This window comes from Onychomys torridus, chromosome 18, assembly GCF_903995425.1.
Source record: "Onychomys torridus chromosome 18, mOncTor1.1, whole genome shotgun sequence".
Classification (NCBI taxonomy): domain Eukaryota; kingdom Metazoa; phylum Chordata; class Mammalia; order Rodentia; family Cricetidae; genus Onychomys; species Onychomys torridus.
The window spans coordinates 5,962,613-6,017,213 of NC_050460.1; the positions used below are offsets into that span (position 1 = coordinate 5,962,613).

At 48.2% G+C, this 54,601-nt stretch overlaps 2 protein-coding genes across 3 annotated transcripts; both read right to left on the reverse strand.

Moving 5' to 3' along the window:
- Positions 1-2,837: 2,837 nt before the first annotated feature.
- Positions 2,838-9,410, reverse strand: Treml2 (triggering receptor expressed on myeloid cells like 2). Of its 2 annotated transcripts, none has more exons than XM_036167196.1 (5): positions 9,347-9,410; positions 7,146-7,466; positions 4,499-4,715; positions 3,217-3,323; positions 2,838-2,935 (listed from the first exon to the last, which is right to left on the reverse strand). In XM_036167196.1, exons 1-5 carry the CDS (start codon positions 9,408-9,410, stop codon positions 2,838-2,840), a joined length of 807 nt encoding a protein of 268 aa, XP_036023089.1. The 2 variants fall into 2 exon arrangements, with proteins under 2 accessions (XP_036023089.1, XP_036023088.1); XM_036167195.1 differs by having other exon boundaries at positions 4,499-4,871.
- Positions 9,411-24,582: 15,172 nt separating this feature from the next.
- On the reverse strand, positions 24,583-32,874 carry Treml4 (triggering receptor expressed on myeloid cells like 4). The gene is made up of 8 exons (XM_036168277.1): positions 32,812-32,874; positions 32,287-32,365; positions 31,726-32,070; positions 30,929-30,979; positions 29,149-29,178; positions 28,853-28,910; positions 26,558-26,681; positions 24,583-25,563 (listed from the first exon to the last, which is right to left on the reverse strand). The coding sequence occupies exons 2-8, from the start codon at positions 32,351-32,353 to the stop codon at positions 25,411-25,413; spliced, it is 828 nt and encodes a 275-aa protein (XP_036024170.1). The 5' UTR covers positions 32,354-32,365; positions 32,812-32,874; the 3' UTR covers positions 24,583-25,410.
- Between the last annotated feature and the right edge of the window lie 21,727 nt (positions 32,875-54,601).

Genomic DNA, 54,601 nt, shown 5'->3' on the forward strand with positions numbered 1-54,601 from the left:
TCATCAGGAAGCTAATCAAGCAGTGCTGCACAAAAGTGACACAGACCTCCAGTGTGTCATAGACAGAGCACATAGCGACCTTAGGACCGAAAACCACAGCCCCTGGGTGGGAAGAGTTGGGTTTGCAGGGTCTGAAATCACAGCTTCCTCAAGGCCCTGGACCCAGGCTATTACTAACTTTATCCAGCATATTCCTGGTATTAGACAAGGAACTATATTGCTTCTCCATACATCAGAGCCCCAGGGAAAGCCTAGGACCAGCCAGTTCCCCACAATAGTGTTTAATCACATCAATTGAGAAGTACTAACACAGCCACCATCATAGGCTGCAACATCCGTGTGTGAGCCTAGACAGGGAGGAGACAAGGGGAGGTCAGAAAAGTTGACAGTTACTGTCAACTTGACACAGTCTAGAGTCTCCTGATAAGGCTGCATCAATTGAGGGGTTACCCTGATCAGATTGGCCTGTGGACATGTCCCTGGGAGATTCTCTTGGTTGTTAGCTGATGTAGGTGGGTGCAGTCCACCATTCCTTTGGCAAGAGGTCCTGCTCTACAAGAAAGCTAAGGAAGTACAGGCCCGTGAGTAGACAAGCCAGCAGACTGTGTTCCTTCATGGCCTCTTCTTCAGGCCCTGCTTGATTTCCTGTCCTGACTTCTTTCAAAGATGGACTGTGACCTGGAAGCTTTGGTCAGAGTGGCTGTTCTTTGTTGTTGTTGTTGTTGTTTTTGTTGTTTAATGAATTTTTTATTTGGGTGTATTTGTGTGTATCTGTAGTAGTTTATAAGCACCATGTGCACAAGGTGCCTGAGGAGGCCAGAAAGGGGCATCACATATCTGGAACTGGAGTTACAGACAGCTATGAGCTACCCAGTGTAGGTGCTGGAAGCTAAACCTGGGTCTTTGCAGGTTCATAAGCATGTTAACCATGGGGCCATCTTTGCAGCCCCTGGTCAGAGCATTTCAGTCACAGCAGCTAGACAAACACTGAAGCACCCCTCAGTTCCTAATGAACAGCAGAACAGGAAGGAATTTCAGGAAAGTAGTCAAGAGACTCTTGCAGGATCGCACAGTGTTTATGTCATTTCATTGCATCCCACAAACACCCTTTAGAGGTAGGAACCATTTTCCCTTTTCACAAGAGAGGGAAAACTGAGGCCCTGATAGGGTTAGTGGTTTGGTCAGGGTCACACGGGGACCACTGGTTCTTATGCCTGACTGTGTCCATCTGATGTCCATGAAATAGAGCTGTCAGGGCCAATGAAAGCACAGGGGACGCTGGAGGTGGTATGACTTTATCCCCCCAGATGCCCACTATGGTGGGGACTCTGCACTGATTTCTTGCTAGCCAGAGATCTGTGTGTATGTGTGGATCTGTCTGTCTGTCCTTCCTTCTCAGACTGAGTGCTCCCTCTGTCAAACTCTACTGGAAGTGCCACCCTTTTGTTCCCAAATCTACACCTTTGGCTCTTCCTCTCTCCTCAAAGCCATCCTGGAGTGTGACCAAGTCCCCAGCTGTGTCACCCTCATGACTGTGATGTTTGCTGTCCCATTAGGGGCCCCTGACTCAGGGCTGAGGGTGCAGATGTTGCATTTGGCTCAGGGACATTTCAAGCTTCTGTGGGCTAGTGTGCATTTCTGCTAGTGAGACAGTTCAGCCCACAGTCCACAGTCCACAGTCCACAGCTCATAACCCACAACCCTCAGCTCTTAGCCCATAGCCCACAGTCCACAGCCCATAGCCCACAACCCTCAGCTCATAGCCCATAGCCCACAGTCCACAGCCTATAGCCCACGGCTCACAGCCCACAGGTATCCCTGCTCTACTCTGGACCAATGATCTAGATAGTAGTGGTCAAGTATGATCTGTGTATAGGAAGGAGACAGAGTCAGTAGGCCATTGGACCCTGGCTCTGTTGTCTCCACCCCTGCCTGGAGAATTGGTCTTGTTGATCAACTAGGAGGGTGGCTCATAGCAGGTTCTTTGCTGGCAAGAGGCAGATTTCTCTCTCTCTTTTCTCTCTGTCTGTCTCTGCCTGTCTGTTTCTCTCTCTCCCTCTGTGTGTGTGTGTTTTGTGAGTGTGTGTATGTGTGTGTATCTCCCCATATCTGCATGTTCATGTGTCTCCCCATCTTTCCACCCTAGAATCTGGTATCGATTCTCCAGACCTAGTCCTCCACCTACTGCTGTTTTCTGCGGGGCAGCTCCATGTGGTCTTTTCTCAGAAGTGGTCTTGAATGCTCCACCGCCAACCTCACTGTCTAGAGGAGGGGCCCTCTCGATGGGGCTACAGACACCTCAAGGCGTAGTCCATGCCCTCAGTCTCCTCCATGAACTAGCTCATCACTATAGCATGGGAGCAGGAACTGGAGTGGAGGAGTCCACATTCAGCCTTTGCAGCCATCTTGGGAAAGGCTGATGCTGTAGCTGAAGGCTCTCACTGGCCTGAGAGGGGCTGGCAGGCAGGAACAAGTGGCATGTGTGATCTGCAGGCTTCCAGAACAGAAGGGCCAGCAGCCTCAGTCAGGGCACATCAGATGACACGTGGCCTTGGTCAGCTCTGAGACCTCCTGCTGCCAATTCCTTCATGTCCCCAGGCCTTAGTCACTGTCCCTTCTCATCAGAACAGGACTCTAGAGATGTTGGCTGCCTCAAGGGCTCATGAGTCCTGGCTCTTGTCTCCAAACATCTAGAGAAGATTGTAGGGAGCAGAGGGAGGCTGAGAACACAGTGGCCGGGGTGGAAGGAATGCAGCTGTGCGTCCTCCTGCCCCAGGGCTTTTGCCTGTCTTCGGTCCTCTTCTGGCCTCTGAACCCACTGGACTCAGCCTCCCAGATCACTCAGTTATCTTAGACCAAGCAGGCTTCCATGGCGTCTCTGGTCCTTCCGGAAGGTGTATCCAGGGCTTAGCCGAGTTGCTGCCCAAATTGTAGCCTACAACAAACAGGGAGAGGTGAAGAAGGGCCATGCCCTGCGCTCAGTGCCCTGATGCCCCTGGGCAATCTTTGACCCCTCCAAGCTCTGTGTTGATCCTTCATCCCCTTAAGGGACATGTGAGGCCACCCATGCCTGGCCACCCTCCTCCTCACTGGATGCCACTGGTCATCTTGACTGGACACGGGCAGAGGGATATTCCCCAGCCAAAGACTCAGTGTCACAGTCCTTAGAGTAGGGTCCAGATCTTGGTCCTGGGAGCCAGGGGTGACTCTACTTACTTCCCATGTGCCTCTTCTTCCAAATCCCATAGCCCATAACCATCACCACAGGCGCAGGAAGCAACGTCAGCATCACCACCACCACAGTGAGGTAAGTCTCCTGGGACCTGAGGAGGCAGGACAGCAGAAGAGTAAGGACCAGCACTCAGCCTCTCAGCACCCCTCTAGGGACCCCTCTTCTGGGGTCCAGGGGTGGGAAGAGAAAGGAGACACCAGAGTTCCAGGAAGTACGTCACCAGGCAGGAGGAGCATCTACACTTGACACCTCTCCTCCAGTATCCTCACATCCTTCATCAGTGAAAACAAGAGCCCTACAGAATGGCCACTGGGGCTGAAGAGATCAAGACTGTTTCCTCCACAGTGACTGAGGACACCTCTTGCCCCCTTTGTCTTCTGTAGCGGGAGCACCCCCTCCATATGACCCCCCTCCATGTGACCCCCCTCCATGTGACCCCATCTATGTGACCCCCTCCATGTGACACCCCTCCATTGACAACCTCCATGTGACCCCATCCATGTGACCCCCATCCATGTCACCCCCTCCACATGACCCCCCTCCATGTGACCCCATCTATGTGACCCCCTCCATGTGATCCCCCCTCCATGTGACACCCCTCCATTGACAACCTCCATGTGACCCCCTCCATGTGACCCCATCCATGTGACCCCCCTCCATGTCACCCCCCCTCCATGTCACCCCCCTCCATGTCACCCCCCTCCATGTCACCCCCCTCCATGTCACCCCCCTCCATGTGACACTAGGGTCTGCATTGTCCTCTGTGCTGGAGTCCTTCATGTTCCCCTACGAATGGAGAGCTGGAGGTGGCATATCCCTGTCCTAGATCCCTTGGCCTTGAGTGGGCATCTGACCCAAGATGCCCAGTGGGAGGACGCTCTTGTCTGCACAGCAGAGGCTGCCTCAGGCACAGTTTGCCAGCTGACTTCCAATCTCTGTCCCACTTCCACCCTCTTCCTAGTGCTCTTTGTAAAATGCTGGTCCTCATCTCAGGGTCTGGGGAAACCCAAAGAGAGCATCCACACTTCCCACTTCCCACCCCCTTGCCCTGGCCCTCCCCCCTTCTCTCCATCCATAGTCTTGACCCTCATCCTCATTGCCTTCTGTTATGACCCTTCCCATTTCCCACAATTCACTGCTGAATAGCAGTAATCCGCACTGAGTTCATGGGGAGCAATAGGGAGTGTTGGATATAAGAGTGAGTGGCCTCTTGAGATCTTTTGGGCTCTGAGAGCTGAGGCCACGCTTGATAAAATATCACATAACCTGTTGGGAGGTAACTGGTGGCACATCCCCGTGGTGGACAAGCCACTGCTCAGGTGTCTGGACACGGTGGAAGTGGTCCCTGGGTCAGCAGAGAAGGACCTCGCATTGCTAGGAGACACAGTCACTGGCTGGGACTTCATGCTCTTCCCGGGCTCTGCGAGGGTACCACTGGTTTCGGTGAAGCTGAAGCTTGTCACAGGGGTCGGTGCGGTGGTCCCTGAGGCCAAGGTGAGGAGTCCAGATGTGAACACAGTCATGTCAGAGGTGAAAGGGCTGTGAGGGCCTGAAATGGGGACCTGGCCCGTTGTGACAAATCCACTCTCGAAGATGTTGGTTAGATGCGTGGGAGGAATGTTTCTCTCAGTTGTGAGGGCTGAGGGACCAGAGAGGAAGAAGAATTAGATTAAGCCTGAGGCTTGAGTGCCAGGGACAGAATTCATAGACCCTCAGCTGTGCGGACACTGGGGAGAACCCGCCTGTAACTTTGGGTTTGGTGTCTGAGTGTCAGGTGTGTGTTCTTTCAGACAGTGACAGCAAGGAGGAAGTAGACATATGAGGAAAGGAGACCCTGGGACAATCGCTTCAGCCTCCCCTACCAGTCCTGCTCACAGAACACAGATCCAACTTCCTTCCTAGCTCCCTAGTCACTTTCCAGGCTCTTCTCAATCAAGAGCATCAAAGAGATTTCCTTTTAAATTTGATTTAGTGTGTAAGTGTGTGTGTGTGTGTGTGTGTGTGTGTGTGTATGTGTGCACAGTACACACGTGGGGGTTCGGGGACAGTTTGCAGGAGTCAGTTCTGACATTTCATCAGAAGGATCCTGGGATTTGAACCCGGGTCATCGGGCTTGATGCCAAGTGCTGTTACCCATTGAGCCATCTCATGCCCCCTTCTGAGTTTAAGAGATATTTATATAATATAATGTAATATATTATAATATAATATAATATTAGTATAATATAATATAGTAATGTAATATAATATAATATAATATGATATGATGCTGTATAAAGGCAGCTGCTTCATAATGTCAGCTGGGGACCAGAATTGGGACAGAGAGGCGCTAGGTTCCCAAATTCAAGAGGAAACTGCAAACGAAGAGTTATGGTCAGAACCCCTCCTTGGGGTTCACTAAGACACACAGAAGCAGACCCTGCCCCTCACACCATCATTCCAAGGTTTTAGCACCAGCAGCAGCATTGTGGGGATGGACAGCATGTGGAAATTGCAATCAAGAGTTCTGAATCTTGTGGGGAGCCACAGGTCTGTCTCCGCAGGAAAGACAGAAAAAGACTTCCAAGCCCTCTTGTAGGCATAGAAAAGACACATTCCTGAGGCCAGTGGTCACTGCGCAGGGAGGCCTGAGCATTGGTCTGATTCATCTCTTTTCATCAAATATTAAATTATCAGCTGGTTGTTGATTCTTTCTGGACCCTGGGAGGTGACTATCAAGGGGCTGGACCCCCATAGTCCTTGTTAAGTGTCCAAATCCCACTTGTCCAAGCCACTGCTCTTTCCAGTCCAGCATCCAGCTTGGTTTCATTGCCTCCCCTCCCACTCTCAGTGATGGCTGCCTTACAGAGAAGGGGCTGAAGACACGGCTCACTTGGTCAAGTGCTTGCCTTGAAAGTGTGAGGACCTGGGCACACTGGTATGTGCTTTTCATCTGGGCATCAGGGAGCTACCATAGCCCTTGACATGCTCCAGGGCGGTGAGAAATCCTGTCTCAAAACCAATATGGACAGCTCCTAAGGAGTGACACCTGAGCTCGACCTCTGGCCTCCACGTGTACACAGTACCCCCTCACATATATCTACACGTACATCCACAAAGTGGGGGAGCAAAGAAAGATACAACACATTTCTCTTCCTGTTACAGTTAGAATTAGACCCAGCTCTGTTTGTATCATGGAATTCAGAACCACATGACTCTCCAAGCTGAAAGCCGAAATGAAGGCATTTCATTTGCCTGGTGTAGTGGTTCACACCTTTAATTCTAGCACTCAGGAGGCAGGGACAGGGGGTCTTCATGAGTTCCAGGCCAGCCAAGGTTGCATAGTGAGGCCCTGCCCCCAAATAAACAAGCAAATAAGTGTAACTGCTAACTATAAAAGTTACTGTTCCTTTTCCCCTAACTTCCTCCCCGACACTCAGAGTGGACCAGCTACACCAATCCTTTTGCAGACCTTGCTGCATCTCACCTTTGCTCATCAGGCTCTCCCTACAGATGCCCTTCCAAGCATGAGAGAGAGCTCTCCTCACCCGGGGCCCCTGACACTGAGTAGCTAGTTCATCATTGCTTTCTAAGCACATGCATCGTGCTATGCAATGATTTGTCTAGATGGAGTGTTACTGTCTGGCATCCCCACAGGGCAGGACTGTCGCTGGTTTTGTCCATCATCATATTCTCAAAGCCTATAAGAGAGCTGGGCACTCCCCCAGCTCAGTGAGCCTATGTTGTTCAGCTAACTGAATAAAACAAAGCATGGTCCGGCATCCCAGTCTTTCCTCTGTACAAGGACAAGGCCAGGCCACACAAAGTTTGATAAAACTCACTTTCTTCGGAAAAATGGTGACAGGAAGATGTCCATAGTGAAGAACCATATTATACTATCCCACTCATGCCAGCTCTGGGCAGTTCTGCTCACCTGGATATACTTCCAGCTGGAAACCCACCAGAGGGTAGAGATTCCCAGCCGTGTTACGCATACACCAGTATCGTCCGGAGTCCTGGACTCTGAGGGCCTCCATGGTGATGTAGACCACCTTGGCCTTGGCGTCATCCCTTATTGAGTAGCTGGGCCCCTTCACCCAGCCCCGGATGAAGTTCAGCTCACACTTCTTCTTCTTCACTTTGCACCAAGCCTTGCCCTCCACGCGGTTCCGGCGGTTCTTGTACGAGCACTGCAGGGACAGAGACTCCCCTTCACGCCGCCGCACTTTCCGGTACACGTTCTCAATGGAGGGACCTGGGGAGATAGGACTTGCTGAGCAAGGTCGGGAGAGGAAGAAGCAGCCATCTTGACACTGACAGCTGGAGGCGAGAGGAGAGGAGGATGCAGCCCTGGCTTTCATGGGGCTCAGCATGAGGAAACAACTCTAGCAGGAGCGCTCCACCAGATATAGTCTCTTCCTCTGGATGTTTTCTGGTCTTCAGGGATGCCCAGTATTTCACGACAGACCCAGGCTCTGCCTGAGATAGATATGCAAACACAAACAGGTCACCAAGCTCTGGACCTGAGAGCCCAAACTACTGATGTGATGAAAAGGTCCAGTATCTAGGAAAATGATGAAGAGTTATTTCTCCTAGTAATAATTTTTCTTCCTACTCTTTCTCTCCTCCCTCCCCACTCTCTCCTCTCGGTTTTGTATGTCCTGATGGGGATAACACCCAGTGCTTCAAGCATGTTAGGCAAGCACTCTACCATTGAGCCACACCCCTGCCCTTTATTTGAATAATTTTTAAATAGCACTCTCCATGGTGCTTAATTTTTTAATATTCTAGTTTCATAAAACCCATAGATTAAAGCATGCCACACACACACTTGAGCCCAGCCCCCACTGATGAGCCAGTCAATGGATTCCACGTCATTTACTGTTCATCCAGTGTTCTGACATGGCAACTTGACTTTGTCGTCTATAATTGGGCAAGTCCTAGCTATCCCTGGGTGCGTGGGGCCTGCAGACCACAGGCTAGACATGCCTGGTAGAGCATCTGGCCTCTGTACTCATGAGATGTGGTGCCCGTAACAGCATGAGGGAGGCTGAGGCAGGAAGTTGTAGAATTTAAGGCTAACCTGGGATACCTAGTGAGTTCAGGCTAGCCTGAAAACAAAAGCCTGTCTCTAAAGAGAAAAGAGGGCTGGGGAGAGAGTTCATGAGTGAGACTCCTGAGCATGAGTACCTAAGTTCAAATCCCAGGTCTCATGCAAAATGCCCAGCACCAGGACCCAGTGATGGGCTGGGGATGAACACATGAATGCGGTCTGTGTCCTTCATAATCCAATCTGTTGAAGAAATTAGAGACAGACGTGTCAGGATGATTCGGGGGGACAGAGGGAGAGAGGAGCTACCCACAAGACCCCCGAAGCCACTTGTCACTGCAGCGGAAGCTCTGAGAGTCTTCTTCCCTTGCAGAGTCAACAAGAGGACAGAGCAGGCCTCTCCTATTCACCTCTGCTGAGCTGTGTTTTGAGAAGAACCTTCCCCCTGCGGGTGGAACAACAGAGGTGGGGCCCCCTGGAGGAAGCGAGGGGTCCTGGGTTCACTGGTGCCTTCCCTCTGTCAAACAGTGAGGAGTGGGTTTGCCATCCCTCACCATACCCAGGACAGAACAGGAAGTGGTAAGTGGTTGCCTTGACAGCCAGGAATGGGTGAGCCCCCTGCAGAGAGTAGCCCTGAATAGGGAAAGGCCTTTGGGGATTGGTTCCCTTCTGGTCAAAGCAGAGGGACCGGATATGGCATCAGCATTCCGAGAAAAAGTGACTTCAAAGTGTGCAGACACGTTACAAGAACTCACAACAGCACCAGTCAGAACTCTCTTGACAGACAAAGGGCAAACGGGCAATTTCTGTGAGGAAATTCTCCATACCAAGGAAACCCAGCAGACAGAGGCCAATATAGAGGACACAGTACACCCTCTGTGTGAGGCCTGGTCAGGCTCTGCCTGGAGCCAGATATTAGCGTGGGACATTCTCACTGGTCCCTGGTAAAGACCCACCAAGTCAGCCCAGTCTCCTTCCCCAACCCACAAAACATGAAGACACAGGATCAAGAAAAAGGCAAATGGAGGGTGGGGGAGGAGACAGGAGGAAGTGGTCTTTCTCTTCTCTCAGCCCCCACCTCTCACCTGAGACACAACCCTGTAGGCACAGCAGCAGCAGCAACCGGAACATGAGAGGCCATGGCTCCATCCAGATGAACAGTCAGTCACCCAGGGAATCTAGGACCCTCACTGACCCCAGGCATGCCACTTGGGTCTACCAGAGAGGGATGTCAGGGTCTAGAAAATACAGTTGCCTATTTCGGGAAGTGAGGCTGTGTGGCACACAGTGTCCCAGCAGAGCCTATCACAAGTGTGGGGAGAGCAAGTGAGGGCGGGCGCTGGTTGTTTCCGCCCTCTTCCTCAGAACTTCAGGCAGGTGTGGCTGTTCCACCCAGCCCTGGGGCCCCTGGGCCTGGGGAAGCTGGAGACCCACAACCTCTGTGATTCTCTACAGAAAACCCCATCCACCTGGAGCATCTCCTCATCCAAGGGGGCTGGTCCACCCAGGGAACTGGAGGGGAGGCTTCTGGGACATTCCGTACAGACTTTATGGGATCTTCTGGGTTCAGAGGTTCGGGAGCTGGTGTTCTCGGGCAGGCCTTGACACTCCTTCACAAGGAAGGTCTTACGTCTGGTGAATTGTGTTTCTTCGGTCACCCTGACCCTCCATTTCCCGGCTGCTTACACTGCTCGTTCCTGCTCACTGTGGCAAATAACCTCTCACAGGCTCACGTGCGGCTTATTTTTGTCATGGGGAAAATATGCAAATTTTAAAACTCACACTCACACACAGGCCTCTCCATTTCCCCGTCCACACGCTGCCCCAGCTCTGTCCTTTGCCATTCCTCCTGTGGTCTCTAACCCCTCCCCCCACCAGCTCCCTCTGGCCCTCCACTCCTCCCAGGCTCCCAGACTTCTAGAAATACAGTAAACCTCCCCTCCCCCATCTCCTCCCGGATTACTCTGCCCTCAGAGCCCCTCCCTCCCCTTGTCTGCCCGCTTAGACCTCCTCAGAGCCCAGTCCTGTCCCTCCACTTCCTTTCCCCAACCATATCTCTCTTCCGCAGCCACCGGCTCCAGTTGAAATGACCCAGCATCTGGCCCAAAACTCCACCCTTCCCCCAGTCCCCAGAGAATGGTAAGACTGCTGACATCCAACAGCTGTGCAACCCCATGACTATATGTGTTCCCGCTACTTGTTTAGCTCCCCCCCAACAAAAAGTCCCCCGATTTGCACAGCCACAGTCTTAACGTGAACTTGAACTCCCAAACCAAAGGAGTTTTAGCTTTGCTCACTTCAAACTTCACACATCTTTTAACTCATTCATTCATTCGTTCTTACAACCTCCTTGCTACGCATGGCCCTGGACACTATGGGTAAAAGAATGAGACACACTTGTCCTGTAAGGGTTCTGATGTGGCTGGCGTTCAAAGGGGACACTGAGATACGTTATCTTTCGGGGGAGAATTGTCTTCAGTGCTGTGAACAGAAGAAGTTCCTGGGAAGAGCAGCACCTGATGCTGAACCTTCTACAAAGCTGGTTGCCTGTCCCACTCATGACCGCTTTCCCATTGCTTCAATCTCAGTGTCTTGACTTCCCCACCAAGATGGCTGTACTCTTAAACTTCACTTCCAAGCCAATCAAGTCCACTGGCAAGATGGCTCCACAGGCAAACGAGCTTGCTGATGAGCCTAAGGAGCTGAGTTCCATTCTCAGAGTCACATGGTGAAGGAAAGAACGGATTCCAGCACAGTAAACTCTCTCTCTCTCTCTCTCTCTCTCTCTCTCTCTCTCTCTCTCTCTCTCTCTCTCTCACACACACACACACACACACACACACACACACACACACACACACTTTGATGAGGTCACCCCCAGAGAAAGATATCTTTGTAAAATTCAATTCAATGAACAAAGAGGAAGAATGGCTACTTATTAAGGCCAGTAACTACAGTATCTATTACTATCTGGTTAAATAAGTTATGTGTTTATTGCAATGATCTCACTGTTTTTTACTCCCATTGTTTTGAGACAAGACTTCATCTACCCCAGGGCCCAAATTCTCTATGTTGACAAGGATGATCTTGTGCTTTAAATGATAAAGATTTTTGCCAGGTGTAATGGTGCACACAGTTAAATCTCAGCAAAGGCAATCCAATCTCTGTGCGTCTCAGGCCAGCCTGGTCTACACTGTGAGACCCAGATGCCAGCCAGGGCTACATAGTGAGACCCTGTCTCAAAAACAAATAAGTTAACAAATAAATATTCTCCCTAGGTTCAGTTTTTTTAATTTTTAAAGATACTTTTATTTGATGTCTATGAGTGTTTTGTCTGCTTGCATGTATGCTTACCACATGTGTGCCTGGTGCTTGTAGAGGACAGAAGATGGTGTTGGATCCCCCGGAACTGGAATTACAGACGGTTGTGAGCTGCCACATGGATGCTGAGAATGGAACCCAGGTCCTCAGCTGAGCCATCTCTCTAGCCCTCTAGCTTCAATTTTTTTATAAAAGAAAACTGTTTCGATGATTGTGGAGAGTTTGAAATGAAGACAGTCCATAGCCAGGTTCTCTTAAGGTCTTTAGCCCTTCCTGACAGCCGTCTCTTGCCCTCCTCAGTATATGACCTAATATCTTTGTGACCATTAGGGAAATCTTTTAGAATGTACAAACAGATCCTACTCTCCACCAGCCAACAGGCTAGGAATATGGTCAGACAGTATCTCAGCCTGGAGCTGAGGTTTCCACGATAGTCACTCTTACTTGGCTCCCAAGTAACCTCTGTCTTGCACCCTTCGAGGTGAGAGTTGTATTTTCACATCTACAGTGCCCTAGACAGGCAGGCAGGCAGAGAGCAGTATGGTCAAGGATCTGAGGACAGCTTAGGGGAGCGGCGAACGCCATGTCAAGTGGTTGGTGAGTGTCCACTATACTTGCTTGCAGCTGGGCTGTCTCTGGGTGAGGAGGGCAAAAATCTACAAAACAAGTTACTTTCCGTTAACTCTGAAAAAACAAATGATTAGTTTCAGTAACAGTTTCACAAAATGGCCTGGCCCTGGCTAACAGTGTCTTCAAGCCTTTCCCCTCTCTGAAGACATGCTGCTCCCCTCATGGGGTGTTTTCCAGCGCTCTTTCCCAGTACCCACACCCCTGAATTCAGATCTGTCCTCTCCAACACACATGGTGTCTTCCTCCCTCCCCTCCGCTGGAGCAGCATCTTCAGACACGGGGTTCACACTCACCCTGCGAGAGTATGGTAAGCTAGAGCAGACCTTCTACAAGCCCCGCAGTGAGTCGAGCCCAGAGTGAGACATGGTAACAAGTGAGATCATGGTGACCGAGTTACAGGTGGTTATGAACCATCCAACTTGGGTGCTGGGGACCAAACTCAGGTCCTCTGCAAAAGCAGTACACTCTCTTAACTAGTCATCTCTCCATTTATCTTTACATTTATTGTTCCCACTTAAAAATTTAGTAAAATTCACTCTCTTCAATGTACAGTCCTGAGAGTTTTGTATCTGCCACTATAATTGAATTCCACCGCTCCCCCCAAACTTTACCATAGCCCTTGATAGTCCCTCATCCCCTGGCAATCCCTGGTGTGGTTGATTCTTTTCTTATACTGTTTCCTGTAGGAAGTGAAAATAATATAAAATGAACCATTTGTGTTGGTTCCTTTTGGTGAAATCCTATAGACTATCAAAGAAACCTTTGCTTAACTTAAGCTCTTGGTCTTTTAATACCTTTGTGAGATACAATTCACACAATATCAAATGAACCCATTGAAAATATATATTCCTGGGGGCAGGAGATGTCGCCCAGTTGTAGAGTGCTTGCCTGGCATGCCTGAAGCCTTGGGTTTTAATCCCCAGCACCACATGAACAAGGTGTGGTTCAGGAATGCAATCCCCACACTCAGGAGGAGGGCATAAATCAAGATCGGCATCAGCTGCATAGGGAGTTCGAGGCTAGTTTAGGAAACACGAGATCCTGTCTAAATAAATAAAATGTACAATCCTGATACCTTCAGGGACTTCTGACAAGAGGGATTCCTGGAAGTCCTAGACAGGCTTCTCTAGCACAAAGAAGGACCAAAGGAAAAGTGGGTATCATCTCAAGCATTGGGGGTGACAAGCCGGTGGGTAAAGGCTTAGAAAGTATCGTTACTGCCTCCCAAGCACTGGGACCCGAGTCTGCATCCCCAGTCCCTGCGTAAAAGTTGACTGTGTGTCATGCACTTGTCACCAGAGGAGGTGGTAGTGGAGACAGGGGGATTCCTGGAGCCCATTGGCCAGCCAGTCTAACCCTATCAGTGACTTCTAGGTTCAGCAACAGACCCTGTCTTAAAACCAAGGTGGAGAGCCGCTGAGAAGCTTGCACAATGTTGACTTCTGGCCTCACACACACAAACCCACACACATGTGCCTGCATTCCCATGAGCCCACACCCACGTGAACATATACAACACACGCTCATGCCAGCGTGTGTGCGCACGCACACACACACACACACACACACACACACACACACACACTGGGGGAAGAACTCTGGAGCATGAAACAGAGAAAACCACAAAGACCTAAGATGACCTTGCCAACAGGGAAATAAAGGGTGGCTGGAGAGAGGGCTCAGTGGGTAAGTACTGACTGCTCTTCCAGAGGACCTAGTTGAATTCCCAGCATCTGCATGGTGACTCACAATTGTCTGTAACTTCTGGTGCTCTCTTCTAGCTTCTACAGACACCCAGCATGCAGGTGGTGCCTAGGCAGACATGCAGACGAAACACTCTACACATGTAATAAAAAAATAAATTTTTTTAAAAAGAGGAAGTGAAGTGCTTTGCATGCCTGTTCTGATGCCCATTGGGATCTGCTAGGAAATAGCCAAGTCTTCCCTGACAGGGAAAGGTAAGCCAGATGACATCAGCAACCTCAGAAGACACTAGACACGTCTAGGGTGACAACCACAGATGCTAGAAGAGTTTGCTTCTGGGGAACCCGGCAGCCCTCAAGGACCCTGGATCCGGGAGAGCCACATGCTGCTTGCATTGCTACAGGGGAGGAATTCAACCTTCTAACCAGGCCAGCATTGCAGGGCACCATTGCGAGAGCAAACCCACCCTTAAAAGCAAAACACAGGGCCTCATTATGTTGCTCTGACTAGCCTGGACCATTCTGTAGACCAGGCTGGTGTGGAACTCACAGAGATTCTCCTGCCTCTGTCTCCCCAGTGTTGTAATTAAAGGCGTAAGAAATCCCAGCACTGGGGAGGCAGGGGCAGGTGGATCTCTCTGTGAGTTCGAGGCCAGCCTGGTGAGTTCCAGGACAGCCTCCAAAGCTACAGAGAAACCCTGTCTCAAAAAACCAAAAAACCAAAAAAAAAAAAAAAAAAAAAAGGCATGAGACACCATAACTAACCCATTCTTGGTCTTACTCTTGCTGCCACATGCACCAAACCATCCCCACCCTGCACCACTGAAGCACCTGCATCCATGACCATCCCCACCCTGCACCACCGGAGTGCCTGCATCCATGGCCATCCCCACCCTGCACCACCGGAGTGCCTGCATCCATGACCATCCCCACCCTGCACCACCAGAGTGCCTGCATCCATGACCATCCCCACCCTGCACCACTGGAGTACCTGCATCCATGGCCATCCCCACCCTGCACCACCGGAGTGCCTGCATCCATGACCATCCCCACCCTGGACCACTGAAGCACCTGCATCCATGACCATCCCCACCCTGCACCACTGAAGCACCTGCATCCATGACCATCCCCACCCTGCACCACTGAAGCACCTGCATCCATGACCATCCCCACCCTGCACCACTGGAGTGCCTGCATCCATGGCCATCCCCACCCTGCACCACTGGAGTGCCTGCATCCATGGCCATCCCCACCCTGCACCACTGGAGTGCCTGCATCCATGGCCATCCCCACCCTGCACCACTGGAGTGCCTGCATCCATGGCCATCCCCACCCTGCACCACTGGAGTGCCTGCATCCATGAGGAATCGAGAAGTGTCTGTCTCCTCTTCTATATCAACTGTACCTTGCCTATGTGGGCCCACCAGAGCAGCTCTGCCCCACCACAGGACCCACAAATAGACATGCGAGCTCTGTGTCCACCTCAGAGCTCCCAAGCCTGCTCTCCTGATGTCACTGATGTGGACCAGCTGAAGAAGCTGTACAGAGCCACACTACCATGCCCACCAAACCAAAACCCTAAGACACATTTTTAAGGGGCTGTCTTTTAGAACCCATGACAGTTTGGACAAGTGTCTTCTACAGGCTCATGTGTTAAAGGCTTTGCCACCTGCCTGTATATACTGAGAAGGGACAGAACTTTTAGGAGGTGGGATCTGCTGTCACCTTGACACAAGCCAGAGTCATTTGGGAAGAGGGACTCTCAATTGTGAATATGCCCCCACCAGGTGGGCCTATGGGCAAGCCTGTGGTGCATTTTCTTAATTGGTGATTGCTGTGGAAGGACCCAGATCACTGTGAACTGTGCCACCCTTGGGTGGGTGATCCTGGGTGCTATAAGAAAGCAGGCTGAATAGGCAGAGTGCTAGAGAGGTCCCCAGAAATCCACAATGATACATCCTCTGTAGACTGCTGGCAATGGTCGAGAGAAAGCCTGATCTGACCTAGTCTGGTGATCAGATGGCCAAACACCCTAACTGTCCTGCTGGAACTCTCATCCAATAACTGATGGAAGTGGATGCAGAGATCCTAGGCCAGGCCCCAGGTGGAGCTCCAGGAGTCCAACTGTTGAGAAAGAGTGTGAATTGTTGAGACCAAGATTGGAAAAGCACAGGGACAAATAGCTAAACTAATGGAAGCACATGAATTATGAACCAAAGGCTGTGGAACCCCCAGCTGGATCAGGCCCTCTGGATAAGTGAGACAATTGAATAGCTTGATCTGTTTGGGAGGCATCCAGGCTGTGGAACCAGGACCTGTCCTTAGTGCATGAGCTGGCTGTTTGAAACCTTGGGCTTACACAGGGACACTTTGCTCAGCCTGGAAGGAGGGGACAGGACCTGCCTGTACTGAATCCACCACGTTTAAATGAATCCCCAGGGGAGCCTTGATCCTGGAGGAGATGGGAATGGAGGGGAGGGGCTGGGGGGAAGGTGGGACGGGGGCGGGAGGGGGGAGGACAGGAGAACCCATGACTGATGTGTAAAATTAAAACACAAATATAATAAATAACAAAAAAAAAAAGAAAGCAGGCTGAGCAAGCCTTGGGGAGCAAGCCAGTAAGCAGCACCCCTCCATGGCCTTGGCATCAGCTCTTGTTTCCAGGTTCCTGCCTTGAGTTCCTGCCCTGACTTCCCTCAGTGATGGACTGTTACCAGAAATGAGAGAAAGCCTTTCTTCCTTTAGTTACTTTTGGTCATGGTGTTTTATCCCAATAATAGAAATACTTTCTAAGACAGCTATTGAGAGGGAGTTAGGTTATTGCTAACAAGTGTTTCTCTTCACTTCTCTTCTCTTCTCTTCTCTTCTCTTCTCTTCTCTTCTCTTCTCTTCTCTTCTCTTCTCTTCTCTCTCTCTCTGTTTTTCTTCTCTCTCTCTCTCCCTGTGTGCCTCTGTCTCTGTCTCTCTGTCTCTGTCTCTCTCTGTGTCTTCCACACCTTCTCCTCAACCTTTTTTTTCTTTTCTTTTTTCTCATAGTGCCTTGAAACACAGAAAATCTAAGTTTGTTTTGAATTTCTTACGGCAAGTCTCTCATGCAGCCTAAGCTGACCTCAAAACCACTGTGTAATTTCATTTTGGTAATCTTGAGTGACTCATCCTCCTGCCGCTGCTTCCCACAGGCTGGAATTCTAGGTCTCTTCCAGCATTCCTGTCTTTGTGGTTTTAATTCTCTGACCCTTTTTTTTTTTCTTTCTTTATGGTTTCTGTCTGTCTTCTATTGCTTATATCTCTACCTCAACACACATATATTTGCTTTACTTTTAAATATCTTCTTATCTGACATTTATAACTTTAATTCCTTTTATGATTTTGTTTAGCCTCAAGTGTAAAAACGAAATGAAATTTTTTTTTCCAAATAATTCATGATACGCTGTTGTCTTTTGTTAGTGTCTGATTTGGGTGACTTTATGATGTGCTGAATATGTCTGTGCATTTGGGCTTCTCTGGCAAGATTCTCATTTCTATTTGCCCTTGGGCGATCTTAAGCAGTGAGTCCTAAAAAGAGGAGGAAAATAAGATGAGAAAGTCTGCCAAATGCTATAAAAAGAATAACTTGAAAAATATCTTACACAGAAATACATAGAACAATTATTTTACTGTAGGAGATGAGACGTTAAAATGAAGATAATAAGCTTATCCAGCCAGGCATGGTGATGGATAATTTAATCCCAGCACTGGGGAAGTCGAGGCACGTACTTATCTCTGTGAGTTTGAGACAGTTCTAGGACAGTCAGGGCTGTGTAGAGACCCTGCCTCAAAAACACCACAAAGAAAAAAAAGTTTATCCTAAGAGACAAGGAACAACACAGAGTGTTTGTCATCTGACTGGTGTTTGTTTGGGGTTCATTCATTTTATTTTATGTGTATGGATGCTTTACCTGCACGTGTGTCTGTGCACAACCCATGTGCAGCGCCAAGGAGGGTAAGAGGGCATTGGACCCTCTGGACTACTGTCCTTTTGGTTTATTTTCCTCTCCCTAATTTTAACACATACATTTTAATTGTTATTTATTTGTACATTTTTATTGAAAATAGATTCTCCTCTCATACACTACACCCGGACCACAGTTTCTTTCCCTCATTTGAGCCCATATGGTTCCCTGCTTCGTTGATTCTGTGGCCACTCTCCACTGGTGTTCTCCATCCCCTCTGGCTCCTAGCGTCTTCCAGCCTCTCTTCTGTGGCACATCTTGCAGGCAGGACAGGTAGTTGGTCAAAGGCTTTGTCAGCTGGTGGCCATGTTTCTCGTTTGGTAGCCTGAAGGGCACCTTCCTGCACCAAAGAGATTAGAATGTAGGGGTGAAGGCTCCATGAAGGCACCAGTTATACCTTTCCATGTTCAGTGAGCTCTGTGGATATTATCCACAGCAATGGGGTCCCTGGCAATGGGGCCCAGCTGTCAGTTTGCAGAGAGCAACATTTAAATTTTATTTTTATTTTTTTCTTACATTGACATACACAGTCTCTCCCTCTGTGTGTGTGTGTGAGAGAGAGAGACAGAGACAGAGACAGAGAGAGAGAGAGCACGCATGTGTGCACATGCGTAGAGGGTGGGATGATGGTAGGTGTCCAGCCTAGGACTCAAACCCAGGTCGCCAAGCTCAGCAGAAAGGCTTTACCTGCCTAGCCATTCCCCAGCTGGGATAAACAGTAGAACAACTAGAGATGTGATTCCGAGAGGGGAAGCTGTTGAACTAAGGATTTACTGCGGAAGCAGGAAAAGCGGTCAGGGGGGGGGGGGGGTACCAAGGAGTGATCCCCAGCAAGAGATAAAGTGAAGGAGAGTGATAAAAATGTAAAAATGTAAGATGTGGGGCTGGAGAGCTGGCTTAGCAGCTAAGAGTGCTGGCTGCTCTTCCAGAGGACCTGGGTTCAATTTCCTGAAACCACATGGCCACGAACCATCTGTAACTCCAGTCCCAAGGATCTGGTGCCCTCTTCTGGCGCCCACAGGTACTGCATCCATATGATGTCTAACCATTTACTCACACACATAAAATAAATATAAAAAACATATATTTTTTTTAAAGATTTCTTTATTATGTATACAGTGTTCTGCCTGCATGTGTCCTTGCAGGCCAGAAGAGGACACCAGATCTCATTACAGATGGTTGTGAGCCACCATGTGGGTGCTGGGAATTGAACTCAGGACCTCTGGAAGAGCAGTCAGTGTTCTTAACCTCTGAGCCATCTCTCCAGCCCAAAAACATATTTTTAAAGAAAACAAGAGAGGGAAACTAGAAACAGAAATATTAATGTCTCCTCAAGAAAGTTCTTACTAGAAGAAAATATGAATAACATATAGAACTATTTCAAAGTAATCCTGAGAAATCTTAAAATTAAAGTAACATAACATATAAGACTTCAGATTGGATATGTTCTGAAAGCCAAATAGAATGAGTAATTATGTACTTCATATTAAGACATTATAATATCATTTTCAAAGAAAAAATGTTTCAAAGAGATAGAATAGGTCATTTGAGGGGAAACGACACCAGTGCTGGACTTTTCAATAGGAACACTGACAGTATGCTGATAATGTGGTAACATGTTCAAAAACTCAAAGACATAACTTAGGTATTAAGATGTTGATACAAGTTTTAAAATAGTGGTGGAAGTGTTAAGATAATTTTGAGACCAAGATTCCAAGATAAAATCAAGGCTGTGGCAGGGCCAGGAAGAGCTAGCTAGCTCAGTGGGCAAAGTGCTTGCCACAAAAGCACAAGGACCCGAGTTCGGATCCCCGGCACTCATGTGCGAAGCCAGGTGCAGAGACACACACCTCTAATCCCAGTGCAGGGTAGGCAGGTGGATCACAGGAGCTTGCTGGCCAGCCTGTCTAGTTGAGTAAATGAGCTCCAGGTTAAAGAAACATCCTCAGTTCTTGGTCTGAAAATTGCAGAAAAGAGAGGCATTCGTTTTCTGTTTATTACTGCTTACACAGTGACCAAAATCAACCTAGAGGAGGGCTTGTGTGGCTTACAGGTTACAGTCCTCCATCAGGGAGCCTGGGCAGGAACCTGGAGGCAGGAACTGAAACAGAGACCATGGAGGGGTGCTGCTGACTGGCTTCTCCCTGTGGCCTGCTCTGTTTGTTTTTTTACACAACTCAGGACCACCTTCCCAGAGGTGACACTTTTCAGTGGACTGGGCGTTTCCACCTCAGTCATCAGTGAAAAATAAAAGTGCCACAGACTTGCCCAAAGCTAATCTGATGGAGGCAATTCCTCAACTGAGTTTTCCTCTTCTGAGGTGACTCTAGTTTGTGTCAAGTTGACAAAAAAAACAACCAGTTCTCTCTCTCTCTCTCTCTCTCTCTCTCTCTCTGTGTGTGTGTGTGTGTGTGTGTGTGTGTGTGTGTGTGTGGTGTTCCAGTGTCTTCAGAATCAAGAAGAGCGTATCAGATCACCTGGTGCTGGAGTTGCTTGTGATCCACTCAACATGGGTGCCTGGAACTGAACTCAGGTCCTCTGGAAGAAGCAAGCACTTCTAACCACTGAGCCAACTCTCCAGCTCCCTTAAAATCTTTTATTACTGAAAATATAAACCCCAAGAAGGGATCCTGATAATATATGGTAGCCCAGGTGGGACTCCCCAAAATTTCCTGTAACTGTTTTAAATAAGCAAGAAACGATTTGTATTCAGCCATATACAATTCAAAACCAATCGTGCTAACATCAACACTCTTGTGTTTAGACTTACATGCTATCTGTACATGAAACTTTCCAGGAACGCACAGAAATAGAGGGAACCATATGTCTAGTGCCTTGTACATCACTTAGTTGTATTTGATCTCACATTCCATCTTTCTTTTATTAAGTCTTCTCGTTTATTCTTTAACAGTTTCACTTATACCTGTATAGAATGTATTTTAATCATATTTACTCCCTCCTCCCAACGCCTCGAAGCCCTCCTCACACATGCCCCTACCAATTTTGTGTCTGCAGAGGGTCCAGCCTTCTGCAGGTCAGAGAGACTGGGTACAAGATGCAAAATTGGAAAGAAAAACAGTTCTTTTCTGAGGGTTAAAGGCTCCTTTGTCTTTCCATTATTCTTTCTGTGGCTTGTCCCACGCTATTCTTTTTCTGTCCTGCTGTGGAAATAAAGTTCTGATTGGTCAGTGGCCAGGCAGGAAGTATAGGCGGGACAAGAGAGAAGAAAATTCTGGGAGGTGGAAGGCTGGGTGGAGAAAGACACCGCCAGCTGCCACCATGACAAGATGTAAGGTACTGGTAAGCCATGAGCCGTGTGGCAAAGTATAGATAAATAGAAACGGGTTAATTTAAGATAGAAAAAGTAGATAACAAGCAGCCTGCCATGGCCATACAGTTTATAAGCAATATAAGTTTCTGTGTGCTTTCTTGGTTGGGTCTGAGCAACTGTGGGACTGGCGGGTAAGAGAGATTTGTCCTGACTGGGCCAGGCAGGAAAACTCCAACTATACTGTTCTGTTCTTCTACCCTGATGATTCTTTTCTTTGTACTTCCTGATGGCGGCTTCCTTCTACCTTACTTTATTTTCTCCCTTACAGCTTGTATACCCCATCAGAACCTTTCAAGAAATATAAAAATTACAGTGTGGTTACATTCTGTTTTTTAAGTGAATGATTATAATGAATACAAATTTAAAAAAAAAAACCAGCATGTTTTCCATATCCCTTACATGATTAAACATTTTATATGTTACAGGTGAAAAACAAGTTCTCCCCAGAACCCACACACATTCATGTCCAAGCCACTTGGTAGAGATTAGCAGAGTGTAAGCAAGCAAGGGATTTCTCTCAGCCAGTTTTCGCTGGCATTTCACAATTATAAAGAAAGGACCAATCATTTTATTATTTATCTCAAAAGGTAATCTTGTAAAAAAAAAACTTACAAGAATCACAAATCTAAACCTTTATATAGGAAAAACAACCAGTCAGTTCTACTTTAAGTCCTCAGGGCACAAGCCCACTTATCAATGGTTTTTCATGTCAGGAAGCTGAGGGCAGAAATGGGGACAAGGAATCACCTTCGATTACCAACCCATTCTTGCAAGTCAGCCAGCAATAGCCAGACTGCCATTGTTCCTGTTCTCTGACCTCAACAAGTCCCTTGCTCAACTATTAAAAGTGTGCCTTTCTAAACTTTAAATTGTCCCAAGATTTTCTACCTCAAAGCCCCTAACAAAAACAACTAGCCTAATCTTACCAACAATTCTAAATGTCTAAATTCTTTATAAGAGTGGTGGTGAGTCATTAATCTGCTCCAGCAGCAATGCTTGGAAAAAGTCAATCACTGTTATTGTAAGTATGAGTAACACTGCCCAGTGAGGGGTTAGAAACCCCCTGGGAGTTTTCATACAGCCCATAGATGATGAGGGACGTGGTGACCACAAAGGCATCAATCGAGCTCTGCTCAATAACAGCACGAGGTAGGTCCTCAGGACACGTCGTCCTCGGGGCTTTGCCTCTCCAAGGCTCACTCAGGCATGGCTTTGCCAACCACCCAGCTGTGTTCCATGAGTTCCAATGCTGCCTGTCGGTCCCCTCGCATGGCCCCCGACACATGTCCTCTTCTCTTTTTTCCATTGTGACCCACTGAGTCCAATTAGTACCGCTCCTGTGTGTATAGTTGTGAGAACCACCCCCACGGAGCATGGACAACCTATCTGTGTCCAAACCCTAAGGAAAAATGATTCTCTCTTCCCCAGCAGCCATCAACTGAAAAACACTTCTCAGTAGGGGTGGGGCCTCATGAGTCCTCTCCCTACCCGTCCATGCCAGAGTGTTGACTAGTTTGATACTGTGAAGGTCACATTAACTGCCATGAATTCATGTTTACGGTGGCCGTCATGTCCCAATGACAGCATTGCACAGGTCTCCTCCCCATCCTCCCAGCCCTTACCTTTTCTTCCCTGCTCCCTCTCCCATGATATTTTGTGAGGCTTGAGGCAAAAGATTAATACAGATATTCCAATCAGGGCTTAGCAGTCTCTTAGTTTCATATTCTCAGCTCTTTGACCAGTTAGGAATCTCGGCATTAACTACTCTCTACAGCAGAAAGAAGTCTCTCTGACCAAAGTTAGGAAGAGCACAAATCAATACATATGAATATTTTGAGGCACTTGACATGACCATTTAGCAGCACACCACCAGGAGGCTTCTCCCACTGTAGGGTCCCTGCATGTGGCATGGCTGGCAGCGAAATGACCCGTGAACAAGCAGGAAAGAAAACTAACTTTCTAAGTCTAACTTAGCTGGGCTGGGCCAAACTTCGGGAATTTGGTGCCACTGTCAGGACATTTAAGCACAGTACAATTTGGGAAAAAAGTTTCCTGTTATCCACATAAGGAGGCATAATTATATCGAAACTCAACTCAGGGTACAAGTTATTTCTTCCAAGAACATGGGTTCTAGAGATAGGTTTCCTGTACTAGCTTTAGTGCCTAGGGATGGATCTGGAGTGGTCTCTGTCGCGCAGATAGCGTAGAGGTCATTTGGGCTACCTCTTGTTCTCACTGTGGGAGCTTGACATGGCCTGGCCCTACAATAACATAGATCACCAGACTGTCAATCACCTTCAGTTCCCAGCCTTTTGGGTGGAAAACCAGGTTATTATACATTCTTTCCTTTGGAATAACAATTCTGTGTGCTTAACGTTCCTGTTTTCCCTGGTGATCTGTGGGCACAAGGACCTCTGTGCTCCCAACATCCCTCCATTTTCTTCTTGGAAGACCAATCCATAGATGGTGCCGTGTACTTTCTGTAGATGGACAGGAAGTACAATCTCTAGTTGTCTGCTAGGGTTCAGGAAACAAAGCCAGAGGCACCAGCAGCCTAGACTCTGAAGTCCTACAAACTCCTTTGGATACAAATTGTAAAGGAAGTCATAAATGGTTCTAGAAGAGAATAATGGAGATGTCCGCCACTGAACTGTCTGCAATGTGATGGTGAGAGGGCGTAACGGCACAGGCCCTGGGTTCCAGGGGTCTCCCCGGGTGGGGAGCACACACGCAACAGAGTGCATGTCAGCACTGGCAAACAGTGGCTGAGCAAGAGAAACAGATGGGGAAAGTGCATCAGGTTATTTTATAGAAACCTGAGAATACAGACACAGGCCTGGGGAGACGGCTCAGTGGTCAAGCGCACACACTGCTCTCACCGAGAACTGAGGTTCGGTTCCCAGCACTTACTCCCAGCAGCTCACTAATGCCTGTGACTCCAGCTCCAGGGGATCTGGTGCCCTCTTCTGGCCTCTACAGACACAGCACTCATGTGCACGCACACGCGAACACACACACACACACACACACACACACTAAAAAAGAAATACAGTCACAAGGGAGGAATGACTTCTGTGAGGTTTCAGTGGAATGAAGGAGTATCAAATGCATAAATGCGAGTAGTGGTCTCAGTTTGAAGAAACCAAGTGGAAATTTTTAAAAAATGAAGATAATGATAAATGGAGCAAAAATATGGACACAGATAGATGACAGCCGTGCATTGACGTATCTGTGAAGAAACTTCTATATTTTATTCTCCCGCACATCAAAAAAAAAAGAAGAAGAGGAGGAGGAGGAGGAGGAGAAGGAGGAGGAGGCAGGAGGAGGAGGAGACAGAGAAGGGGAAGAAGGAGGGGTGGGGGGAGGAAAAACCATCCTGTCATTGTGGTGGCCTTTTTAAGGTTGCTGTCAATGGCAGATGTCCATGTTGAATGTCCAGGGTCCAGGCTGTACTGGACGTCACATGTGCTGAACATCATTCTGGCTTCCTCTTGTTTTGTGGACGTGACATTGTTTTTTGCTTCCCCAAAGGATCCCCTACACACATGCACAAATCAATAATCATGTTTGTATAAGCCGACTTTCTCTGTGAAGGTGAGATTGCCTCTTGATAAACCAGCACAATACTGACCCCTGGTGGTCAGCTCTTACATGTGGCTGAAGGAGCGGTCGGTATAGGGTCTGCTTAAAAAAAACATCTTTTTTCTTCAACTTCTTGGCTTCCTCTGTTCGTAGTCTGAATAAGCTAATCCCATCTTATCCTTTAAGTCATTTTTCTCTCATTTTAAGGAATCTTGAGCAAGAGGAGAGGAAGCCAGGGGATACGATGTTTCCGCATTCTACTCTGATGCAATCCTAGAGTCTGGACTCAGGCACTAGTGGACATACAAAGGGCTTGTGAGTCGCTCACTCAGGAAACGGAGCGGTGAGGCATGTGATGCCAACAGAGGTAGGAGAGAGAATGAGGAAGTCCTGGGAGAGGAGGCACGGGTGTTGGGGACTGTGAGAGGGTCTGACCCCAGTGCAGATTAACTTCCCATGGGTGGTCAGCTTGGGGGAGATCTGGGCTGTGGGGATCATGGATCTTAGGGTGCTCAATGCCAGAGTGACAGTCACCACTGGTGATTTGTCTCCTGTGGGCTTGCCTGATGGTTTCAGTAGGGTTGTAGTATTCAGTGGTTGGGCAGCTCTGGCCACTGGGTAGGGTTAGGAGAATAATCATTCTTCTCACACCCTGACATATGGCTAAATGTGCCCAAGGCTTCAGGAAGGCTGGGATATTCTTTAGCCTCCATCATCACTGTCTCTGCCATATCCTCACGCCCCTGAGGAAGAAAGGTGGAGGAGAAACTCACATAAAGCCTTTCTACGCCTTCTCCTGCCCCAGGACTGTGATCTGGAACCCTCGTCCTTCCTCCCTAGCCCTTCCTCCAGGCATCTTCTGCGCCCTTCTGACCCAGAAGAGAGATTACCATCCAGGGCCAGGCCTCTCTCTTCCTAGGAGGATAATTTCTGAGGAATAGGCAGAGAGTCTTAGAAATAACACTTCGGTGCATCTTCCTAGGTATATACCCTGGGACAGTTGTGACCCCAGATCTATTGCCCCTGTAACATACATTACACTGGTGTGTGGGTGTGCGTGCGTGCATGCGTATGTGTGGGTGGGGGGGGTGCGTGAGTGTGCGTGTGCAGGAGCTGCCTCTGGACGTGAGGCTCTATCTATCATGCCCCATTCAGAATGAAGCAGGTCTGCTTCCAAGTGTCCTCCAAGGCCTCTTGTCTGGGGACGGGTGGCCTGACCCTCCTACTCTTGTGGCAGGGCAAAAACAGGCCAGGAGTGAAAACCAGCCAAAAGGTAACACGTCCAGAAGCTACTATTGTTTACCCTGTGATATGAGCGTGCAGGGGCAGAGAAGCCATGGGAAGCTGGTCCCTGGAGAGAAAGCTCAACTGGGAACTAGCTGGCTGCCTCAACTTCCCCCACTGGTTTTTGTTGGGTGTTGTGAGCCCCATATTTGATGGTATCTGTCTTCTATTTGTTTGTTTTTGGAAGCTTCACCCAAGGCTTCAGACACTGCTCTGCTGGGGACTCTGTCAGAAACTCCAACTGATGCTTCCATAGGGCTTCCTTAGTTTTGCTGGATGTTTTAAGCTCCCGGTTTCACGATGGTTTGCTCTCTCTACTACTTGGTATTTATCCTTTATATTTTGGGTTGCTGTGTCCTTAATAAACACACTCATTCGAAATTCAAAATATAGTTCTCCCGGATCACTCACCAGATGCTACAGAGCACCCTCACCCTAAGCCACGCCACTCACCTGGCAGCGTCTCCGGCAAAGGACCACACAGCAAACTGACAGCATCAGGCTCTTGAACAGCAGGAGTCCATACTGCACAAAGACCGGAAGGCTCGGGGAGACCCAGGCCAGAGAACTGTGGTTTCTGGAGGCAGGGAGCAGAAAGAGGAGTCTGGGTTGAGACGTCACCTGCTTCTGAGTGGCTCCCAGCTGGAGTTTGTGTGCATAAGGATCCACCCTGAGCTCCTGAGGGACAGTGGGAGCAAGTGGGAATGAGAGCCATGGGGTGAGCCTGTGAGAAAACCCACTTATAAGAAACCCAGTTGGAAGGGTGAAAACTCTGGCTGGGGATTTGAACAGCTGGGAGAAGGCACCTCCTCAGCGGGTCAGCTAGAAAGTCGTCAAGCTGGCCCAGAAGCAAGGGCGGCTGCGGTCACAGAGAAAGACGGGTCTGCTGGGAGGACATGGCCAGAATTCAGCGGGCCAGTGAGGAGGCCACAGAGAGCCACTTATGAAGGGGACCTGAGTCATTTCCCTGTCCGCTCCTTAGAGGCTCTGGTCCAGAACTGTGCAGTCTCTGGATCTCATCTTTTGGGTTGTGAAGTTGTGGCTCATCTTTGAGAGGCTCTGAAACCCGAGAGGCTCCGCCCTCTCGCAGGTGGGAGGGGTCTGTGCCACCACCAACTGTGCTCAGGGTTCAGAAGCCCACAGCAGTCCCCGCTGAAAGCATTTCCCAGTGCCTGGCTGCTTTGCTCATTGTCAAGGTGTGAGGGGTGGTCTTGGTGTTTCTAACTTATTGGCAGGTGTGAACGTGCTTGTTTGCCTTTCAGATTTTCTCTTCCACTATCTTTCTGTTGTCTGCCATCTTTTTCTTTGAGAGCCATGAAATGCACTGCTGCAATTTGTGTTTAGCCTTTTAAAATGAATTTTTCTCAGTCTGCTATCTGCTTGTGAACGTTTCCCATAATGTTGTTTGTTGAGCAGAATTTCCCTCCTTGATGCTTAATTCCACCCCCTGCGATGTGTGTTTTTAAAGTTTTCTGAAAAAAAGTAAAAAAATAAAAATTCTCCTCCTCACCTGGATATTCATCTGCTTTTTGTTGATTGATTGATTGATTGATTTTTTGAGACAGGGTCTTTCTATTAAGTAGCCCTAACTGTCCTGGAACTCGCTATGTAGACCACTGACCTCAAATTCACAGAGATCCACCTGCCCCACCTCCCTGATACTAAGTGTTTATATATTTTATCTTGGTATATGGAAGCAGTATATCTAGTGTGCTAGACTTTTCAAAGAAAACATTTACAGGTTTCTCTGGTCTTCATAAAAAAAAAATCCATTTAAACCCAGTGGTGATGACGCACGCCTTTAATCTCGGCACTAGGGAGGCAGAGGCTGGTGGATCTCTCTGAGTTTGAGGCCAGCCTGGTCTACAGAGTGAGTTCCAGGAGAGCCAGGACTATATCTGTCTCAAAAAAAAAATCCATTTAATTTATTGTAGTCTCACTGTCTTTCCTTACTCACAGGGCCTGGTGGCTTCAGCTATCTTGTTACATTTGATATGGAATCTCATTCTTGTTCCTTTGGAGATAATCTCTAAGTTTCCAGAATGTTCTGATCTTGACACTCTCAAGTCATGAATGAGGTCCACAGGGGTCAGTCTGCTTGTCTGTGGCTCTATGTGCTGTGGGCATGGTTCCTAGTTCCCCTCTTGACAATGTCTTTACATGGATGTGTGGTGTGGTGTGGTGGGATGTGGCGGGGTGGGGGTGGGGGGCAGGATTCAAAGATCTACTTTTTGAGACACGGTCTCTTTCTTAGCCTAGAGCTCACTGGTTGGTGAGACTAGCTGGCCATTGAGTCCCTGAGATCCGCCTCCAAGCACTGTGAATACAGGCACACGCTGCCATACCCAGCTTTTTATGTGGGTGCCAGGGACCCAAACTCGGGTACTTATGCTTGCATAGCAGACACTTTCTTTCATCTTTGAGCCATCTCCCTAGCCCTGTATGAGTCTGTAATCTGAAACCCTTGTCCTGCAATTCTGTGAAATGTATATGTCTATTCTTTCTTCAAATATCTCTTCCTTTCCATCCTTCAGGGATTCTGATTCATTCCGATCCTCACTGTCTTTGCTACAGCTTCTGCATCCAGCCCTCGCCTCCCTTCTCCACCCCCATGTCCGGACCAGGGAGATCTGCAGAACTCAGTGTCCAGCCATTCTGAGAATGATCCTGGGGTCCCTGGTTCGTGGGCTCCATGAGCTCTCTGGGCATGCTCTCCCAGGACCCTCCCTCTGAAGACACCTGACTCACCTGTGCTCAGAGCCATTGATGAAAAAGCCGGTGGTTTCCTCTGGAGAAGTGGTCAGAACTAAGAGGAAACAAAGACGGTGGTCACTCAGGTGACCAGGACGGAGACCAATGAGAGGAGGAGGAGAGGGGTTCTAGATGGAAGCACACCTCACAGCCCCTCAGGCCAGGGGTACAATTTTTAGCTTATACTTATTTTTTGTTTACATATATAAGGGCATCAACCCTAAAGGCTGGCCTCCCCTAACCCCAACCCTCCCCCAATCACCTGGATACCCCCTTTCCCGTGGCACACCTACCTGTGCTTGTTGGGAGCTTGGTGGCTGTCTCTGGAGTAAGAGGGGGAAAGAGAAAATAGCCATGCATGAACCGGAGAATGGGGTCTGGGGCGAAACTGTGAAAGATGGAGGAGGCTCGGAGGTAGCTGAGCCTAAATTCTTTAACTTAAAACATTTACATATTTATGGGCTGTTGAGATTGCCTGAAGACCTGAGTTCAAACCTTAGAACCTACAGTGGAAAGAGAGAGCCAACCCAAAGGTTGTCCCCCCAGAATCCATGTGTGCACCATGGTCCATGCATTCATACCTACAATAATAATAATAATACAATAAATTCATTCATTCATTCATTTGTTATGTATACAGTGTTCTGCCTGCATGCATGCCAGAAGAGGGCACCAGACCTCATTATAGATGGTTGTGAGCCTCCATGTGGTTGCTGGGAATTGAACTCACGACCTCTGGAAGAGCAGCCAGTGCTCTTAACCTCTGAGCCATCTCTCCAGCCCCCACAATAACTTTTAAAGGGGCCTTTACACATTATGCTATGCCATTTGCTGTTTCAGTTCTTGTATATATTGTGTGACATTCAAACCAAAGTCAACCTGTGTACTCAACATTTATCATTTATTCATTTAAAAATGATTAGAGGCTGGAGAGATGGCTCATCAGTTAAGAGCACTGGCTGCTCTTGCAGAGGATCAGGGTTTGCTTCCCAGCAACTACATGGTGGCTCACAACCAACCATAACGCTAGTTCTAGGGGATCTAACACTCCCTTCTGACCTCCAGGGCACCAGGCATGTACATGTTGCACAAATACACATGCAGGCAAAACATGCATGCATATAAAATAAAATAAGTAAATATTCTAAATTTTTAATAATAAAAAATAAATAGTACATTACTGTTGTCTAAGGTCTCTCTACAGTGGAGCACAGCATCGGAATCTCTTTCCCCTTCGTAATACTCTTTAGCCCAGCACCCTATCACTCATTCCTCATTTTTCTCTCAGCCTCTGGTACCCACCAATCAGTTTCCAATGTCTATTAAATCAGCATTTTGTTGTTGTTGTTGTTGTTGTTTGGTAGTTTTTGAGACAGGGTTCCACTATGTAGCTCTGACCTGCCCAGAACTCCCTGTATAGAACAAGCTGACCTCAAACCCACCGAGATCCACCTACCTCTGCCTCGTGAGTGCAGGGATTAAAGGAGTGTGCCACCATGCCTGGCTAATTTTTTTAAAAGTCAGAGTTCCATGTAGCCCAGGCTGACCTCATACTTACTGCATAGCTCAAGATGGTGAACTTGTGATCCACCTGCCTCTACCTCCCAAGGGCTGGGACCACCGGCTGGCAGGACACAGAACTTGGAGGCTGTCTTCAGAACCACTATGCTAACTTACACTCCCACTAGCCGCTGAGCTCCCTTTCTCCAGGCTTCCTGCACCCGTTACCTTTGTCTTTGGGGGAGAGTGATTCTTACTACAGTGGGGGGTCGCTCACTGCATTTTGCACAGTTCCCCAGTTGTTAGTGATGTGGAGAATATCCCTGGCGATTTGTATGCTGTGCTTTGATTCGGTGTCATTTTTAAACTGGCTCAGATTGGAGCTGGGATCTTTATGCTTAATTCAAATCTGGCCTCCCCGTGGGACGTGGGCGGTGCTGGACCGGAGAGCACACTTCATCTCTCGATGTCCCCATTGCCCAGGCCCTAGGGGATCCACCCACAGGGAAGGCTCCATTGAATCTCAGGCTCCCCGGGTTACCTGGCCATCCACCTTGCTCCTCAAAAACCTACCCATCTTTGTTTGGAGCCAGATGCTGGTCGGTGGAGGAAGAGTGGACAAAACTGTAAGAGAAAAAGATGATGACCTTGCGGAGTAGTGAAAGGAGAATCCTATCTGACCCCCAAACAGTGACAAGATATAGGGGAGCTCAGAGCAGCTCTTTGAGGGTGCCTTGGGCTGGGAGTGATCTGCACCTCAGGTCTGCACAGGTGTGCCTGTGTGAAAAAGAGTCAGAGACGGCTCAGCCATTGAGAACTCAGACTGCTCCTGCAGAGGAACTGAGTTTAGTTCCCAGCACCCACACTGGGTGGTTCACAGCCACTTGTGACTCTAGCCCCAAGGGGATCCTATGCTCTGGCCTCCATAGCACTGGCACACACATGGCATGTGCCTGTGAGTGCACATAACATAAAATAAAAACATTCTTTTTTTTTTTTTTTTTTTTTTTGAGACAAAGTCTCACTAATATCTCTGGCCATCCTGGAACTCACATCTGTAGACCAGGTTCATGTTTAACTCATAGAGATCCGCCTGCCTCTGCCTCTCAAATGTTGGCATTAAAATTGCACCATGCCAGGCTAAAATAAGCAAGGGTGGGAGAGACTCCAGATCCCTGCCCCCATGAAACTCAGACATTGTTTCTCAGTGCCAGAGCCAGAAATGACACAATAAGAAGTTGCCTCAGGGGACAGGGCATCTCACTCTCCTCAGTCAGAGCAGGTGTCAGGACTGGGGACAACAGAGGCAAGGGATAAGTGATATGTATTTTCATTTGGTCCCTAGGAGAGGGGTTATATAAAGGCCTTACCCTGAGACACCACCAGGCTGATGTTTCTGAGAACTTTGATTACATTTCGGGAAGCGTCATATAGTCCACACCAGTAGAATGCCGAGTCCTTCTCCGTGAGCCGGGTGAGGGTGATGCTGAAGAAGCCAGCTTCAGGATCGTCCCAGATTGTGTGTTGTGACTCTTTGACTGCTCTCCGAGGCTCAGATGTTGTGACCACTCTGTTGCATTTATTTGGAGATGTCTGCTGACACCATGATTTTGGCACATAAGGCCCTGCTTCAGGCTTATACTGGCATCGCACGGAGACGTCCTGTCCTACCACTGTATGAAGTTCCTCAGACACAACTGTCGACCCCCAGACACCTGGACAACAAACCCTCCATCAGACCCCCTACTGTATACGTCTATTTACAGGGTTGGGAAAGCTGAGAGGCGATGACTTTTAGCACCCAGACTCCTAGCATGGCCCGGAGGTCATCCCTGGTCACTGGAAGCCGTCCGTGGTCACAGGGTCAGCTTGATTCCTGCCTGAGCCTTGTCCCTTCATCCCACTTCTCAACCCCTTGAGAACCATCTCACCTGAGGCCAGCAGCAGCAGCAGCAGCAGCACCGGGGCCAGTAGTACTTGTGAGCACCTCCAGGCCATACCCCCTTGATTCTGTCAGTGGAGGAGAGGAGAAGGGGAGCTTGGGACGGGGGCAACAGTCTCCCCGTGTCTCAGCATCTGTGGGCCGAAAGACTTAAGGAAGGAGCAGGGCTTTGATTGGGGAAGTAGTTGACCTGGGTAGGCGGGCTCTGAGGACCCATGACAGGAACAGTTGCCAGGTCTGGACTGGGGAGCCCCAGCTGCAGGTCCATCTCTAGCCTTCATACCTCAGCCCTGCCCCAACCCCTGGTCCTCCTTTTGCTCAATCCATCCCCATCTCAGCCACTCCACACCATCCATCAATCACATTCCTTCATTATTGCTACAAAAAAAAATGTTAAAAACAAAACAAACCAAAAAAGAACCTATGTGAAGTAAGAGGCCCGTTCCTCTTTTCTTTTTCCGTGAGAAAGGTCAAAGGCCCCTAGAGGCGTATGAAGAGTCCTGGGTATACTCACCCCCAAGAGAAGTCAGGGACCTCACTCCGGACAACAATGTGTTTTTATCCTGGATGGTTTGTGAGCCACCAGATTCCAATGCCAGGCTGTAAGGATGGTCCCTGGGAAAGGTGGGGGTGGGGGGCTAGCAGGAGGTAAAAGAGTGTTGAGGAGGATTATCAGAGGGGAAGTCAGGATCACTTAGGGGTGGGAAAGGAAGTGGGGGAATTCATGACCATGTCAACTGGTGCTTGTTGAAGGGACACATGAGTGAGTGGAACAATGAAAAGTCATCTCCTGCAAAAATCTCTCATGCAAAAATCCCACATGCAAAAATCCCACGTGCAAAAATGTGTGGAAGAAGTGGTGACCCATGCTGGAACAATCTGGCAATAAAAACATAAAATACTCACAAGTCCAGGTTAATGTAGGAAGATGGTGGAGGAGATAAACCCCTGGGTGAGACCAATGCCTCCCACGTGCAAGGATTCTGAAAGGATCAAGCAGACGCCATAACAGACTGCTCAGTCTTCTCTCAGAGATCAGGCCTCAGTTTCAGTTTCCTGAGACTTGAGCAAGCAGTTTCTGGGAGGGCCATGAACAAAAGACATAGTCCCTGCAGTAGCTCCCTTTCTGCACATACTCTGACCGCTCAAGGTTCAGCCAGGTGTTTACTGTCTGGGACCCCTCACCAACTTAGAGCTACGTGCATGGGTCAATGTGAACATTTGAGGCCAGCCAGCCCACATGGCAACTCAAGGACAGAGCCTGGGCCACTGAGTCAGGCCCCACAGTCAGTACATGCCAGGACAGCCAGCCCACATGGCAGCTCAAGGACAAAGCCTGGGACTTGTCCAGGCCTGTCCCCAAAGTGATAACTGTAGCCCACAACCAGTAAATTCAAAAGTACTTTCACTCAATCATATGATGCTAAGACTTGTACCACCCTGCTTGTGGTTTTTCTCTTTTAAAACCCCTCACCCTGAGAGCTCAAAGGCATCCTCCTTCATCTGGCTAGCCAGTGTGTTGGATGCAGACCAAGCCCGAGCTTGTAATAAAGCCCTGTGTGTTTTGTATCGTATATCGGCTCTGTGGTGGTCTTGCTTGGGGGTCTCGTGATGCGGGTACAACAATTCCACTATGGGGGACTGAATGTCCGTGTCCACCAAAGTCATGTAATGAAACTTAGCTCTGAAAGAGGTAGGGCCTTTGAGGAGTTGACAGGGTCACGGGTTCCATGCTCATGGATGAGATTGGTGTCCTTGTGAAATAGAGCAAGGCATAGTCTACCCCAGAGCCCTGCTATGATCTGCACATGATGTACACTTGCTCCTAAAGGTGGGAGGATCAGAAGTTTAGTCCAGGGAGTGTGGAGCCTTTAGAAGTCAGGCATGGGGTCCTTAGGACAACTGGAGCATACCCTGGGTGGTAATGATGGGATCCCAGCGTCCCCCCCACCTCTCTTTCTCTCCCTCCGTCCCTTCCTCCCTCTCTCTGGCTCTTGTTGGGTGACATAATCATAATAGACTCCTAACATTCAATACTATCAAATTTGAGGGCTTTACCTCTTGTAAAGGTAAAAGTCTCATGCCTTTGAGACTTTAGATGCATTTGTTAAATAAACCATTATAAAGTAACTGCCTCGGGTATCTTATTACAGTAACAAAAAACTAACAACGGTGCCATCTTCTAAGCCTCAGTAAATTTGTTTATAAAGTAACCAGTCTACATATTTTGTTATAGTAATTTCAGAGTGTTGGGATATATCTGAAATATTTACATACGTATCTTTACTGAAGGAGAAGGAATGTAACACCTGCTGCCTATGTGTGGGCTGCCCATCGATGGGGTAAACCACTCATTAAGTCATAGGACTTGTGATCAAACAGTCTCAAGCAATTACACACACACACACACACACACACACACACACACACACATACACACACAGATGTATGCATTCCTAATCTCCTCCATGTCTCTCAGTCCCATTTGACCATGACAGGCAGAGGCAGGAGAACCAGTGTGAGTTCTGGTACTTAGGGCTCTAGTCATCAAACATGTGTGTAAGACTTGAACCTGGAGTACGTGAGTGGGGAGAAAATCACCCAGTGTGTCTGGAGTTTGGAGCCAGAGCTGTGCTGACAGTTCGCTGATTGAAAAGTGCTCTGGTTTCATTTCTGTTTCCGCTCTGAACTACCCTGACCGAAAGCAAATTAGAGGAGGAAAGGTTTATTCTGCTGACATTCCCCAGTGACAGGCTGTCACTGGGGAAGTCAAAGGAGGCACTCATGCCTCTAGTCACATCTCATCCACAGTCAAGAGCAGAGAGAGAATAGATGCACCACTGCTTGCCTGTGCTCAGCTCTCTGTTTTGATCCTGCTCAGAAACCCCTTCCTAGGGAATGGTGCCACCCACAATGGACTAGGTTTTCCTACATCAAGCAGCAGCCAAGGCAATCCTCACAGGCCAAGTTGATCCAAGCAGTTCCTCAAGTGAGGCTGTCCTCTATGTAGTGTAAAAGAGCCAGTGAAAGAAACACACTTTACCCTTGAAACCAGGGCTAAAGACCACACCCTGCCCCTGACCAACTCTGCACAAAACCCAACCAATCCCTGAGCAGGAAACCAACCAATTCCTCAGCAGGAAACCAACCAATCCCTCAGCAGGAAACCAACCAATCCCTCAGCAGGAAACCAACCAATCCCTCAGCAGGAAATGCAGCCAATCTCTGAGCTTGTCCAAGATCAGGGATTGAAATCTGACCAATTCCCACCCTGAAAATCCTCACCCTGGAAAAACTCCACCCTTAAGAAGCCCTATATAAGCCCTGTACCTGTTAAGTGGGGAGCTGCCTTTTTCCACCCTGGCAGAGGCAGCCAGCCACCCTCCTAGATTCCTCCCTCCCAACAAATCTCTTGAATGAGGTTTGGGTGACCATCTTCCTTCGCTAGAGTGGAGCAGAGGAGAGCAGAACTGTAACACTTCTCCTAGGGAAACCTGGCCCTAGCAGAGGAGCATAGTTGTTTCACTCTGGCAGATCTGAGCAGAGCTGTAACAGCTTTGCTGGGGAAACCCTTCCCTGCCAGGGCAGAGTTGTTACACTGGGGAAATACTTCCCTGGAGCAGGGCCATAAGCTGCCTCACTTATGGTGACTTCATGGTAATCCTTGGCTCCCCACTACTAGGATACTTTCCATCCGAGCTGCAATGCTTACACTCTCTATGACTCCAGGTCACTTTGGGTTGATAGTTAAGGATAATCAGGATAACCATCAACATTAAGAGAGTGAAGGTCAGCAGCAACCAGTCAGGAAAGGTGTGTGCACACCACATCTAGGAAACCCAGGCTCTCATTGGCAAGCCTGCAGTACCAGCTGGGACCCCATGAGCTGTCAGAACATCCATCTTCTTGCTTGGCCTTCTGCCTCTGCTCCACTCCCTATGGACCTCTGCTGCGGGATGTTCAAGTATGTCAAATGTGTTGCTCTGATTGGTTAAAATTAAACACTGATTGGCCAGTAGCCAGGCAGGAAGAATAGGTGGGGGACAAACAAAGAGGAGAAGTCTGGGAAGTGGAAGGTGGAGGCAGAGAGAGCTGCCAGCTGCCGCCATGACAAGTGAGATGTAAGGTACAGGTAAGCCAGAGCCACGTGGCAAGTTATAGATTAATAGAAATGGGTTAATTTAAGATGGAAGAAGTAGATAACAAGAAGCCTGCCACAGCCATACAGTTTATATACAGTAATATAAGCGTCTGAGTGATTATTTTATAAGTGGGTTGTGGGACCACGGGGGCTTGGTGGCACCTGGAGAGATCTCCAACTACAGACCTCCTATACAACTGCTGAAGGATGGAGATGTCAAAGCAAAACAGTTTAGAAAGCCAGCTGCCCTCTTGTCCTTCTGAGGGACTAAGATGGAGAACTTTGGGGGAGAAACTGTTTGTTCTGGTTTACAGTGCTGGAAATCAGGCCCAGAGCTCTTCAGTGCTAGGCAAAGGGAGGGCTACAGCCCTTTTTTAATTTAATTTAATTTAATTGCAAATTCAGCCTTCCTTCCCTACCCTAATTATGGAGCTGAAGTTAGTATTGGAATCACATGTCATTTCTTTCAAACGTTGCCACACAGGAGATTGAGGCAGTTAAGGAAGAGCACTGGCAGCTCTTACAGAGGACCAGAGTTTGGTTCCCAACACGTATGCTGACAACCACCTATAACTCCAGTTTCAGGGGGATCTGACACCCTCTTCTGGCCTCCTCAGACATCCACGTGCACAAATACACACACACACACACACACACACACACACACACACACACACACACAGTAAGTCTTTTTTTTTTTTTTTTTTTTTAGTCACCACACCAGGTATTTAGGAAAATGAAAATCTTCTTCATGATATAACATTGAGATGCATCATTACACATTTGTCAGTATCCACAGAGTATGTGACACCAAGAGTAGACCCTAGAGAAGCCAGTCTCAGCTGATAGTAATATCTGTGAAAACTCATCCAGCGTAGCAAACGCACTGTTCTGTAGGTACAGGGTGCTGTGAGGGAAGAACTGTGCTCAGGGAAAGGCCGGAAGGAAAGTTTATTAGCTTCTTTTCATTTCTGTGATAAGATGTGCAGACAAAAGCAGCTTAAGGGAAAAGGCACTGATTTAGGCTCAGAGTTTGAGGATACAGACCCCTGAAGTGGGGAGTCAAGACAGCAGCCATATCACGGCCACAGTCAGGAAGCAGGGAGCCACAAAGGCATGTCTCAGCTCAGTTCACTTTCTCCACTGTGCACAGTCCCGAGTCCTGGCCCAGGGGATTCTGTGGCTGGAGAGATGCTCAGTGCTTAAGAGCACTGGCTGCTCTTCCAGAAGACCTGAGGTAGGTGGATGCTCAGGATGATCTGTAACTCCAGTCCCAGGGAAACTGAGGCCCTCTTCTGGCCTCCATGGGCACTGCATTCACATGGTGCTTAGATGCATACAAGAAAAATACCCATACACCACAAATTTTTTTAATCTAATTTTTAAAATGTGTTTTCCCACATGTATTGGTCACTGTTCTATGGCTGTGAAGAGACACCATGACTAAGGCAACTCTTATAAAGGAAAGCATTTAATTGGGAGCTTGCTTACAGTTTCAGGGTCCTAGTTTATTGTCATCATGGTGAGGAACATGGGGACAGGGATCATGGAGGCAGGCAGGCATGGTGCTGGAGAAGTAGCTAAGTGCTACATCCTGATCTACAGGGGAAGGGAAGACAGAGAGACAGAGAGACTCTGGACCTGGTGTGGGTTTTAGAACCTCAAAGCTCACCCCCAGTGTCTTATTTCCTCCAACAAGGCCACACCTCCTAATCCTTCTCAAATGGTGTCACTTTCTGATGACTAAGCAGTCAAATATATTAGCCAATGGGGGCCATTCTTATTCAAACCACCACAGGCTTGTAGCCATATCATAATGTGGAAATGCTTTCAGTCCAACTTCAGAAGTCCCATTGAAAGGTTTCTATACTCCAATATTAAGTCTCTCCACCAATGTAGTAATCTGAATGAAGGCAAATCAAAGTAAAAGACTAGGTTTATTAGTAAAATGCTCCCGAGTGATTCTCCAGCCCCTAGAGAGGACATGGGGAGGAGTTAAAAAAAAAAAAAAAAAACACATGGCCTGTCTCTAGGGGACAGTTTAAATGCCCTGTAGGTATGGTCTCTGGCATCTCTGAGGGAGGAGCTGCCATTTGGTGGGTTCTCTGAGACCTGGCAGGATTTACAGAAAGGGGGGGGGGTACCAAGGTGGAGCTTCCACCTGGACATCCCAGACTCCTTGGGTACATGGGCACCAGTTCATTTCTGGCTACTTCCTGTGGGCTGGAACAACATGGGAGGTGGAGTCAGGGAGTCGGTGGGCTCACACTCAGTGGGAGGTATGAGTGAGGAAGCATTCAGTAAGCTGCCATCCTGGAGACCTCAGGAATCTGTTTCCTTGCCCAGTTGGTGTCCTCGAAGCTGGTGCAGGAGCTAAAATGTCTGGAGGGCCCCCTGTGGGTTAGCCTTGGCATACATGTGGCAGGAGGAGTGGACCTGTAAAATACAAGCTCGAAGATGGGTGACATCAAAGAGGGCCTCCGAGAAGTGGAACAAAGCTTTGGGGCTTGTGTGTAAGGTCTGGTGGATGTCTGAAATGATGGGCAGTGCCTAGTCCTGAGGGGGCATGAGGAGGTTACTTGAGTAGAACCATCCATCCTCTGTCTGTGTGGCCCCCTTTTTCAAGAGTTCATCCCTCTCCTCTAGCTGATAACAGGGTGATAGGAGGGTGTCAAAAACAAAATATGTTCTGTTGGTCCAGAGGAGCTAGAGGCCAGTCCTCAGGCTCCTGAGTCAGCCCTGGCTTTGCTTAAGGCCACTGGGTCCTTGGAGGACTGGTGTCCCTAGCAGTGAATTGTGGTTACTACTGCAGGGAGCTGGAGGGTCTCTATGAGCTTGGCTATAAGGGGTCCAATAACTATGGGCGTGCCCTTGGTAGTGAGGAAGCCCCTTTCCCTCCAAAGGACAGATGGGTATAGGCTATTAAAAAGGCATATTTAGGAGCTGGGCAGTGGTGGAGCATGCCTTTAATCCCAGCACTAGGGAGGCAGAGCCAGGTAGATCTCTTTGAGTTCGAGGCCAGCCTGGTCTACAGAGAGAGATCCAGGGCAGGCTCCAAAACTACACAGAGAAACCCTGTCTTGAAAAACAAAAAATCAAACAACAACAACAACAAAGGCATGTTTAGAGCCAGTATAGATGTCAGCCCATTGACCCTTGGCTATCTGGAACACTCTAGTCAGGGTGACTTATTCAGCCTTTTGCGAAGAGGTCCCCATCGTCAGGCAAGTCACTTCAACTGCTTTAGTGAAAGTGACCACTGCATACACCACCTGGCATTTCCTGATCTGTCTATAACAAGCTTCCGCCAACAAATAGGGCGACTTGGAGGTTTGTGAGGGGTTGTTCTAGGAGACCAGGCTGGGGTGAGCATAAGGCTTCCCTGGCCTCTGGGCAGAAGTTGGAGTACCAGAGGAGGAAGGGACACGAAGATGGTTGTGGAGTTTAAGGCAGGGCTGGAGGCCAAGGTGAATTTGGGAGTTCACTAGAAACAGTAAATGAAAAGACTTCTTAGACTCAGGAGGGCCCAAAGAGGGAGAGAAGAGTGACTCAGAAGGTCTGAGAGGTGGTGGGTGAAGTATACTGTGATTGGATGGAACAGGGTGATCTTGAGAGTCTCCCGGGTGAGTTCAACTATTGCTACCAAGGCTTTCAATATGGCTGCCATCCACAGATGGTGGGATCTAGTTGTCTGGACAGAAAAATGATGGCCCAGTTCAAAGGTCCAATGGGTTGGACTAGAACCCTGGTGGCCACTCCCAACCTTTCACCTGTAGGTCAGGAGCTAGAGTGGGGGCCGTTAGGAGAAAGTGTGGGGACAAGGTGAGTGTGGCCCCAAAGTGGCTGAGAATATCATGACCAAGCAGAGGTGCAGGACAAGCAGGTATGACTAGAAAAGAGCGTGAGGAGAATCTTCCTGCAAGAATGCAGGAAGTGTCAGGGTCTTCAGTGGGAAGGAGGGGTCCAGTCCACCCCTGTGACAGAAACTGGCGAGGGAACTTGGGACCCGACTGAGATGTTAAAACAGAATGGGTTGCTCCTGTCTCCACTAGAAAGGTGATGGACCTACCTGCTTCCTGGACTCTCACCCTAGGCTGTGTGAGGACGATGGGAGTCACCAAGTCTGGGCATCATCAGCCCTCCACCAGGCTGACAAGTTCAAAGGCTGAGAGTCTCAGAAGATGGTACCAGTGAGGCTGGACCTTGCTGCATGGCACGGCAGACGAGCCCGCATGGGGGTCTTCCAATTTCCAGTGTCCAGGCCGTCAGTTCAGTAGATGGGGCATGGCCTTGGCAGTGGCCGAGAGTCAGGGCAGTACTGTGACCAATGGCCTTCCCAGCCACGTTTGTAGCAGGCTCCTGGGGGAGTTGACTTGGGCTGAGCTCTGGTGGGATGGAGCCTCATGGACTTCTCTTGTCCCCCTTGTGGGGGTGCCAGTGGCCTCAGGGCAACCGCCAAGACATGGACTTGGAGCATATAGCCTTCTGTTGCAGCTGAGCCTGTTGGGAAGACTCAGCTGCCTCCTCTCAGGCATTAAAAACCTTAAAGGCCATCTTCACCAATTCCTGTTTGGGGGTTTGGGGACCCTCCTCAGCCCTTTTTAATTTCTTTCTAATATCCGGTGCTGACTGAAAAATGAAATGGTTGGCTAAGACCATGGCTCCTGCTGGGGAGGCTGGGTCAAGGCAAGTATATTAAACCATGGTCTCTTGTAATAGATTTAGAAAAATGGCCGGATTTTCGTCAGCTTGCTGCGTAATCTCTTGGAGCTTATCAAAATTAACAGTTTTGTTAGAGACCATCTCCATACCCTGGAGGAGGCAGCAGACCATGAGGTCCGTTCTGACCTGGCTGATAGTCCCAGGAGGGTTCTGTAGCCAGCACTGCCACGTCACCCACAGGGACCATATTGTCCACTAGGTGTGTCTAGTCTGCATACTGTCTTGCTGCTGCCTGAACTGGACCTCGCTCCTCGGGAGTCAGAGTGAAGCCCTGGATGACAGAGGTCATGTCAGGTCAGATCATAGGACTCGGACAGATACTAAACTCCTTGATATAAACAGAAGGATTAGCAGAGAAGAAACCCAACCTTCTCTATCTGTGAGAGATCCTGAAGGGAGAAGGGGGCATGGACTCCATCGGCTCTAGCCATCTCTCAGAGAGGGCAGAGGAGGGCTGGTAAGCCAGTGTGTGGAAGGCCAGGTTGTAGGCTGTGTCACGGAATAGGGAGGGGCAGTGCGAGGGAGGAGAGGAGAGGATGGTGGGTAAGGAGGAGGAAATTGGTCTTCAACTTTTGTCCTGGAAGGGAAGAAGGAGGGAGGGTGACTAGAGGGAGGAATGTGAGGAATGCTGGCCACTGAATGGAACACACGTCTCTTCTGCGTAGGAGAGGTATGGGTAGGCAGGGTTCCAGGAGGGGAGGGGGGCCAGTGTCTCTGGAGGCATGGTTAGGGCAGAATGCTCAGGGTCCCAGTTCCCAGATAGGCAGGAATCTGGAGGCTCCTTGACCCTAGCCAACAAGACCTGAGCCATGGGACACTGGCTAGAAGGGCGGGAGTGCAGAACCCAGAAACTGCGGACCAATAGCAGTTCTGACGACTTGTCCCCACAATGGCAAAGATTTTCAAGATCAAGGAGGATGGTAAATTCAAAAGTTCCCTCAGGGGGCCATTTTGACGGATTATCAAGGGCATACTGTGGCCAAGCCTTAGTGCACAGAGAAATCAGGTATTCAGGACACTTGGTATTGTGGGAAGGCCCTAAAACAGCTTGACCACACAGCTGCCTGGACAGGCTTAGAAACCAGACACAGCTTCTGGCAGGCAACTCCTGGACCCAGGAAGAGCCATAAGCTGACCCCACCCAGTGGGGCCCGCATCTGAGGGGAAATTCCCTATACCCCTAGACAAATGTCAGCCAATCAGGGTCCTGAACCCCGGAAATCCGCTCACCCCAACCTCTGCTCTGATGAAAGCCCCACCCTGCCTGGGTCAGGGCTCTCTGCTCTCACTTTATGCTTCCCACGCATGGCTACCTGCTCCCACATCTCCACCATCCACTCACATCTCCTGACTCTAGTGCCTTCTGGGCTGCCCAGCTCCTCTGCCTCCTTCAGTGTCTGCTTTCTGACCCTTCCTGAGGTAACATTTGGCAAACACTGTATTCTGGAAAGAGATCAAGACTCTTTGGGGATCTGGCAGAGATGTGGCCCCTACTGGGAGCTCAGGTACTGTTGATGTTTTGGCAATGTACCTTGCACTTGCTAGGTTGTCTACCCAGTCTGACTGACAGAACCTGAGCCAGCAAGGAACCTCAAGGAGTTTGAAATTTTCCTTCTGCAGGCTAAGCAGCTCCCTCCCAGATCGTTACCGTGGGGCTATCTGGCTGAGGAAGAAAAGTTCACTGGGTCCTAGAAGGTCAAAGAAGGGATATCCACCACCCATCCAGCATCCCAAGTCATACGGACAAGGAATTGACAGTGGACAGCATCAGAACCAGCACTGGGCCCAGGTCTCCCATACACCTAAGTTATGCTCATGACATGGTGCTGGTATCACCCTTCAGAGTCCCGTCTGTGAGCCTGGCCCAGGTTCTCAGTACTCATCACCCCTCCACCGAACGGGTCATAGCTGAGCTGCCCGTTCACCCTGACCACAGCCCCTCCTGCTGAGGGTGCCTCTGGTCCACTGTGGCAGTCCTAGGTAGGTTTCTGTGCTGTGATAAACTGTGTGACTATGCTGGCTAGTAGAAATGAGCAGCATTAAAGACAACTTAGTACCAGGAGCGGTGTATTGCCGTGACAGACCTGACCATGATGTTTTGGGAAGGACTGTGGAAGGACTTGGAACTCTGGGCTGGAAAAGCCACTGAGTTGAGAGCTCAGTGAGCTGTTCTGTAGGAGCTTGGGAGATAGGAACGTTGAGAGCAAGGCAGGCTGTGGGGAGGCCTGGCTTGTGGAGTTACAGACGGAAGCAAAGTCTCTACCAGGCCTTTTGTGTAAAGATTCTGTGGTTCTGGTTCTCTGGGGCTGAAGAATCAGCTGTGATTAACAAGAGACTAGCATCATTGAGGTGAAATTTGGCGAATGTTTCCTCAGAGTTAGCACACACAAGCTGGGTTCCAGAAATGGCCAAGGTTGTCCCTCACTGTTAGCATTCAGAACCACCCCTTGGGGATCTGGCCAATAAGTGGGCAATACTTTGGCCTGCCCGGTGTCCTGACAATGTAATCCTATGTAAAGTCCCCTTTAAGAGAAAATCCCTCTCCCTTCTCTTCCCTCTCTCTATTCCCAGGAGGTCCTGTCTGCATCTCTGCTCTCTCTCCCTGTCTGTTTGACTGTCTCTCCCCATCTCTCTCTCTCTCTCTCTCTCTCTCTCTCTCTCTCTCTCTCTCTCTCTCTCTTTCTCTCTCTCTCTCTCCATCTCTCTCTATCTATCTATCTCTATCTCTCCCTCTCTCTTATTCCCTCTCTCTTATTCCCTCTCTCTCTCTCCCTCTCTCTTATTCTCTGTCTCTCTGTCTCTCTGTCTTTCTCTCCCTCTCTCTTATTCTCTCTCTGTCTCTCTGTCTCTCTCTGTCTCTGTCTCTCTGTCTCTCTCTCTGTCTCTCCCTCTCTCCCTTTCCCTCTCTCTTCCTCTCTTCTTTCCTCTCTATACCCACAAGGTTGCTCTGCACCTCCTCTTCCCCCTTCTCTTTCACTTCTCCTTCTTCTCTCCTCACCCCTGCCTGCTTTCTCTCTTCCTTCTCTTCCTTTCCCTTCCCTTAATAAAACCTTCCACAGGAGTGCCACCTGCATGGTGTGTCTCTCCCCAAGGCTCCCACCCACTGTGACCACCAGCCACCATGTCTGCATTCCGCTTCTCTTTCTCACCTGCTGTGGGGCCCCTCAGCTCCAACCCACCAAGGTCTCTCATGCACGGTTTTTAAAATACAGATTGGTGCCGTGAGAACTCAGCAGACCCTCTTAACAGTTTCTCCTGCCCACTGGCAGTCTGAGACAAAGCTGGAACCCTGGAACCTTCCAACAGCGTCACTTTCCAACACTGGCGTGGTTGGTAACTCCCCTCCCCATGAGTGAAGACTTGATTTTCGTCTCTTGTACCTGCGTGTGTCCCTCAGGCTCAGCCCTTCGGCCCCCGGTTTGTGTCATCTCATCTCTCAGACCTCAGCGTCCTTCCGGTCCCTGCTCTGTGTTTGACCAGTCACTCAGCAGCTTACACCCTATTGTTCTGCCTCACTCATGGGAAATAAGCCCACCACCAAACCTCTCCACTTAATACCCTTTGTAAAGGCTTCTAAACTCATCCACCTTTAATGGTCAGACTTGGTCCCACCCCCTGGGGGTTCCCTCTTTGCTGCTACTCTTTCCCAGTTTCCTCTGCAGCACCTCTGTGCTCCAGTGAGCGCATGGGGACTGAGAATGCCCTCTGCCTGTGCCAGCCGGTGCACATGAGCGGTGTCTGCTGCCTCTGCCTCCACCACCTTGGCAGGGAATGTCTTTTATTCTTATGGTTCCTTTTATTAGGATCTTTAAGTTGGTCAGCTGACAGTTTCCTGGGAAAGTTTGTCTATCTTTCTATTAAAAAGTCTATATCATATGTGCGGATGGAAATGTGTGACTGATGTGGCTGTGTTTCTGATGGATTTTTGAATGCTTGAGATTATTTGTTCCATATGTGCTCTGTGTGTCTTGGGGGAAAAACATGTGACATCATGGGCAGGTGCCTTCTTGACTAAGGTCAAAGGCAGACAGGTCATGTGACTTACAGATTTCTGTATGACAGCTCCTGTCTTGTCTTAAAAACAAGGTTTAAACTGCATTTCCCCTTTTATTCCAGTGTTGATAGCAGCAGCAGCAGCAGCCAGGCTCTGCCAAAGCACTTACATCATCACCTGTGCCCAGGTCCCTTTCCACAGCATGTGCTCCCTTTAAGAGTGCCCGCCAGGCAGAGCTCGTTCTCTGTGACTGTCTCTTACCTCTTGTTCCTCCATCTGTAATTCATCTCTTGCCTCTTGTTCCTCTCTTGCTTAACTCTGTTGCAGTAGCGTGTTTGCTTAGTGGCCTACCCTGACAGGGCCTGTCAAAGGTGTTCACATCACACCAGGACCTCAGGTGCCTGAGCCACCTGTGGCAGATCTGCTCTCCCCACCTGTAACAGATCTGCTTTCTGATCTGCTCTCCCCACCTGTAACAGATCTGCTTTCTGATCAGCTCTCCCCACCTGTAACAGATCTGCTTTCTGATCAGCTCTCCTTGACCTATAACAAATGTTTTCTCACTCACCGACAGCTTTACAGTTGGGAAACTGAGAAAGAATTCTCCACTTTCTTTTTCTTTGTTCCGAAGACCTGTATATGTCTGTCTACTCTCTCTCTAAATGTCCTGTATATTGCTACAACATAGGAGTCAGAGGTGGAAACGCTCAGCACACACTGGTTCTCTCTTTCTTCTTATTTACTCAACTCCTGTTTAATGTATTTCTATGTGTATATGCATGTGACTTGGATTTAACCCTATATGTGTGAATGTAAGCTAGCTTTAATACTGTGTATATGTATGTAACTTGGATTCAGCTCTGTGTATATATGTATGTAACTGTTGAAAGAAAAAAAATAAGACATGATCTATATGAACATTCTGTACCTTAAGATTTATAAATTTATTTTTTAGGTATGGTTAAAAACTGTTAAAATTTAAAAAATTAAAACTAGTAACACTGGGAATATAAATACCAGTTACAAAGATATAAATAGATTATTTAAATGCTTCAGATTACTTTCCCCTTCTATGATATTGTTATATCAAGATTTCAAAAGTTCACAGTTTAACATTAGTAGAATTCTGATATTGTTTGGGTCATAAGCTCAATATTTTAGATTTTCTTTGGTTGTCTTCTAAATATAAACTTAAAGGTGCTTCTCATCAGGCCAAAGACATCTCTGTCCAATCTATACCTGGCTCTCTGGACAGAAGAAAAATGTACATGCTTTTAACCCAAATCTGTAGTTTTTGCTAGGACTCAAAGGTATGCACCTACTCCTGCTGTTCTACAGATACCCATTACCTGCTTTTATATGATATGGATTTCAATACTAATTGATAATGCTAATATAGCTAAAACTTGTATGTCCTTTCGTAGAATAAGAATTCATATAAGCTTCATAGGATCAAAAGAAGTCATAAAACTTGGATCCACTTCACAGAGGTCAAAAGGACTCCAGGTAAGAACAGCAGTACAGCCTGAGTTTTCCCTACCTGTCTATTCCTGAAGATGGTATTTTTCTCTCTCCTGGTCTTGGAACTCCTCACCTTCCCAATTACTAAGACTTTGGGCCTAAAAGTTCCACATAAGTTTATAAATTTTAACTTCTGTTCCTAGTTTGAACTTGTCTCAACAAGTTTCCACTTGGCTGGCAGACACCTCCAAGCACCGGTTGCTGACTGTAATCTGCTCCAAATGACCATGAGCTCTGGACTTGCTGAAAGCTGATGTGAACCAGCCCAGCTAACGTGATTGTTCCCGGTCCCTACAGATAGCCACATGTTTCTGACAAATGTCCTATTGCCCAGCCTTTGACCAGTCTTTCAGCCTTTTGGGGTCCTAATAACATCCCAGTGTCAGCCAAAAGCAGTTACAGAAGGGAAAACATCGTCCTGTGCACCTTCCCATAATAGGTTGAAGTTTCAAAAGGAAACTCCCTGGCATAGGGGACAAAATGTCTGCCTATAATACCCATTGATACACTAGGAAACTGGGCCCAGAGTTTTCAATTGATAGATTTAACTAAAATGGTTCTACAATAAGATAAGACACTTGACCTTCTTTATGGAGAACAAAAGAGGTATTATATGGCCTTAAGAAGTTATTATTTCTAATTTTTCAGGTTTATAATCTGGCTGTACTCAAAGATTAGAACTACAGAGCCTTAAAAGTGGCAGCAAATGTCAACATCACTGCCCTAGAAAACTCTGTTACACATTTAGAGAAATCATTCTCTCCTCTAGCTGAAATAGTTCTCCAGGGTGGAAGGGGCCGTGACTAAAATTTGTTCAAGTGGTCCTGCTGGTTATCATTCCTTCAACAAGGGTCCCATGCAAGGCCTTGAGAGAGCAATGCTGTTTTTATGTTAACTGCTTAGGGGTCTTTAGAAACTCCATGGCCCTGCTGAAAAAGTGGATCCATGACAGAGAAAGGCAGCAGCAACAAGGAAACCACCCTGGTGCCTGCCTTAGCTAGTCCCTTACTGATCTTGCTTCCTTTGCTTCTTTCTTGTGATCAGCAAGACAATGACCTAAGCGGTCTGACAAAGGGCTTGGAGCAGCTTCTGAGCCCACGAGTCTCAATCCTTTGGGACTTGAAAAAAAAAAACCTTTTTACAGGGGTAGCCTAGGATCTCCTGCATGTCAGACACGTACAATTCGTAACAATGACAAAACTGCAGTTGTGAAATAACAACTGGGAAAAAATGTTGTAATGGGGGCCACCCCAGCATGGGGAAATACATTGAAAGGCCAAGGCATTGGGAAAGTTGAGAACCAATGGCTCAGAAAACGTCTCTCCTTATTCAAAGTCTATTCAGGCTTAAGAATGTATGTCTAGCCTCCTTGTCTTTGCTAACTTTGTTGAGCTTAAGCTATTTGGACAAACTGAGTCATATAAAAAGTTTTATTTTGATACTAGAAGAGCTTTAATTCAAAATCATTATTTTTAGGGTTAGACATGACAGGAATAAATTGTAACATCCTAGTCTTATGAAAGCTGCTAGCATATTAAAGACTGTTAGGGAACACAAGTTAAATGCTACTGCTGTAATTAATTACAAGGATAAGCTTTACTTACTACCCTTGTATATGTTTTCAGAGTTAAGCTTAAAACAACTAACTAGAAACAAAGTTGTCTATCCAGATATACCTAGGCAACCCTCAAATACTTCAGAGATCTGCAGAAAATGGCATTTAAAATGTTCATCAAAAAGCTTATTGTGTCAGAGACTCCCAGATCCTAATAGTGACCCAAGGTATCTGAAGAAGATTACAGGGCACCATGATGTCTCCACCTGGATTATGGCAATGCTGACCACTGGGCAAGATGCTACAACATGACACCTGTCACCAGGACCCAGCCCAGACTGTGGATAAGCAACAAGACATTGGAGAATTTATTACACCTCTTTTGCCTAGACAAAATAAGATTAGTCTTTCCCATGTTCCTCTTCCTCAGGAAAAACTCTCACCTTATGGGTCTGGTGACCAAAGATTAATGATATTCTGATATTTCTGCCTCCAATGCTATGGAGACCTAGGTACGGCTAACTGGGTATGGACTGGTCCCTGTCATTTTTGATAGATTCAGAAGCTGCTTGGTCTGCATTCAGGTATAATTTATCCTTCTCAGATTTCTGATAGTACTGATGGCTAGGCTAGCTGTAACTTTGTCAGCTTGGCAGCATCAGACAACCAGATACTTCTGTAAAACTATAGCCAGATTGTTATTTCCTCTGGTTATAGACTTAAAGTTATGTTTCATTAGGCTGAAACAAGGCCCTAGGAAAAATGCTCATATCCTTTAACCCAAAGCCATAGCCTTTGGCTATGACATCAAGATATAAATCTGTTCCAGTTGTTTTACAGACACTTGCAGGTCCCTACACTGGTCCACCCCTCCTGCCAGACTCATGCCAAGGCCAAACCCCGAGGGGCCCTCCAGATACACCACCAGTGACTGCACCAATAAAGGACACCAACCAGGCAAATTCTGACAGGTTAACTCACCCACATGCCCACTCATAAAAACTCCATTATCTCCTAACTTGTTGAATTTGTTGACACTTTTACAGGATGGATAGAAGTATTCCTACCTTCAGAGGAACACCAGATGTGATGGCTGAGGTACTCCTGAAGAACATATCATCCCTCAATTTGGTGTGATATCTCACCAAGCTCCTGGGACCTCACTGCTGGTATCACCTCTCTCCAGACTCAAGTGGGCACCTACCCAGCAACTGGAACCTGTTTTCCCAAGATGTCCCAATGAAAGGTATATCTGCTCTGTGTCTCATTCATTTACCCTTGCCTCTTCTGTACTACCAGGGCACTTCTCTGTTCCATTCTTTCTGGCAGTTATTACTTCTCCCATTGGCTAGTCCCACTCATGAGGTCAAGGATAACCACCTATTTTTTCCTAACAACTTGCTTTATCAGCTCCCTTAAGGGATCTCCAGGATGACAGCTAACTGAATGCTTCGTCACTCACACCTCTTGCTGTGCATGACCCTGACTCCCAGCTTCCCTCTCCCCACTTTGTCCCAAATCAGCAGGAAGCAGACTTGAAAATTCAGTGCCCTCATCTGCCCCCCCTCAACTTGCTAGACATAACTCACCTTTTTATAATAATCAAAAGGGAGGAAAGTTAGCATTCAGACTCACCTCTTAGGGACCTGGCCAATAAGCTGGCAATATCTTGACCCACCCAGTATCCTGACAACATCATTCTACATAAAGTCCCCTTTAAGAGAAAACCCCTCCCACTTCTCTTCCCTGTTTCTATTCCCATGAGGTTGCATCTGCACCTCTGATATCTCTCTCTCTCTCTCTCTCTCTCTCTCTCTCTCTCTCTCTCTCTTTCCTTTCCTCTCTCTTCCCACAAGCTTGGGAACCTCTCTTCCCTTTCCCCTTCTGTCTCTCTTCTCCTTTTTCTCTCCTCAGCCCCTACCTGCTTTCTCTCTTCCCCCTCCCTTAATAAAACTTTCCATGTGAGTCTGTGAGAGTGCCACCAGCATGGCCTGTCTTTCCCCAAGCCTCCCACGAATCATGACTGCCACCCGCCATGGCGGGTCTCTTTCTCACCCATCATGGGGCCCCTTGGCTCCAACCCACCATTTTTAAAATACAGCACTCATGTTGGAAGCCAAATTTGGTAGTGTAAGAGTCACCCAGGTAGTACTGATTTTGAAGGCATGAAGGGTCATAGAAAGTATCTCTGAAGAGAGCCTAGGAGACACTATTGGTGAGAGTACAGCCCAGTTTCAGTAAGAGACCCCAACGGATGCCAGTACCATGGGATGACCACCAAGAACAGCAGCAGTAGTGGAGTGGAGCCAGCCAGAGCCTAGAAGACAAGCTGTGTGTGCTGCAGAGGGCAGAGCTGGAGAAGTAAACCAAACCCCTTGAAGGAGTCCAGAAGATCATGGATGAGTTCTAGATAATTTGATCTAAGTTATTACAGTTAGGGTTTGGTTTTGCTTTGATTTTATTGTGATTGTGCCCTGGTTCTTCCCTCTTGAAGTTAAAAAAAAAAAAGCATTTTGTTTATTTTTTATTTGACAGGAGACCACAGTTGAGGGACTGAATTTTAAAAGACTTTGGATTTTAAAGGAGACTGGCTATTTTAAAGAGACTGAATTTTTAAGTGTGAATTTTTAAAACTGTGGGACTTTTAAAATTTGAAGTGTTTATACTGAAATGTTGATTTAATGTGTGATCTTGGGGAAAAACAAGAAAAGAAAAGTTATGACTTAACAGTGATGTGTTTGTGTGTCAAGCTGACTAGGGGTCAATTGTGCTGGCTAGTTTTATGTCAATTTGACACAGCTAGAGCTATTTGGGGAACCTCAATTGAGAAAATGCCTCCATAAGATCCAGCTGTAGGGTATTTTCTTAAACAGTGATTCATGGGGGAGGGCCAGCCCATTGTGGGTGGTGCCATCCTGGGGCTGATGGTCCTGGGTTCTATAAGAAAACTGGCTGAGTGTTGTGGGTAGTCCTATCTGGATACCCCTTGGGGGAGGGGTGAGAAGGCATGGCATCAATGCCCCAGACACTGGGAGTCAGGAGAGAAGCAAAAAGTGGACTTGGAAGAGAGAAAGCAGGTGGGGGCTGAGGAGAGAAAAAGGAGAAGAGAGACAGAAGGGGAAAGGGAAGAGAGGTTCCCAAGCTTGTGGGAAGAGAGAGGAAAGGAAAGAGAGAGAGAGGGAGAGAGAGAGAGAGAGAGAGAGAGAGATCAGAGGTGCAGATGCAACCTCATGGGAATAGAAACAGGGAAGAGAAGTGGGAGGGGTTTTCTCTTAAAGGGGACTTTATGTAGAATGATGTTGTCAGGATACTGGGTGGGTCAAGATATTGCCAGCTTATTGGCCAGGTCCCTAAGAGGTGAGTCTGAATGCTAACTTTCCTCCCTTTTGATTATTATAAAAAGGTGAGTTATGTCTAGCAAGTTGAGGGGGGGCAGATGAGGGCACCGAATTTTCAAGTCTGCTTCCTGCTGATTTGGGACAAAGTGGGGAGAGGGAAGCTGGGAGTCAGGGTCATGCACAGCAAGAGGTGTGAGTGACGAAGCATTCAGTTAGCTGTCATCCTGGAGATCCCTTAAGGGAGCTGATAAAGCAAGTTGTTAGGAAAAAATAGGTGGTTATCCTTGACCTCATGAGTGGGACTAGCCAATGGGAGAAGTAATAACTGCCAGAAAGAATGGAACAGAGAAGTGCCCTGGTAGTACAGAAGAGGCAAGGGTAAATGAATGAGCAGATAGGGGACAAACCTATATACACCCTCCCGATTTCCTATTGGCAGCCCGAGACTCTCAACTGTGTTGTCTCTTTCTCATTGGCCCCCAGCATTCTGACGGTCATGTGTCAGCAATCACCAGGTGCACTGGCAGACTCCAAGTTGGCTCAGTGAGAACAGTTGTACTTTTATCAGGCTAGCTGGCTGTGCTCCTTCCATAGCTAAGCAAGCTATTAAGCAGCATCCCTCCAAGGCCTCTGCATCAGCTCATGCCTCCAGGTTCCTGCCCTATTTGAGTTCCTCTCCTGGCTTCCTTCAGTGATGAACTACAATGTAGAAGTGTAAGCCAAATAAACCCTTTCCCTGCCAACTTGCTTTTTTGGTCATGGTGTTTCATCTCTAATAATAATAACTCTAACTAGATAATGACCAACAGCAACTTGAGGAGAAAAGGATTTATTTCATCTTACAGCTCCAGGTAACAATCCATCACTGAAGGAAGTCAGGCAGGAAATCAAGGCAGGAACCTGGAGGCAATAACTAAAGCAGAGGCCTTGAGGGGTGCTGTTTACTGGATTGCTCATCAAAGCTTGCTCAGCCTGCTTTCTTATAAAAGTCAGGACCAGGGGTGGCACCTCCCACAATGGACTGGACTCTTCCACATCAGTGATTAATCAATGAATGCCCCACCACAGGCTTGTATATAGGCCAATATGATGGGGGTGTTTTCTCAGTTGAGATTCTCTCTTCCAGATTACCCAAGCTTGTGTCAAGTTGTAAGGCAATTAACCAGGACAGAGGTGCCCATGCACTAGGATAGAAGCCTTTTCTCTTGCTCTCTGCAGATGTCTGTCTCTCCTCTAGAATCCCACCCTAGGTCCCACTTGCTACAGTATACCTGACACTCAACACCCACCACTGCTTGATAGCCTCACATAATCTAGGCTCCTCTGGAGGAAAACAACCTCTCCTGTGGGTTGAAACTCTCTGCCAAGTCCATTACCAGAAGACTATACTGACCAGGAGAGGAATGTTCACAGGACTCTAAAGGGTGGAAGATAAGTGCTTCACCCCGTCCTCCAGAGCAAGGAGGACAGGTTCAACAGCCAAAGTCAACAGTGTCCAAGGTAGCTCAATATCACCCCTAAAAGAACCCTCTTGCCAGATCTGTCTGGTGGCAGAGGCCTGTGGTCCCAGCTGTTCAGGGGGCTGAGGCAAGAGATGAAAAGTTGAAGGTCTAACCTGGGCTACAAAGTGACTTCATGTTGTGGGATAATCTTTTTGTACACGATGAAGATGAGTCTCTGCCAATCACCTTCTGATTGGTTTACTAAAGAGCTGAATGGCCAATAGCTAGGCAAGAGAGGCTAGGCAGGACTTCTGGGAGAGAGAGGAACTTGAGGGAAGAGAGGCAGGATTGGCCAGTCAGTCACAGAGGAAGTGGGACATACTGTACTGAGGAGAGATAATGAACCACATGGCAGAATGTAGATCAATAAAAATGGGTTAATTTAAGTTATAAGAGCTAAGGGGAACAAGCCTAAGCTAAGGCCAAGCTTTCATACTTACACACTCTATGTCATTATTTGGGAACTGGAGGTCCAAGAAAATTTGACTACAACTTCAAGCCAGCTGGGCAACTGAGAAAAACCCTATCTCTAAATTAAAGGCTTTTAAAAAAGTGGATATGGACACAACTCAGTGAGAGGGTGCTTACCGTCTTGTCCTTGGTTTGCTTTTTGTTTCTGTGATAGAATGGCATGATCAAAAGGAGAGGAAAGAGTTTGTTTGGCTGACAGTTCCAGGCCACAATCTGTCACAGGAGGAAGTCAGGACAGGAAGTGAAGCAGAGATCTATTTACAAGCCTGCTCACTCTGGCTCCTGGTCGGTCAGCTTTCTTATACAACCCAAGACCACCTGCCTAGAGGTGGCGCCACCCACAGCAGCGCACTGACCCTCCCACATCAATTACACATCAAGACAATTCTCTTCACACAAAGCCAGAGGCCGCTCTGTGTGAGCAACCCCGCAGCTGAGATCCCCTCTTCCCAGGTGACTTCTGGAGTTGGCGATATGAACTAGGCAGGACTTCTAACATGCCCTGCATCCCACCCTTACTAGCGGAGAAGGGAGAAAAGAATAAGGGAGAGAGAGGGAAGGAGGGGAAGGAGGGAGGGAGGAGGGAGAGAGGGAAGGAGGAAGAGAAAGGGAGGGAAGGAAGGGATGGAAAGAGGGAAGGAGGGAGGAGGGAGAAAGGGAAGGAGGAAGAGAAAGGGAGGGAAGGAAGGGATGGAAAGAGGGAAGGAGGGAGGAGGGAGAAAGGGAAGGAGGAAGGGAAGGGGAAGGAAGGGAAGGGAGGGAGGAAGGAGAGAAGGAAGGAGGAAGGGAAGGGGAAAGAAGGAAGGGATGGAGAGAAGGAAGAAGGGAAGAAGAAAGACTAACTTGTAACCTCACTAACACTAAAAACAAAACAAATAGCTCATGTGGCTGGCTGCGCTACCCCTCCAGACCACTCCAGTCACCCCTACAGCTGCCCTCAGGGGAGGATTGTTCCTATTTCTCCTGCTAGCCTTCCGGGGAGAGAAAACTTGTACAAAGATGCCATTTCTCAGCCATCTTAGCTCAGGCTTCTCCCATCCCTGGAGAGAAGGGAAGGTAT

Bases quoted from the DNA above. Each gene is read 5' to 3' on its own strand.
- Treml2 (XM_036167195.1), bottom strand. From the start codon at position 9,410: ATGGAGCCATGGCCTCTCATGTTCCGGTTGCTGCTGCTGCTGTGCCTA. The intron at 7,467-9,346 runs GTGAGAGGTGGG...CTATCTCCCCAG, and splicing joins CCTACAGGGTTGTGTCTCAG to GTCCCTCCATTGAGAACGTG. The intron at 2,936-3,216 runs GTAAGTAGAGTC...TGTTTGTTGTAG, and splicing joins GAAGAAGAGGCACATGGGAA to GCTACAATTTGGGCAGCAAC.
- Treml4 (XM_036168277.1), bottom strand. From the start codon at position 32,353: ATGGCCTGGAGGTGCTCACAAGTACTACTGGCCCCGGTGCTGCTGCTG. The intron at 28,911-29,148 runs GTAGGTGTGCCA...GTTTCCTCTTAG, and splicing joins CAAGCTCCCAACAAGCACAG to TTCTGACCACTTCTCCAGAG. The intron at 25,564-26,557 runs GTGAGTGGCGTG...TTTCTTCCTCAG, and splicing joins TTTGCCGGAGACGCTGCCAG to GGGCGTGAGGATATGGCAGA.